A 69,901-nucleotide genomic window follows, 5' to 3' on the forward strand; every position below is an offset into this window, starting at 1 on the left:
CATCTTCTGAATTTTGAGGAGTCTTCATCACCTATGAGTGCTATGAATTGTCACTGTCTGAATCAGCTCCAAGATCTTGACCATATTCTACACCTTTAGCAAAGCTACCAATAAAACCAAGATCCACTTCTTTATCGCTAACTTCTTGCACAAATGCATAATACTCGACCAGAATCTTCTCCTTTCTTTTAGCTAGAGGACCAATATTTGTCAATATCTTCTCCTTCTGGTTCTTATTCACCCTACTCCTATTCCTACTGTTGACATTCTTCACCCCAATATCTGAATTAGAAGAGCTATCTTCATCAATATTTGGCTTAAAAAGGCTATTTTCTTCGCTCTCATAAGAGTCAAAAGACACTTCAAATAAAATCTCATTATTAAAAACTTTGCTTTGGAATCCTCTGGCAGCAGATCTTGCACAAGGTCTCTTAGAAATACTACATTTGTTGGGCTGCTTGGACTTGTTAGTCTTATCTGTTTTGGTGTTTTGGGTGGTCTTGATGGATTTGGTGAGCTGGATGCTACTAGTGGGTTTGTTTGGCTTGGGTTTACTGACTTTGTTAGTGGATTTTTTGGTGGTGGTTATGTACCTTTGATGTTTGAGGCAACTTTGGTGTTTGAGAGTAATGATTGTGTTAATCTTGGAGAATTCTTTTTCTGTTGTATATTGCCCTCCAAAACTTTTAGCAGTGATGCTCCCTGCTCCAAATATACATCAATAACTCCATTATTTTTCTTAGCACACTTTACCATCTCTCTTATCTCCTTGTCATTATTCAAGCTTCTTAACCCGTTTTTCAGGCCTTTTCCAAGAACATGCCACCAGCATTGCTTTATCTCATCATAACCAAGTTTTTTATGGTAGTTCCTCAGGTAGAAGACATCTAACGTATCCACATCTAGATCACCTAAACAAGCCTTATTATCCAGATAATATACCATTGTTTCTTTTTTATTTTCTTTGAAATCACCTCGTGATGAAACATAATATCCAACATCTCTTCCATCTGGAAAAAGAAAATTCAAAAGCCATTACTTGACAATTACTATAAACACAAATAGATTTTTTTGTCCTATTTACACTAACTATTCAATAAAAAAAAGATTAAAAGCATAATATATGTGTACAAACAGATTTTTCTATCCTATTTACATAACTATTTGCAGGATAAATTTCAAGTGGCAAAATTTTAAAGACACAGAATAAATTTGATCCCAAAAGAATATTGGCTCCTGGACAAAAAATTTTTAATTGAACAATAAGATATGTATATTTCAAGTTCCATAACATAAGATATTCTACAAAATTAATAAAAAATATACTTTTGTGATAATATATTGCTTTTTATTTCCAATCTTCTAATAAAATTAGAGCGGCTTAAGTAAAATAAATCTTCTAAATATTCTCATTATTATACATAAGAACTGAATTAGAGAAATTATAAAATATACAGTACAACTGTAGCAGAAGTATTTATATTATTGTTTATATTACAAGTCATTGCAGTACTCACTCATATAATAGACATCAACAGATAAGAATTTTATCAAATAGAACACTTATGACTATGAAACAGAGCATGATTTTCAACTTTTTTCAATAAGTAAACCTTCCACTAGTTAACATTCATTGTTATCCTAAACCAAAATCAATCAAATGTTAACTTGCTAAACCTTTGTTAACGACGAATACTGTCCACCCAAAGAAAAGACATAACACAACACCATAATCAAATAGAGCATCTCATGAAATCCCAACCTAATCAAATCCTAAAACCATAGTAACATAAAAAAAGGCACATAACACAACAACCACACTCACAACACAAACATAAGAAAAACCATCATGCATTACAAAAAAAGAATAAAAAATTACCTTTACTCACATTTGAACCTCTTGTTTATGATGTAGGATGAGACGAATAATGAAGTAAGACCTGATTTTGATGTCTTTTGAATGTAAGAATTTCAATCTCACTAATGGAACCCTAAGATAGCGACATTGATGAAGAGAAGAGGAAGAAGAAGAAGAAAAGAAGAAGACACAGGGTGGAAGTGGAGAAGACAAGTGAAGAGAGGGTATGTGTTTGATCAAACTCGTTTAACATTTGTATTTTGAATCAAACGACGACGTTTTTAACAAAATGGGGCGCCAAATCAAAACGCGACATTTGGCTCTCTCCAACGTGGCAATTTCGTGACACATCAGAGCGTCGGTGATGACTCATCACCGGAAATATATCCAGGGACTATTATAGTGCCCGGAGCTGTATTTAGAGAATTACAATGGTGCAATTGGGATCTCGGAGACCACATTGGGTAACGACCTGAATCTCAAGAATCATTATGAGAATTTACTTGAAATTTTTGGTTTAACATTCACTTGAAATATATTTTTATATAAGTATATAATATATACATATATAGGATGCGGGTTAGTTGGATAGGGTTGGGACTCAATCTACACCCTATTCGACCCGTACAAAAATCATATCCGTACCCTACTTTACCTGTTGCAAATCGAGTTAGTAACCCTATCCAACAAGATGGAGTCGAATTGAGTACCCCGGTTATCCGCATGTAAAATGCATGTTGCCAACCGTACTCTCAACAATTAAGTTTCTTATGGAAAAAAACTGAGTTTTTACCAATAAAAAAAAATAAAAAAACTATCCAAAAGTAAAGGTCATCGAAATTTTGACTAAGTAAATAATAAAACGATAATAAAACCTCAAAAAGTGGACCAAAAGTAAAGGTCATCGAAATTTCAAAATCTGTGTGTTTCGGAAGCGATGAAGAAGTTGAATTTCATGGGAAAATATGCCAAGTAGCACACAACAATACAAACAACACAGAAACACACAGGAAGCTTAGGCTGAGAGAAAGAGAAAGAGAAAGAGAAAGAGAAAGAGAGAGAAAAAGGGCGTGTTTGGTTGGGTTTACTTTTCCCCCCTTTTCCCCCTTTTTTCTTCCTCTTCTCCTCCTTCCTTCAATCCAATCTAATCCCAATTCCAATCCCTCAATTAACCAAAATAAAATCAAGTTTATCGCCAAACCACCGCCTTCGTGGCCCCTTTTCATTCATCGAGCTACCGTTTTGATTCTTCCCCAGATTCTTTCTTCAATTTCGCATCTTCTTGTTGCCCCCATCGGTTTTCCCCTTTCTTCCATCTTTGTTTCTAAGAAAGTTTTTTTTTTTTTTCCGTTGACTTGGTTTCGGGATTATTGAAGCAGGGTCATTCGCAGGTATTCTTGTCAGATCATTTATTTTACCGTTTTGTGTTTTTCGTTGTGTTAATTTTGGGGTTTCTGGGTGTGGTTGCCATTTCAAATTCATAAAGGATTAGATGTTTTGTACAAAAGTGAACTTTTAATTGAGATTAGATTATTAATCACGATTGTATGTGGCACTACATAGATTTATTTTGTTTGAGCATCTTGGTGAATTGATCTTTTCCTCTTTTTTGTTTGGCAGCTATGCAGAGCCAACTTGTGTGTAATGGGTGTAGGAGCATTTTGCTTTATCCTAGAGGGGCAACCAATGTGTGTTGTGCATTGTGCAACACAATTACCTCTGTTCCTCCACCTGGTAAGCTGTGTCCTTCAAATTTCTTGATTGGAGAATTTTGTGGGCTTGATAATTTGTGTATTATCCTGCGATCTTCGTTCATTATATACAATATTATTCTCTGTATGAACAAGATTAAACTAGAAATGGACTATGCAGCCTGCGGCAAGGTTATCAAACTCCTGAATTTACTCAACAACACTTACTAGTTTCGGTTTTTATGGGTTGAATTTTACATTTTAAAGTCTATCTAGGCTTTGCGAGTTAGGTGAATTCTCGAGTTTGATAATTTTGGCCTGCTGGATTATATACTTAAATGTAGCCAGAGTCTGAATTGATGCTTTTATTGAGGACCTTTCTCTTATGCCTCTGCAGGAATGGAGATGTCTCAACTTGTTTGCGGGGGATGTAGGACACTGCTAATGTACACACGTGGAGCTACAAGCGTGAGATGTTCCTGCTGTCAAACTGTAAACCTTGCACCACCAGGTACTGTATACTTGTTTGTTTTCGGTTGTGTGAAGCGGTGCTGACTACTAAGTGCTTCAATTGGTCTAAGAAAATGAAATGAGTGTATGTCCGTAAGAGATAGTAAAAAGGGGTTGATTAAAAGTTAAAACCTAAAGCTTAGTTCTTGGACCTGAGGGTATGGATGTTTCTCACCTGCAGTTTGTTGATGATACTTCATTTTGTGAAGCTTTCCCCCTAGCAAATCATAAAAATGTGTTGATATGGGAGAAAATCCCTCCCATCCCAGCAGAAGCCATTGCTTTTGATTTTTAAACACAATCAAATATCATACTGGATAAATGACTATTTTGATCCTTTATGTTTATCCTTGCTTCACATCTTTTGTTTACAATATGGAGAACAATAATATTAAATCATGAAGATATAGAATCATGACTATGTTATGACGATTCTTAGGCAATTGTAATGTCATTTATATCCAACCACTTGGTGTTGACATTTCTTTGTTAAAAAAGTACACTTTCATGATCAGTTTGTAGCCAACAATCTGGAACTATATTCATTCTATATCTAGAGATCAGTGATGAGGGCCTTATGTGCACAAAGCCATGCTTAATGCTTATGCTACAAGATGTTGGCTGTTTTTGAGGTGTTGGTTCATTTGGTTGTGTTTCGCTCACCTTATGTAATAACCTATGCTTTTTATCTGGTTGAAGGTTGTTTGTTGTTTACTGACTGACTGCTTTTGATCTTGTTGTTTGCATTAAAAAGCACCCAGTCAAGTCGCCCACGTGCATTGTGGGAACTGCCGGACAACACTCATGTATCCTTACGGAGCTCCTTCTGTCAAATGTGCACTTTGCCAATATGTTACCAATGTCAATGTAAGTATACATTTAAAGTGTTAGTTAATATGTGGATTGATTATATATTCTCATAAATGCTTAAATATGCCAAAAAAATAAAATTCAAGTTCATTTTCCATTATTGTTGCTTCATTTAAATGTAAATTTTGATAAATTCCTGAAATCATTTTAATTTTCTTCTTTTAAATAATTGGTTTCTTTGATATGCATGCCACTAACTTTTTCTCAGTAATTGATTGGATCTCAAAATGGAATTCTAAAACCCACTCATATGGAGTAGGGTAACTACAATGTTGTGTAACATCCCTATCTTTTTATAGATGAACAATGGAAGGCTTCCAATCCCAGTCCATAGACCTAATGGAACAACCAACTATGGGACAGTACCCTCTACTTCAACAGTATGTTTTTAAATTTAAATATATAGAAATATAGTGATTATGAAACGTTATGGTGAATTGATGATTTTCTATTGTGGTATCATGAATATGTATATGGTTCTATTTCACTTCCTGCAGTCGATGCCCCAATCTCAGACCCAGACCGTTGTGATAGAGAATCCCATGACTGTTGATTCAAATGGAAAATTGGTAATTGTCGTCTATTTTCAGTTTCTTTTTTTGTTCGTTTGCATATATGTTTTTTTGGTAACTAAAGCCAGCAAGACTGACTGACATGAAATTTGACATGTTGCAGGTTAGCAATGTTGTTGTTGGGGTTACAACAGATAAAAAATAATGGAATCAGATTTAGAAGCATAGTGTACAACAAATTATCACAGTGCTGTCATAGGAAGATGTTTTTTCTTCTTTTTCTTGTGTATAATGATGTTGCAGCCTGCAATGATTTCAATTAAAATGAATCTTTTGTCCAATGCCAGAGTTGGAGGGTATCATATCATATATGCATGTATATGAATTGAGGAGGACAAGTCGTGTAAAGGGGCATTAATATGTGTGTGATTGCCAAATCTATTGGTTCATTCAGATTCTATCTCTTGACTTACAATCCTGGACTAGCATATGCTCTTTTTGGTCTTCTTTCTTATATTTATTTCATGGATTGTGAAGCTTGTGCTTTTCATGATGACATGTTAAGAACAATTTGTTGAGATTTATTTGATATGAATATGATGTACACACTGATGATGAGGTGGCTTATGTGAAATAGATTTTTACCAATCATTTGAAATGTCTGGGATAATACCAATAATGGTGCTGCAGTGAATATCATGCATTAATGCTACTCCAGAACTAAAAAGTTTCTTGAATAAATGACCATTTGTACCCATGAGAGATGAAAACGCTGACATTTGTACCCATGAAATCTCGAAACTAATCTTGTACCCATGATAGATGTTGTTCGTCTGACAAAAGTACCCTGGCTTGGATCTGAGCTTGGTTCGTGAGTTTCCGAACCTACGTGGCATTCCCACCCACCCCCCAAGCCATATCTGAGCCAACCATTCACCATCATCATTTTCATCTTCTTCACCATCATCCCCATCCATCACTGTCTCTTCCCAGCTACCATAACCTCCATCACCATCACCTCAGTACCGCCACGGCCACCTTCCTTCACCACAACCTCCGGCGACAACCCACACCGCCGCGCCCCTTTCTCTTCTTTTTCCCCTCTTCTCACCTCCACTGAGCCCAGAAACCATAGCGCCAGCTCCTCCTCTCCACCAAAGCCCAGAGCGGCAGCGGCCACTTTCTCCATTCCTGGGTCTCCTCTCGTCTGCCACCAAACAACCGCGACACCCAACCTTCTCCGCAGCGTCCTTACGGCGTTCCAACCCGTCACCACTCCCCTGTCCGAACTTTAGCTCCGCCAACCATCACCGCAACCCTATTCCCTTTTCTCCCCTTTGCGTGTTCTCTGTCTTCCTCAGCCACACCAACGAACCGGCCACCTTCTCCTCCCTCTCTCTCACTGGCCGAACCGCCGCGCCGTCGACGAGCCACAGCGACACCGACGATGAGCCCCTTTCCCCCTTTCTTCTTCCTTCTCTGTCATCTCGTCTCACCATCGCAAACCAGTCTAGCACTGTCGCGATTCCAGCCCCGTTTCCCGTTCTCCCATAGAACGACCAGAACAGGGTGCAGCCCCTGTGTCTTCCATCCCCTCCGTTTTCTCCTGTTTCATGGCTGCGTTCACTCTCCGCTCCTGCAATTGAAGCAGTGCCACTACCAGGCCGCCACTTCTGCCCCGGCCAATTTAGCCATCATCTTCCCTTCACCTGTTCATTCTTTGCTTCCCAGGTTTCCATTTTCATTTGTTGAGTTCTGTTTCTTTCATTGTATTGCTTTTAGCTCATTTTGCTTAATTTGGTTAGTTAGAAATGTATGTTAGTTGCTTAGGTTGTTAGATAATCTGAGTTGGATAGTGGATTTAGGTTTGTTTTGATTCATGCTACTGTTTGAAAATTTTGCTATTTTGATTCATGCCGCTGTTTAAAAATTTTGGCTTGTTTGATGCTGCTGGGAGCTTTGGGGGGGAGGGGGTGGGAGTGCCACGTAGAGGCCGACGGTGATGGTTGGCGGAGCTAGGGTTGGGACAGGGGAGTGGTGACGGGTTGGAACGCCGTAAGGACGCTGCGGAGAAGGTTGGGTGTCGCGGCTGTTTGGTGGCAGACGAGAGGAGACCCAGGAATGGAGAAGGTGGCCGCTGCCGCTCTGGGCTTTGGTGGAGAGGAGGAGCTGGCGCTGTGGTTTCTGGGCTCAGCGGAGGTGAGAAGAGGGGAAAAAGAAGAGAAAGGGGCGCGGCGGTGTGGGCTGTCGCCGGAGGTTATGGTGAAGGGAGGTGGCTGTGGCGGTGCTGAGGTGATGGTGATGGAGGTTATGGTGGCTGGGAAGAGACAGTGATGGATGGGGATGATGGTGAAGAAGATGAAGATGATGATGGTGAATGGTTGGCTCAGATATGGCTTGGGGGGTGGGAGTGCCACGTAGGTTCGGAAACTCACGAACCAAGCTCAAATCTAAGTCGGGGTACTTTTGTCAGACGGACAGCATCTATCATAGATACAAGATTAGTTTCGAGCTTTCATGAATACAAATGTCAGTCTTTTCATCTCTCATGGGTACAAATGGTCATTTATTCAAAGTTTCTTAAATGAAAAGGTTAAAGGGAAAAAGTAGCAAAAACGTATCTCAGAAAGTATATAAAATTTCTCTTAAGCATATTGAAGCAACAAAGATGCACTTTTTCTAATATTGATAGTCACTTTCTCTGTTGGCAATCTGGTTGCCTTGGGTTAAAAATTTGTACATATCAAGCAATCGGAACGTGAATATTCCAATTTTGCTTTGAAACAAGAATCTAAACTGTAAACCCGGGTTTGATTAAAACTTGGGGTAAAAGATTACAATAAAGTTACACGGCCAAGTAATTTTACCACTAAGTCCCAACCAAGTCAGATACGTGCATTTCTTCTTTTAAACGTGGTCGTCGTCGTCGTTTTCAACAACTACTTCGAGCTTCTTCTGCGCACTTCTTCAACGACATCGTCTTTTTCTCTTGTTTGATTTCTTTTTTTTATTTTCCTTCCCATCCTCTTTCATTATTATCATTGTCATTATCATCTTCTTTTCTTATATATATTCACAAAACCATAACACAAATTTTGGTGCACAACACAAATTTTTAAAAGACCACATGACTAGAATTTTGGCACTCAACTAACAAAATACGCACAACACAGAAAATTTGATACACATCACAAATTTTGGTGCGCGGTACAAATTTCTGAAGAGCTAAATGGCTAAAACATTGAGACCCAACCAACAAAATACATATAACGTAAAAATTTTGGTGCACAATACAAAATTTTTTGGTGAGTTCTATCCAACCCTCTCTATTTCAACATGTAAATTACCCCCTCGTGACATGGTATGTTTTAATTGGATGCTTAGTTTTAGTTTGAGTTAATTTAACTCAATAAGAGTTAATATGTTAACTAAAGTAGGATAATTTTATAATTAAATATTTTTATAAGAGGGATAAATATATAATTTCTATAAACATTAAAAAGTAAAGTTATATTTTTATCAACCATCCCCATTCAGAGTTCAGAGCTTGAGCTTCAATGGCTACGAAGAAGCAGAACGATGATAACACCAAGAAGGCAGGCTTTACTCACTAGTGCCCCCCAGTCCCCAACCTTTGTTCTCACCGTCGAAGAAGCCGTACGCTCGCCGTCGTTCTCACCCTCAAGCAGCCGACTCGCTTTCGCCCTTCCCTCAACTCCCCTTTTCTAGCAAAACAGTTCTGGAACTGCCCTCCTGAGATTTTTTTTAGATAACTTATTTTTCATGAATTTGATTTTCCTGAATTATGATACAGTTCTGAATTTATTTGTTATTGATTTAATATTGTTTAGAAATTTTGTTATTGATTTGATATTGTTCTGAAAATTTTCATGATTTTTTGTTTCTTCAATCTGATATAGTTCTAAAATCTGAGATAGTGAGCGTGGTCAGAGAAATTCTTAACTATACCGAGAGCAAATCTCTCTCATGCTCTAAGCCAATCTGTTAACCATAACTCAAGAGCCGTCAGCCAATGCTAACCTTGTATTAGTTAGATAGTTTCAAGGGTTGGCTTCATGTTAAACTGATTCATGAAATACTTACTTAATTTCTTGTGTAAGATAATGGCAAGTCAGTGACTGACTTGAAGGCGGAGGCCTCTCTTGAAGATGGGAACCAAGTTCATTGTGTAGATGAGTTCCCTGATAATCCTTTCCTGTGATGTGTTGGGAATGTTACTGGTTTCGAAGATGGTAACATGGAGGTGAATTGGGCTAATGGTTTCACAACGAAGGTATGTCCTACAATTATCTGTATTCATATGCTTTAATTTAATGAGTAAGCTAGCAAATTATTATTTATTTATTTTCTCAACAGGTTGCACCTTATGAAGTTTTTCGAATTGAAAAACATGAAGGTTCATCTGTTATCTCCATTCCTCATGAAACTAATGTTGACAAGTTACCTCAAGAGATGATTGAACATAGAAGTCTACCCTCTGACATCATTGTGTGGGAGGATGATTTGGGGGAAGAATGAAAGACTGAATTTTTAATATTTTAGTAAATTATATAATCACCCACTTTGGGTTATAATTTAATTTCCAATAGTTTAACCATAGTTAACATAACAACCAATTAAAAGATGACATGTCATAGAAGGTAAATTACATGTTATTATAAAAAGGGTAGGCTAGAATTTACCAAATTTTTTTATGCACATAAATTTTTGAAAGACAACAATTGATTTACCCAACTAAAAATATATTCGCATAAAAAATTTATGTACTATGTGCAAAAATTTTATGCTATATCAATAAATTTGTGCTATATGCAAACATTTTTGTGTTATATCAATAAGTTTCTGTGCTCTCCAACAAAAATTTATGTGATGAAAAAGTACAGAGAAGAAAAAGGCGGTAATGCATGCACACATTTTTTTTTTGTTAGACTTGGTTACAAAAACACTTGTATGACCGAAGAAATTAAGTGAACCAACAATTATGTCAAAACTTGGGCAAAGATTCAAAAGAAAAATTTTCTTTTTAGGGGGCGGAATGTGTTCGGTTCATACTTGCTAGCAAGATGCGTATAAAACATTTTATCTGCACAGGCAGTGGAAATCACATTACACAGGATACCATATATACAAATGGAGATTCCACTTTTTAGCAAATGGAAAGGTTACACTATGAAAGAGCAGAAGAGATGGATGCCTTATCACCATGAGAAGAATTCTTATGTTTACCGTATCTGTTCTTCAATGTCTTAACTTTACTCTCTCCAATTTTTTGTTTTCTAACCGATCCTTCATTGGCACTACACATCTTAAACCCAAGCAACATTGGCATATTTCCCCAAGAGCTAGTGCTAGAAGTAGAATTCTTTACACCACTCAATTTCTCAATCTCCTTCCTCATGTTTGAACATTCCTTCTCAAGCTCACACACCCTCATCCTCATGCTGTCCATTCCCACTTTTAGAATCTGATTTTCCCTTGCAGCTGTTGCCCCACTTCTTAGTAAGTATCTGGACCCTTCAAGATTATCTGAAACCATGAAGCAACCAGCGATTGAAGTCCTAAGTTGGAGTTGCTCAAAGAACAGGACTTGAACTATAACTCTCAAGGGTAGCCTCTCATTCTGTGCAGCATGTGTGCATGCTTCTAACGACAGCTTCTGACAATCCATCACCCTGCATAATTGCTCTCTCTCAGATTCTGTCAACCATGGGTGATTCTGCATTTTTTTAATGGTATCAACATTAAGTCAGTCCAGTATACAGGTGTTTTACCAGTTGGATTCAAAACAGCACCATTTTGCATGTTCCAGGAAGATTCATAGCTGCTCATACTCATATATAATGATTAAAAATTATATAAAGTATGAGAACGAGCGGCTATAAGTGTTCCTATAGACAAGTTAAATACTCTTTAGGAGTATGCAAATTTAAGTTATTATTCATGGTATATATACAATTAAGTTATTACCTTCAAATACATGTCTATAGCGCGGTATAGACCATCATCCAAAGGCCTGGCAAACTCTGGAACTGCTGCAGCAAGGGCTTGGAACTTGGGAAGTTTCAGGTTGACGTCCGGGGCAATCTCTACGAGGTAACCATCAATCAGCTTGGCTACCATGGTGATTGGTGTTTGTGATGGTGAGCCAATCAAATGGCTGCTGTCAGTCGAACACAGAGAAGCACCACCTGCCACCTGATCCATGTCAAGGAAGTGTTCAAGTACTCTTTGCACACAGTCAACATTGTAAAGTGTCTCATCTGAACATGTGAAATTGGGCATCAAGAGATCTTCTGCATTAGCCTCATCAAGCTGCATCCCGATCCTCTTCTCCAAACTTGATATGCAAGAGGGGCTAAGCTGGAGTATCATGGCAAGGCGAAGTAGACCAAGCAAGAATTTGGTTGGAACAAGACCTCTTTGCAATGGAAGTAACTTATCAACATCTTCCAGCAAAATCTTCTGCTCTTCTTCAGATAATGGTGTCAAATGGTTACTAGACTCATCAGATACCTTGTGACGATTGAAACCTGGCAGAAACTTTTCTGCATAGACAACAAGAGAACCAGCAATGATCTTGTGGCTAATGCCGTGAGATTCCATTACTGCTATAAGCCTCATATAAAGAGGTAAACTCAGAGTTGTTAAATCTCCATACCACCAATCTGAACTTGAGATGTTTGGTTTTGCACCAATACTTATTCCATTCCACAAAACACTACCGCCAGGGCTCTGCATTGACCACAAACCCTGCTCCACTATTGGCCACCCAAAGAGGTTTGGACCAGAAGATGCTTTTTCTGAGAGTGACTCAATGCAACTTTTCACAATGTGAAGCTCTTCAGCATATGGTAAAACGTCACCATCACAGGTTTGAAGTGCCTTAAGTGTATCTTTCCAACTTCTGAGGACTACTTGGTTAAGAAAGGTTTCCGTTTGTGAAATAAGATTGGCATCACCATATTCCTCAGTCATTTGAAGATGCTCAGCAGCACACCGGAGGTGTACAATGTTTGAGGCAGTAAGCTCGAATTTCACATTGTAGCAGAATTTTGCTACCAGTTCAAATGTTTTGGATCCACCTGGAATGTCAGGAAGTTCTATGACACATTCTTCCCTTTCTTTCGGAGCTTCAGCTATCAGTCTTGCCAAAACACCACTTCTAGAGAGTAAAGGGAACTGCATTGATGATAATTGAAGGAAAACTGAGTTAGGACTTGGTATATTATATATAGAACAAGATTCCAGTTGTAGCAGCATCAAGTATTTACTATTTTGTACTTATTGTAAACAGACACGGACTTCAAATTTAGTTGCATAAAATCTGTTTTTGTTTGTCACGTAAGCTTTAGCGAGTCTTCAAGAAAAACCAGACTTTAGAAAAAATTAATTATACATTCAAGAAACTAGAACAATACACTATCCCCATGAATATCATCAACAAAGTTATAACTAAATTAATAAAATAAATATGAGATACCTTGTGAAGATGGAAGGATATGTCACCAACTTCAACAACTATATCACTTGGTAGCCCCGTTCTGCAGAACCTGTGTTTATAACATATCAACGAGAGGTTAGACATTATACAAGCGCCTTATTATCAATGAAGTGAAAACAATATCAACTTTAGAATTTTATGATGCATAAGGAAAGAGATTAAATACCAGGCCTGGCCTTGACGTTGGAATACATCAGCTCTGGAACCCAACTTCATGCAAGCCATTGAGTATTCGCTCAAAGGCTCAAAGCTACAAAAGAAGAACTCAATAACCAGTGTCCAAAATAGATCACACCTTATAATTAAGCAGCGCCAAATAAAGGCCTATTGTTCAATTATATGACAAGCATCGAAGCAAGATATCTGACACCAGAAGGTCTGTGAAACTTTGTCTCCCACAACCTCAAAAGTAGAGTAGCAAAACATTCATGTCAGTTCTCTGCAACCCAACAGAGTCAAAACCACCAGCGGATAGATGAAAATCCTACAATGGTGCTCTTACCAGCTTGTCAAAAATACAAATACTAAATCCCCAAAACCACCTTATCAAACAGCTACCTACTGCACATAAAGAATAAGTCTTCTGCAAAGGAAATAAATTAGTACCAAATATCTCTGTTACGAGAAAGAAATCATGATTGTTTATGTAAAAAGAAAAAGCATAAACAGAATTAAGTAATAACCCAGGGACTCAGGGAGCCATGATTACTTATACCCGTTTAAGAAAGATGCATTTAAGTAATTGTCTCTGGCAAAACTGCACTTTCTTTGGATGTGCTATAGGGTAATTTTTTATTTGATTAACGAAGCATCTGTGGGGTCCTTTGGCTTCAAAGACACTCATTGCATTCCTCGAACTTAGAATCTGTAAATCAAGCACTAACTCAAATAGACTTAAAAAAATTATATACAAGAACCGTTTTGTATTTATTAAGGAGAATTTCAGTTTAATGCTGGTGTCAGGTTCTTTGTAACAGCCTAGCTAGTGGGTTAGCTTTACCAACCAGGCCATATGGGGGCAAAGATAATAAAATTAGGATGATCCTTGAAATTATTATAATAGCAATTCTGTCTTGGGATTAGGAAAAAGCACAGGATTAGGTCATTTAATGGAGGGGACCAGTACTGACATCCGTGGATAATAATTTATGTATATTTGGGGTTAAATGAATGAAATCGTTCCAAAGATAAAAAGATAATTGGCTCATTAGTGGAAAAGAATGTGTGTGATCGATGCACTCACATAATGCACCAGCTTTCGCCTAACTCTAAATCCAAATCCAAATCCAAAGTTGATATATAAATTTAAAGGACATGTAGCATTTATTACATTTAAATCATAAATTCACAAACATCAGTACATGAAAGTGGAAGAACATTGCCAATTGTCACAAAAAATGAAAAACAATAATTAGCTAATTCACCTGCTTCGACATCTCAAGAGTTATTAAGTCTGTTATATTATATCAGTACCTGCCTGAAAGAAAGCATGATGGAGAAGAAGTTAGACAAATTAACTTGTAATGCATTATCGATTTTCCAAAACCATGTAACGGGAAGTAGTGAAGATATTAAGTAAGAAAAACCGATGGCTTCCCCCAGCTCCAGAGGTCTTGGAGCAAATGCCGGGGAAGGAAGCCAAGCGCGTTCTGTGACGACCATGCAGGAACGTCGGAACCGTACAAAGGGACACGTTAGGGTTTTGGAATGCGAAGGCGGCGTTCGGAGGCTTCTTCGGCGGCGGCTGTAGGCGGCGGTTTCCTCCGCCGCCACGGTGGTAACGGCATCGCGACCGTGCATTAGCCGGGAAAAAAAAAAGGAAAAGCGAAGAATGTAATGGTAGTGAAAGCCCAATTAGTCCATTCTAAGCCCAATAGTGTGCAATTTAACCAAATACTTATGTTTGCGTTGAATTGGAGCCCAATAAAACTGCACTTAGGCCCAATGTTTTGTTTTATTGAAATTCTGTCCAAAATTCAAATAGTGGAAACTCACGTGAAGTCGACTTCACGTGAAGTTGATACCTGAGACGTGAAGTTGACTTCACCTGAGTTTTCACCAATCCAAATGAAATAGTATTTGCATAATAATTATTTGAGTTGAATTATAATATATTCACAACATAAAATATTTTATATAATTATTTAATAAAATTTGTTATTTTAAATGATTATTCATGTATTTAATATAAAATATAATATTATACGATTCAATGTATGTATAAAATTTATACTTACAGTCTATTAAATTAAATATAATTAATTTTTTAAAAAAAATCCATATTAATTCATAATAATTTATATTTAGTTTGTCATAGTAAAAATTCAAAATTGATCTACCAAAATCTTTGATTAAAGGGTAAATACAGAATGGAAATTTATAAAATCCAAACATAATTAATATAAAGGTACTACACATGGTGAAGTTGTTTCCCCTTTATTGAGAGGGAAAAGCTATGGTTTAAGCCAGAGGGCAGTAGAAGATGACTACCTAAATCTTTATGCGACATATACAGAGAACTTAGCTTACAAATTCATAAACACATTGAGAATCATTCAACTAGGAAGTGGATGGTGTATGAGACACTTTTCCATCCACTCCCTCTTCAACCTTGTTCCAATGTGCCTCAGCCTCCTTGGTTCCCTTTTGGGTTTCAAACTGTTTTGCAGTGTCATAAGAAGCATGCAACCCCACAAAAACATAGTATACCAAGAGAAACCCTGTCCAAGCCAAAAACCTTATAAACGATTGCTTATCAATAGAGCCAAGAAGGAATATGTTAATGGCAATGGACAGAGAAGGTAGCCATGGAACCAAAGGCACTCCCCAGAGTTTTGGCTGCTTTGCCTGTGGAACACCAAGCCAAAGTCCTCCGGTCCCTATAAGCCACAATGGTCCAGCTATGACATACCCGATCCAACCATCACTGCTGGCCCAGTAAGCTGCAATTCCACATGAAGAACCAAGAATGATAACAAGACACACGATGAGCTTGATCTGGTTCTGTTTTGTGGTAACCCCACTTGAATAGTATCTCCTCACAAGAATCCCTAGTGCCACAAGCATGAATATAAAGAGGGTAGAAATTGATAGAAGGTTGGCGAGGATTCCAAGGTTCGTGAAGAAAGCAATAATAGCTGTAGCTGCAAGCATTGTTACTGTGGCATTCACTGGTGTCCCTGTTTTCTCATGAACATGAGCAAACCAAGGAGGCATCATGTGGGTACGTGCAATGTGAGTAAGATAACGAGCTTGACCAACTGCACTTACCAATAACACTGTCGTCATTCCCTTCAATGCACCCAATGCAACAATGTACTTAGCCCAATCCCATCCAACAACAGAAAAAGCAACCGAAAACGGTGCATCTGGGTCAATTGTCTTGTAAGGTTGCATAAGGCATAGTGTGACTGCTAATAAGCAATAAAGTGTTGTGGTAAGCACCATTGAGCCTACAAGGCCAATGGGAATGTCCTTGGCAGGGTCCTTAGTTTCTTCAGCCATGGTTGACACTGCATCAAATCCTACATATGCAAAGAAAAGAACTGCGGAAGCTTTGAACACACCACGGACACCATAAGGAACAAAGTCAGTGTAGTTTTCAGTTTTGGCATTGATGAGGCCGGCGATTATGATGAAAACAATGACGACCATGTGGAAGAGTGAGGCGATGTAGTTGAAGATGGAAGAGCCTTTGGTGCTGTACACTGCAAGGATGGTGATGATTATCAGGATTCCAACGGCTATAGGGTCAAGATGGCCATAATCAGGGTTCATTTTGTGGACTATTATACGGAAGTCATCAGGTTTTTTGTTACACAGGGTGGCAAAATATGATGTCCATGACCGCGCTACGGCGGCGCCACCTATTACATACTCAAGGAGGATGTTTCCGGCTGCTATAAAGGCCACAAAGTCTCCTAGCTCTACTCTTAAGTAGGCAAATGATCCACCTAAAAAAGAAAGAAAAAAACTTGTTACATTACTCATTCTTGCTATTTAGATTGCACGTGCAATGTAAATAAAAATATATAAAAAAGTAGAAATTAAATTAGGCTAAGTGTACACTAAAATTAGTCACCAAAATCAGTCACCAATATAAAATATAAGTTAAAATAAAATACATATTAAAAATAAATTAAACTACACTTGTATTTATACACAAATAATAATAATAATATATAATATTTTTCGAATGTAAAACACAAAACAGATACTACTTATTATATTGTATCCACTTTATGCTTACATCAGAGTTGAATTTCTGATGCATAAAAAAAATTCAAATTTCTAATAAAATATATATGTTCTCACTTATCCTTGAGATATTTTTATATTACATTTCACATGTATTACGATTAGTAAACGCATCACTCGAAATAGTTTATGAAAAGTATTCATTTCAGCCAAGAATTATTGTACGCTTTATTTTGTTTTATGTTATGTAGTCAACACCAAGAGGGTATGCTAATATATGTAGGAACAATCAACGCTAGCAAATGAAGAGGCCACAAGGATACGCAACGTAAAGTTGACTATTGAAGTCTTGATTATCTGTCACAGTTGCATTTTCATTATGTTATTATTTTCTTTGGGTAAAATAAGTAACTTCATACGCAAGTTGACTCTTTATTGTGTGGAGTTTGTTCTGAGATTTTTGGTATGATGAGAAAATTTTAAATTAAACATGAATGTGAGACGCCTCATATAGACCTCATATGAAGTAGGGTTCGTTAAAAAGGGTGTACGGACTTCTTTTAAAATCATTTCGTTGGTTTTGGTTGACCTCATCTCGATCGTTTTTATTGTCCAAACCTCATCTGATCTTTCTGTTTAGAGTTCGGACTTCTTTTAATCTACCGTTGGAGCCGATTGGCCGAAACACTTGACTCTATATTCAAAGAAGAGTCGTAAACACTAAAAGAAAATGTGCAAATAACGTAACTTTGAATTTTGGTGAAAAAAGAAAAATAATGGAGGAATGTTAGAAAGCCATTAGAATTATTGTTTGGAAAAGTTTAGGGATCAACAATTTTATTAAATTTTGATCAGTATATGACCAACAAAATAAAAATGAGTAATCCTATATAATTAGATAAAATTTCACACCATTAAAAATATTATTGATGGCTATTTGATAACTACAAATTATAAAAATTGTTAACCTCTTAACACTTCTCTTATTATTTTTTATTATTAATTAATCATTAATGTTTAAAAATATGTTATTAAATTATTAAATTAAAAAAATTAAACTAAAAAAATTAAATTAATAATTAAATAATAGTCAAAAATAATAAATCTTAACCTAGTTTTACCATTTTTTCAAAATAAAATAGTCAAAAAGGTGGTGTTGACTTTACACAAGTTGTGTGGAACGGCACTGTGGGCTGAAATTCTACTCAGCCATTCTACACCTATCAAATATTTTGTAGACTAATAATTTGATCAAAATATGATTTTTTTTAATATTTTCGCATATTTTAGTTCATTTGCCAAATAAAACAACAAAATGAATTTGTAAACTTGATATATAAAGGAGCCAAAATAGATATAATTTTAGATTTAAAAATTAAATAAGTGAAATTCCTTTATGAAAACTTAATATTTCTTAACTATAAGAATAACATTTCAACTTGTAAGAATATAATAATCTTTTTCAGTGTATCGTAGTCAAGCTCAGGTAACATACAAATAAAGAATTTAATTTGGATAAGGAGATTCAGGTTGTATACGACCGATCACTCTCAAAAATCAACATAACTGTTTCCTATGGACGAATAATATAGAAAAACCTATCGTAGTCAGCCTATCATGATTAAATAGTAAAAATTATTTAAACAAAATATAAATATATAGTTATATATATTATAATAATTCAAAATATATTTCAATCAGATCAAATTAGTACATCATTAAAATTTTAATGTATCTAAATTCATTAAATTTTTCAAATACTAATTATTACAAAATACAGCTGCAGTACTAGCCAGCCAAGCTAGCTTAATTAAGTCAATCACAGCACGAAATACGAGTCAACGCGGAACGCATGATCCACTAGGAGTTTTTGCGAAATCACTCTTACTTCGGCAATTTATTATGTTAATTATCTGCGTTAATCTTGCTAAAACACATTCAGACGTATATGTTATTATTATCATAATATATCCTATATAACTCTTTGATGAGTTACAATAATTCTTTGATATCTAGTATAGTCAAATTCTATATATGTCGATAGGTAACATTGATAGGAATAATTAGAACGTAAAAAGATTATTATACAAGTGAAAATTGCCTTCGCATCGCAATTAGGGAAAAGTCACATTATTATGGCAATAAAATCTTAGCTGTTTATCATTTTTCTTTTTCTTTTTTTTTTAAATAGCGTATGTATAATTATTTATTTATTTAGATTTTACAGCATTTTTCAATTATTATAGATCATATATATGGTTTTATGAGTTGCTAGATATTTTTGTTAAGGTAATCAATATCATTAATATTGGACTATTGCCTATTGGTATTAATGGATTTCCATAATTATATTTAAATGATAACTATTGAAATGACATTCAAAAAAATAAACCTAAAAAAATAAGTCTCTAATTTAAAAAAAGTTATAAAAATTATCTAATATTATTCCTAATTTTTGTGTTTATATTCTAAATAATTATCTAAATGTTTAGATAAAACTTGGATCGTGGTACAAATTTAAATAGTTTGTCCAGTTATGAAAAGAAACTATATATATTTTTATTTTTATCAAATTTTAAATATTATATTTTCTGAATTAATTTTATCAAAATATAGCAAAATTGAAGTCAAACGAAAATAAAGTAGAAAGTATATCGGTTTTTTCACGTGAAGGGTACCTGCGACGGGTATTTCGACGGCGAACTCGGTGTAACAGAAAACAGAGAGCAAGGCAGAGATGCCGGAGACGACGTAAGACAGCACAACGGCGGGTCCAGCGTCGTCACGGGCTTCAAGACCAGTGAGAACGAAAATTCCGGAGCCGATGACGGCGCCGATCCCGAACCAGATTAGGTCCCACCAATTGAGCGTCTTCTTCATCTCGTGGCTGCTCCGAGCCTTCACTTCCACAAGCTCCGTATTGTCATTGGATCGGGACAGGACCCGATCCTTCAACCTCCACGGCGTCTCCTTGAACGCCTTGCTGTAGCTCCCGAAGCTTCTAAACGACTCCTCCGGGAAGAAGTCTTCCCTCCGTGGCGCGCATCCTCTCCGGCGTGCTCCTTCGTCGATTCCCATCCTACTCATCACCGAAGAAGAAGAATTGGAGTTAATAAACGACGCAGTGTAGCGCTGCGTTTTTAGATCTAAATAAATATCATCATTATTGTTTGTTGTAAAAAATGAAGAATATAATAATAGAAGGCAAGAAGTGTTTACCGTAAAAGAATAGAGAAAACAAGAAGTGCTGGTGTCTCTATGCACTGAAAACTAGTCAAGAATACGGTGTGGATGGATATGGATATATATATAAGGTAACATAAGATATGTATCTATGTACAGCTAGAATAGTTATAGGCTAGTGTGAATTCAAATTTGGAAATTGGAATAGTGTGTATGAACTGTATACCAATGCTAATTAATTGTTGAGATACAATGCACGCAAGCTGAATCGTCTTATATTATTTATTAAGAATATTAGTATGTAATGTGTTCTCATTAGTCGAGCTTGCAGTTACCTTATTCTCTATGTTTGAGGGCCAAATACTAACTACCCTTTTGTTTCTCATCAACTGTACTATAATTTCTAGTTGTGGGCTGGCCTTGTTTATTTTGACTACTTTTCAGACCTTTTACACAAGTCAAAGCTGTGTTTGTTTTTCATTTCAATCCCTAAATTCATATTTAAATTTAATTTAATTAAACTGTTTCTTTCTTTGTAAGTTTGTTTATGGTTTTGTATAAACTGAGAATATAATTAGAATTTTTCGTTTTTTATTATTAGTTATTAGTTATTAATATTTAAAAATATAAAATAAAATATGTTGTTGAATTATTAGATTAAAAAATTTAAATTAATAAATAATAATTAAGTAATGGTAATTTTGATATTTTTTAGTATTTTTTTAAATTGAAAATAATTTTTATGAAATTAAGCTCTTAAACTAGTATTCTGCGAATAAAGTATATATTATTTGATATTTTGCATTTTTTATAATTTTCTTTTGGCTGTTTTAGTTCAGTTATTAGAATGGATTTGAAGATCCGATAAAATATATATATGGAATAACGAAATTGATTATTGTAATTAGAAAAGAATATTATAGTGAGGGAAGAGTCAAGAGCTGGCAAGGAGAAGCAATTGGCATTAATTTGAAAAAAGAGAGAGTGGGCTGGGCAACAATTTGCATAAAATACTTTCTTATAATAAAAGTCAAAGGTCATGTGGTATTAATTATTAAATGGATCGATAGGTAAGGCAAATAATGAAGACCACATAATTAGATTGGAATCCGGAATCTGGAAGTTCAGATTCTGGCCACGTAGACTCGAGTGAAAAAAAAAATTCACAGCATATTCTTGTCCAAAAATGTTTTAAGAACAAAATTATAGTCATAATTTTTTATTTTTCTTCATATATTTGTTTTTTATTTTATATTTATAAATTATTATTAAAATAAATAGTAATTTTAAATATAATAAATATGTAAAAATATTATATATATAAAATTATAAATATCAAATTAAATAAAATAATTGTATATTATTATTATTATTATTATTTTAACATTACTCGTTTATATTCTCACGAATTTATCAAAAAGGACAAAAAAATAGTTTCATATTATTACGTCATCATTTCTTGCACCTCCTAATAATTTTCACCGACTCTTCTACATACTTTCAACAAATGTTGTTCATATGTCATATACTTCTGAATATTGCATTGTGAGAATTAAAACTCTTTGAGCAGCAATTTTTAATAATTTTATTATTATTTAATTAATATAAATATTAAATTATTTTTAACAAATAAATTTTATTAATTTATATATATATATATATATATATATATAATTTTGATAAATATAAGTACAAATTATATATTTTTGTGTATAAATTTTTTATAAATGTGTATATAAATTATATATTACTGACTAAATATCAATAAAAGTTAATAATATTTACTGATTAGTTAACATTATTCTTATATTATTGAACCATATATAAATCTGTTATGTTTGACTTTGAGTTTTTTGTTTTTTTTTTTTATAATTCGTTTGATTTTGAGTTAATCATACACTTTTGGAATTGGGCTTGTCCAACTCCTACACAATTATAAAAAATTAATTTTTTATTAGTTAATACTAGTTATATTTTATGATAAAATTATTTTTAAAACTTTTTTACATAGTTTATAGTTTTGAATTTAAAATATAGAATTTCTGGTCAAAATTTAACATTTATAATTAAAAATAAACAATAATTTTATAAAATTAGTTAATATTGACTAAAAAATTAATTCTTTAATTGAACTCAGAATATTAAATGACTAACATAACTTTTCATATTTAGTTTATATTTAAACTTATTTGTTTTACTACAATTATTAAGCTCTTAACATTTTTTAATAAATAATTAAAATAAAAATCTAAACCTTTACACCAAATACTGAAGTTTCTTCAATGCAGTCTAGTATCTTATTATTTTGGTCCAGCAATCTAGTCAAATTTTAATTACTAAAAGATATTTAAAAAAAAAATATTTTAGGTGTCTTTATTTAAGTGTCTCTCAATTAAGTATAGTAATTTGGCAAAAAAAAAAAAAGTTCCATAAGGCTAAATAACAACTAATAAGAAACCTGAATCCAAAGATACATGAAACAAGCAGACAAAAAGAATATTGAGCATAAGGGAAAACGAATAATTTGCTAAAACTAAAACTAAGAAAAGAAAAGAGATATGCACAACTAAATAGATTCTTGTCTTGACGCAAAATGAAAGCTAAGAATATTTTGGCAAATTACGAAAAGAGTAGTGAAATTCTATTATACTAACAAAGATACAATCAGTAACCATTCCACTATTTAATTTCCCACGTTCCATTTTTGCACACACAGCTTCACCGACCATAACTCACATCCAAATGTATGAAAGCCATAGAATGGTACCAATTTTTTCCCACCAAATCAAGCTTTGCCTGTGTCTTCCCATAGAAGCTGCTGTCGAAGAATCTAAAGATCTGAATATATGTCACATGAAATTAAGATTATAAGTAAAATTAATTAATTAACAAAATGCTTATGTTGTGCATGCACAGTTCTAAATAGTTTTGTACTAATTTTTAACTAGGTTTTTAATGATGTATTAGTAAGTGGTAACTAATTATTATCATACTCATTTTCTTGAAATAATATATTAACTATATTTGTATCATGACTGCAATAATATGTACATCATTGATCATACATACCCAGAAGTACGAAAGACACATTTTCCATAACCTGCAATCAGAAGAAATTAAACACTGAAGTTTAGTACGAATCATGTGATCTTAAAAGCCAAGCATGAATACACCAACAATTTCGCATTGTTATATAAAAATTACTACTTATATATTTATATGACACTTGTTACATATTTTAATATGTATTTTATATAAATAATCAATTTTTTTATACACGTGTAACATGGTTCAACTAATAATGCAACGAATATACACTCTGTGCATCTATAGTTATGCTCCTTCCTTTTTTTTCTGAAAAAGAGATGTATTAATTCCATTCCGAAAAATGGATCCAACTCAGAAGATTTCTGATGTAAACGAATTCCAAATAATTGCTTTATTGAAAAGTGAAATTGCTTAAGCAACTGCCTTTTGCAGCAGCTTCAATTCGACCATCCACACCCTCATGAATGATCCTTCTCCAACAATAAAGAAGAGAAACTAATGTCCTAAAAGTTATAGAAATCAAACACATTGAAAACTCAGATGCAGTTAACTTGAGATGAAATTGATAGTTAAAAACTGTTACATATCAAGCTGTTAAATTACCAACTTCACATGAAATTAACTGCATTTGAATTTCTAGACGAAAACGCAGACTCACTGGGATTATGTTTGGTGATAGTAGCAGTTCCTCCAAAATTACAAGCAATATCAGAGTTGCCATTAGATTGGTAATAGCTGTTGAAGGCAAAGGATGCATGAGACAGCAGTGTGTCCGGTTCATAACACGCTCCGCCTTGTTGAATGGCGGCGCAATCCGCCATTCCAAGGCCACAAGCCCAGTCCAGAGCATTCTGCAAATCAACTTGAGAAACACCGCCTAATGCCACACACCATGTGGTGCCGTCGATGAATGTCGTGTTGCCTTCCGGCGGCGACATTGTTGCCACCGGCATTGCTGCATCTTCCTTCTCTTGCGTTGTTATTCCCCTTCCCATGGCTTTATCTAAGCAAGAAGAAATTCATCAAACGGTTCAAGTTAAAAAGAAATAAAGGAGATGAACAAAATTTCATGAGAATGAGACCTACCGAGATAACATTCCATAAAAAGCAGGCATAAGAGAAGCCACGCATTCTTTTTCATAGTTGTTCTAGTACAGTAATACCTTCAACTAATAATTCTAGAGAGAAGGAAAGCAAGAATGAATGCGATGAGTAGTATTAGTAAACTATTAACGGAATGGCTAGTTAATTAAAGAGAAAATTTTGTTTATTTTAGAATTTTAATTCAAGTATAGAATGGAGAACAGAACAGTGATGATATATAGAGTAGTACTATCTCTGCTACACTGCACAAGCAGTATTTATTTCAGCCTTTTCAGCTTTTAAGGTGAATCGAAACACTACACTATATACTTATACAAGATTGTAAGTTTATGCCCAAAAAATCAGAAAGAGGGGAAGCAACATAACACAATCCTTCTAGTTAAAGTCCAAAAAAATCCTTGTAGTTGCCCATGCCATTGACATGTTACTTTATCTTTACTTGCAGAAATATTTCGGACTCTGATGATTGTAAAGGGGGAACTATAGCCCGTAGCTTATCTTTTATTGTAATTCTCTGGGCCTAGGCCCTGTATGCTTACCGAAAAAAAATCCATTGACTGAATCCATTACCAATCAAACTGGGAGTTTATACGTGAAATCCTAACAAAAACTTTTTAAGTAATGATGCTATATATGCTATCTAAATAAAAATATTTTATTGGACAAAAAAATTAAAGAAGATACAATCATGACGATGAAAGTGTGAAATTGACTGATAATCCTTCCTTTAAATGCATAAACACGAAGGCCTTAATCCTTTAGACATTATTCTTTTGTTCAAGTATTATTTGCAAGCAAAGTCTTAGTCTAGGTAATTATCGAATTTGAGATTTTTTAGAGATTAATAGTAAATTCTCAAAAATTGGCGTGTAAATGGTACTGGGAGATTATTGTGATATTGTAATGCTAAAGTTAAAAATTTTTCAATTTATTATCTTAAAAAAAGTATAAATAATTTATTTGGTTATTAAGGATTTAACTTAGTGTTTGTTTTTATAAAGTGAAATTGAAATTTGATATTATTTGACAACTAGAGACGAAATTAAAATTTTGTCTATTCAATACTTTTAGAAAGTGAAAATAAAAAAGACTAAAATTTTTTAGGACAAAAAATGAAACTTAAATAACAATTATTTTCAAAAATATTTTTATCTAACTTTTTAAATTTCTATTCTACCTATTCCACCATCCTCATCTCTCTAACCTCACCTCTATTCTACTTCTAATCTCTCACCTTATTATGGCACCTGTTACCATAAAAAAGAATACTAAGACATAACTCATTTCTATATACTTTACATTAAACACAATACAAAGATTTATTCCAATTTCTGTTTTTTAGTCTTAATATCTTTTTCAAACATTATCTAAGTGTTATCTTTTGATGTATATTTAATTTTTCAAAAATACCATATACACACTTCAATTACCATATATTTTAGTATAAATATATGTATTATACTATATGTTTTATATTTAAATATATAATGAGTGATTAATTTGATAATTAACTTTTGGTGTACGCTAAGCATGATTCTTATTTTTTGTCTTAAACAAATTCTTGTATCCTTTGGGATGCAATAGAATCCTAAAACATTTTCTCATATTGATTGCTTATAATCTCATCATCTCTAACTTTAGTCTAAAAGATGTTATTAAATGCTACTAACTAATCAAACATTGGAACAGATCTAGAATAGTAATAACACAGTACGTAGTACGTGAAACAAAAAGTCATAACAAATGAGTTTCCAACACCTATAAAAGTAAGGTAATCTCCTAGAGTCCTAGTAATAAACAAATACGTTGTATTAATAATAGGGAAGAAATAATTAAGGTCTATCTAGCTAACATCATCGCAAAATTCTATGCTATAAAGAAGACTAAAGCCATAAAAACCGGTTGACTAATTAAATTGAAAGCGTCTGTTGGGGAAAATCACAACGTAGTATCAACTTGCTAACCACATGATTAAAATTTGATTATTTATACTTAGTATTGTATATCGTAGAGTGAGACAAAGTTTGTAGTTAGATGAACAACTTCTGATAAAACCAAATTTTATATTATATTAAAGGAAATAAAGAAAACATAAAAACGATGTAGAACAATGTGGGAACATATGGCGTGGACGTTATATATTATTATGGTACCGAGGAGAACGAACTGAGATTCTAGACCATTTTTTCTATTTCTCATTAGTCTAGATGCAGTCATTCGTGGATTATTTTTATTCCAAATTTAATAAACTTTATCATATAAAACTAAAATAAAATAAAATAAAAAAATACTCAGTTCAATAACACCTAATATATAATTTCTAGAATTTAATTAGGTAGAGAGTCGACTTTTTTCAATTAACATCAATTAATATTTTTAAATTATTTTTATTCTAAATTTTATATCATAAATTTTAAATTTTAAATTCTAGTTTTAAATCTTAAATTCTTAAAAAAATGAGGATTAAAAAATAACTTTATAATAAAAAGTTTGACTATTATTAACTAATTAAAAATTAGATTATTTTACATACTATATTTGCTATTAGTAATTACTTATATGATTGTCTTTAATTTTACTAAAGCAACTATGATAGTGTAAGGATTAATTTTGATTTGAGTCAACTTAATTTTGATTAGGATTTAGTTAATATATAGTAACTTGATTTATATTAGACAATATTTAATTTATCTTAACTATGATGATATGGTTTTATTATTCAAATCTCATTACACTTAAATAATATGTATGGGGGAAAAGGCATGAAAGATGCTAGTTTTTCTTCTTTTAGAGTTTTAAAAAAGTGTGTGGAATTATTTTAAGTTGATGGTGGCATGCATGATGTAATGGTTTTGAACTAATTATAGTTTATTTTACAATAACTAAGGATGAGTTCCTGACTAATGTGACATATTTTGTCCGATTGTCGGCCTATCAAAATAGCGGGAATATTGCTGGGTGTTTTTCTTTTCTCTCTCAAACGCTGCTTCATTCGAATTTTCCTTTTGATTCTTGCACAATAATATATAATTATATTAATAAACTATTCAACTATTTGCTTAATTACAACCCAATCTTATATCCTAAGTTTGCCTTTCTTTTTTCTTATCCTTTTTCTTTTCATCCCTCTTCTTTTCTTTTTAAAGAAAAAAAAGTCTACTCTAATAATACTGTTAGAAAAATTATTTTTTAATGATTATTTATTTTGTTTTTAGTAACAATAAAAATAACTACTAATATATTTTCTTATAATAAGATATTAATCATCTTATGTTTATCGCTAATAAATTTTAGTGATAATTATACAATTTCTAATAAAAATCTATTTAATTGTTACAAAAAGTATTTAATTATCATTATAATATATAATAATAACGATAAATATATAATTAGTATAATTGTATAAAAATATAAGTTAAATAAGATATACAGTGATTATTATGTTATTATCACTACTAATTTATCATTAAAAATAATTTTTGTTATAGTGTAAAAATATTTTAATTTTTAATATAATTTTAATTATATATGAGAGTAATTAGATAGATTTATTTTAGTTTAATTTTGAACATGATACTTGTATTTTAAGTAAAAAGGATCAAATATATAGCTAGGATAGGCAATTGTTGGGTGCTTTTATAAAACAGTAACTAAGGAAAACAAGTGGAAAACAAACTACTAAATATAGATCCTATGGCTAGTGATGATACAGTAGTAAGTTTTAATCTTCTATGTTTAAGCTAAGTACGATTACTACTCATATATATGAAATTGATAATTAAAAATTATTAAATATATTAGTAACATATTAAATTTATTGAAGATATTAATAATAAGAGTGCTGATAAAAAAAAAGTGACCAGTGTTAGTGAATCTGTTAATTAGTTATAACAGATTCTTAAATAGTTAATTTACTGATGTGAAACACACTTACTTATTTAATAAAGGTGAATATTATGATACCTTTGAGATTGTGTTTAACTTATCAAAAAAGGTAAATAGATAATATTTAATAAATTTTAAATATTTTACGTTTTTGTTTTAATTATTTTTATTTTTAAAAATAAGTTAGATAATTTAAATACCATAATAAAAAACACTATAAAACTCACCTTTAATAAAATTACAATATATCAATCTCAGTTTTCATTCTTGCTTCTCTGCCAAAGTTCCTTCTCTCTATTTTTTAGTTTCTATCAAAATTGTTCGTAAGAAATTAATTGTATATGAGTTTTTATCTTCGAGTATTATTACTCACTTTTGATTTTTGAATTGTTTATTTAAATTTAACAGCACCCCCGAAAATATTAACAGAGATCTTTCTCAGTTCCTAATCAATATAATATGCTAATTAGGTGATTAATAAAAAGAGGTACAGACTCGAGCAAAGCCAACTTTATATAGCATATAGGAAAAATACAAATCAAACATTAGGGGTTAAGATTTTGAGATCTCCATATTATTATTGTAGAAAACACTCTAGCTTGTAGGTCCTGGTAATAATAATTAAAAAAATTGACAATTACTGTAACAAGTAAAAGACAAAACCTGAGTTTTAAATTTGGGAGGCTAATTAATAATCATTATTATTTCTCAAACTCGTAAAACTCATGGTTAATTGAATGCTGATTAATTATCTTTCTTCCGCTAAAACAACACCAGATCTGTGTCCATGAGTAGATCATGTGTCTGCCCAAAAATAGAGTAAGGTTCAATAAGATATATTAAATTGCACATTTTATTGATAAAACTATACAAAACCTTGCCAAAAAAATCAAATTATCCCAATGAATAGTGAGGGCTTCCGTTTCTCCTTTTCTAGAAAACATACATGAATTCCAACCCCATCTAAAAATCATTCAATATATTTATACATGCCATGCATGCACACCACTACTATTAATTTTGTTCCACCATGTATATATTCACTCTGTTAATCTATCTACTTTGTTTTGGCTACAAATGTTATATAGATTAGAATATTTCCATTTAAATTTCTTTTTCACCATATATATACAAAAAATGACCAGATGAAAAAGAGGAAGAGATATAATCAAATAATTATTTTATGCAACTTTTTCGCTTTAGCCAACAAAATACAGTTCCTAGCTCACAAAGCGAAAAAAGTGAATCTGATGTAGGTGTTGCTTTAAGGGGAAAAAAAAGTAAATAACTAATAGAGAAATAATTTTATAGACTTTTTTGTATATATCTCATTTGTTCAGGCTTTTTATGAAATAAAAGATAAGATTTTTATCTTTTCTCATTTTTGTTAATTATTTTTAATATTAAAAATAAAAAATATATGTAAGAAAGATATATACAGAAATAGTGTATAATATATAAAATTAAATATCTCTAAATAATAATAGTGATAATGATGATAATCATAATTTGTGAAATATATGCATGATAAATTACTAATGGCATAACATAATAATAAAAAATATTATTTAAAATTAATTATTAAAATCAATCATTAATATATTTATATATAAATATATATTTTAATTTATTTTTAATATATATTTATATTTTAATATTGATAACTGATTTTAGTAACTAATTTTAATATACACGTGACATAATACTTTCAACCACATCAGGAGGCAAGCCGACCTACTATATGCACATAACGCAATTGTTTTCATGTGCTTTCTAGAATAAATATTCAAATTTATTCTTAACAACTTTTAAAAATATATCAAAATTAAATTTAAAATATATTAAATTATTTAATAATAATTTATTTTTTATTATCATTATTTTTTTATAATTTTTTTATTTTATTTTTTTAACAAAAAAATAAATAAATAAAATATTTAATAACACAAAATCAGTAAAAAAATATGTATTCATTCAACTAAATAAAATTATAATATAATATAATATACTCATTTAAATTTAATATAAAAAATAATATTTTAAAAAAATAAGAAAAAATACTATATTAAAAATGATATTTTTATATTTTTGTAATAAAATTTTGATGTTAAAACTAAAAAATTTATGTATTATTATTAAAAAATTTTGATATTATTTTTTCTATAATTTTTATATAATTTAAATTATTTTTTATGTGAATGAATTTTGTTGGATTTAAATCAATTTAATTAAATTTAATTATAAAAAATATTTAAATATATAGCAAAACTAAAAAAAAGGTACACCAAAGAACAAAGGATCAAATCAAATTATTTTGTACACATTGATGACCATGACAATTTGTGACATTATTCATGGAAAATTTGTATGTATGTTCACGTAAATGAAATCATCAACTACAAAACGCCGACCTATACATACATGCATTATGCTAGCTTTAAGCTAGTTTTTAACTCTATATATCGCAATATTTTCCTTCTCTTACTTCTTATCAATGGTGGCATCTAGCGTGGGTGTGATTTTTTTTTTCTTGAGTTTGTAAACGAGCTGATTTTAGTTACTCTAATTAATTTTAAAAAAAATCCTAAATAATTTTTGATAATTATCTTAAAAGATAATAAGATCTTTAGAAATTATCATTTTCGATTTTTTATCTTTATTTTTAAGAGAATGATTAATTTTTTTGTTAATATTTTTTTTATTAACAGTATAAGTCAATATAACATATTAAACTGTTAATTTATTTGTTAACACTTAAGAGTCAATTAGAATTGATAATTTTTTTATTGAGAGTCTCGTCTATTAAAAATAATTGTTAGAGCCGTTTAATTTTTTTTGTTATTTTTTTTAAATACATTAGTTAAATTTATTGTGTAAAATTGAGAGAAATTAATAATTTTTAATTATTTTTATTTATAAAAATTATATTAATAATTAACGTATCACATAAATATATTCTTAAAAGAAATAATTGAAAAAAAATAATTATTCTCACAAAATTAAATATCAAAAATTAAAATAAATATTTTATTTTATTAAAAGCTTTCTAATCCTTAAAAAAATTATTTGGAGACACAATCGGTATTCACTCAATTAATTTTTTATGATTTAACCAACATGCACGATTTATATGTCTTAATTTTTTTCAATCAAAATATAGGCAATTGTAACATACAAATCTTATTTCTCATTTGGATAAGCCATTGCTCTCATATCTATAATTATTAAATATTTAGAGGGCATTGATATCATTTTTAAATGGATCAATAATATTATATTGACACATAGGAATATTAATAATACACATCATGATCAGCCTCAAATCCATTTTATATATCGTCCAATCTTACCATGCCACACATACATCACGCACAGAAGCACTGAACCATCAACATCATGTTGTTCATATTTTAAAACTGAAATACGTACCCTTATATTCCATTTTTGTTTTATCTTACAGAAGAACACGTATATAAAGCGTTACTCGAAACACAGCTATAAGTGTTGTTTGTTTTTAAAAAAAGACAACGCTTTCAAGAAATTGTTTTTAAGTGTTACCTTTAAAATAAAAAAGTAAAAAACGTTGCCACATCTATAAGATAGCATTTAGAAGAGAGACTAATTAAGAGACAGAGATTTAAAGATAAAAAATAAATTAAAATTTTGTATTATATTTAGTGTAAAGTGTATAAGACTGAATTATGTCTCAAATCTCAATATCTTATTTAGTTTAAAATAAAAATAAAGACTTAAATAAATGAGACTACCAAAATATCCTTACTAATAAAACCTACCCTTTTTCCTTCCATCTCTTTCTCTCTCTCTCTAGTCTGCACCGTGCCACTGTATCGTGTGCTCTCGCTGTTGCACTCTCTCTTGCTCTCTCTCGCGCCGCCTCTGTTTGAGTCCACGTGTTGCCTTTGTGCTGCCGTGCGCACGCTCTCTCTAGCGCTGTGCCGTGCCACCTCTGTACGGGTCCGCGTGTCTCCTCTGTTCGCCCTCTATCCGTCCCTGTTGTCCAACACTTACGGTCCACTTCGATCCAGCACCCGTCGACAGCTCCTCTTTCTGCACCGTTGTCTCCTCCTTTTTTTCCTCTCATTTCTTCTCTTCTTTTCTCTTTTTCTTCTGTTCCGATTTTTAGAAATATTTGATGTTATTGTTGTTGTTGGTATTATTATTCTAATTTTGATATTGTTCTTATTATTATTCTTGTTGATAGTGATGGGTTGTAAGTAGAGATGATAGTAGAAGTGTAGTGATAGAGATGAGAGATGGTATGGAGTTAGGAGGTGAGAGGTGGTGATCTTAGCAGCGGTGATAGGACAGAGGTGGTGGTTGAAGAACTGGACAAGAATAAACTTGGAATTATTAATTTGGGATAAGGATATTTTAAAAAGAAATTATTTGTTAAAGTTTCAGTCTTTATTCCTAAAATTTCAGTCTCTTATGTTTCTATTTTTTTAAAATATTAAAGGAATTGAAATTTTAAAAATAAACACTAAAATTTTAGTTGCAGTCTATGACCACTAAATATTATACTAAGTCTAAATTTTTCAATATCAGTCCTAATACTCCTTACCATACGCTGATACGCTACATAAGGTCTTTAAAAATATTGCCTCAAGTCCCAAAATATTGTTATAGATCAAATATAACTCTTTTATTAATTTTTAAACAATACTTTTTAAATGCCTCAGCCTACAAATAGTGTAAGATTCTAAATCTTAAAAATTAAAATATAAAACTTCAAGTCTCATAGCATGCAGCCTTGAAATTCAAGAACGCCAATGCAAATTCACAACTTGCTAATGAATAACACATCTTGCTGCTTCTATTTTTCTAAAGAAATTAGTTCATTTGCATTTTAGAGGTATATTTTTAAAATTTAATAATAAAATTTGATATATTCAATATATAAAAAATATAAAAACCTTTTAATAAAATATTTTTTTATAATATTTTTAAGATGTGCTCTTAAATTAAAACAACACACAAACAGTAACGTTTATTTGTTACTACTACTGTTAATGGCATGATATCTTGACCTTTTTGTTTCTACGTATATCACTTTCAGGTCACTTGCAATATTTAATTACACTTGATTAATCCTTAATAAATTTGTCTTGGGTAAGAAATTAAAGTGCAGGTTTGTTTCAAAAACTTAAGCAAATAATGAACGTTTCAGCTGTATGTGGGTGAAATTTTTTTTGGGCATAATTTGGCAATCAACATCACAAAATTAATTAAGTTTAACAAAAAAAATCCTCTCAAGTATACCAATTTCCGCAGAATCAGAATCTTACAATATAAAAGACACAGACATTATTCACTTTATTAATGAGTAACGACTAGTGCAACAGGAAAAAAAAATAGTGTGACAAAACTCGTGTACAACTAGTAATTTTTTTAAGAATAAAATTTATTTTATTTTTAAAATTTTTAAAAATATCTCCAAATTTTAATTTGATTTAATTTTATCCTTTTATTTAAAATAAATTTTAATTTTATCATTTCAAATAATTTTTTATTAATAAAAGTTAAATCATTTTTTTACCGACTCTACCTTTATTAATTCTATGTCGTCGTCGTCGTCGTCATCATCACCACCATCATCATTATTATCAGTAGCAGTAACAGCAGTAATACTATCGATAGTCATACCATTGCCTTTTACCTACACTACATGAAAAACATTGAATATTGTCAGATTTACCGTCGAATTTTTTGTCGTCCTGGAGTTGACGATATAAACGTTGTCGAAAACTGTTTATCAGTGGATTTTTTTCGTCCAGCGCTAATTATCGGCAAATTTTCTATCGGAATTTTCAATGGATTTGTTGAGACTGAGTTGTCGGCCATTTCACGTGCTTAGGCGCCAAGTTACCGTCGGATTTATCCGATGGTAAATCCTATGGTAATGTTTTTTATTATTTTTTTTGGCACAGTTAAGTCACAATTAGTAGTCAAATTAAAACTCTTGTTAATAAAATTATAACAAAAATATAAAATTATAAAAAATTAACAAATTATTTTATTAAAAATTAATGGTCTGAATACAATGAAGTAGATAAACAAAAAAAATCCAAACCCCTACGGATCCCGATAATCGTCGTCGTCGTCATTGTGGTCCCATTGCTGAGGCGGTGATAAACCCCATTTGTAGGGTTTATCTTGTAGTGATTTTTGGGGATTTTATCACATTTTACCCACATTTATTCAACGAAATAGCATGGTTTTGTATATTCTCCTTTAATTGTGCTTGAATGTGAAAACATGCTTTTTAGGTCTTAAAATAGCTAAATTTAATTCACCTTGATTCTATTAGATACCTTGATATGTTTGTTAAGTAATTTCAGAATTAGGAGGCAAAGATTAGATCAAAGGGAATGGAGAAAAAGCATGTAGAAATGGAGAACTCATGAAGAAATGAAAGAATCGCAAAAGCTGTCAAGCCGACCTCTTTGTACTTAATTGATCATCACTTGAGCTACAGAGATCCAAATGATGCGGTTTCAGTTGGGTTGGAAAGCTAACATCCGGGGCTTCGAAACGATATAAGATTTGCCATAGTTGCATCGTGCATAGGGGCACGCATGCGCACAGTACGCGGACGCGCCGATGGTGGCACATGATCCACTTAATGCAACTCGTGGCCAGCGATTTTAGAAGCCTTGTGGGCCCAATCCAACTCATTTCTGATGCTATTTAAGCCAAGGATTGAAGAGGAATCAACATACTTTTGATCATTAGTCATAGTTTAGTAGTTAGAGTTAGTTTCTAGAGAGAGAAGCTCTTACTTCTCTCTAGGATTAGGATTAGGATTAGTTCTTAGATCTAGGTTTTAATCTTTGCTTTCGTCTACTTCTACCTTTCAATTCTTTGTTGTTACATTCATCTTCCTCTATTCTTTTGTTGTAATTTCCTTTATGTTGTTCTTATACTTTGTTGTAGATCTACTTTTGTTCCTCCTATTCTCTTTCAATTCAATTAGAGGTAATTCATAATAATTGTGTTCATTTGATTTGTTGTTGTTTAATTCACTGCAATTGAGTAGTGTAGATTTACTTTTCTTGCAATTTTACTATGCTTTCCTTTTATGCCTTCCAAGTGTTTGATGAAATGCTTGGTTGGATTTTAGTATAGATTTTGTTCCTCTTGGCCTAGGTAGAGTAATTAGTGACTCTTGAGTTATATAATTCCTTTGTTGATTGATAATTAGAAGTTGCTAATTGATTTGAATGCCTCTAAAGCTAGTCTTTCCTTTAGGAGTTGATTAGGACTTGAGGAATCAAATTGATTCATCCACTTGACTTTCCTCCATGGTTAGAGGTTAACTAAGTGGGAGCAATGAACAATTCTCATCACAATTGAGGAGGATAACTAGGATAGGACTTCTAGTTCTCATATCTTGCCAAGAGCTTTGTTAGTGTTAGTTTATTTCCTTTACCATTTATATTTCTTGTATAAAATCTCAAAAACCCCAAAATAACTCACAACCAATAACAAGACACTTTATTGTAAGTCCTAGGGAGAACGACCCGAGGTTCCAATACTTCGGTTTATAAATTTTAGGGGTTTGTACTAGTGACAAACAACTTTTTGTATGAAAGGATTATTGTTTGGTTTAGAAACTATACTTTACAACGAGATTTCATTAGTGAAATTCTAAACCGTCAAAAATCCAATCATCAGGCGGCGGAGTAGGTGCTGACGTCGGTGCCCCACCAGTAGCGTTGCCGCTAGAACCATTAATGCCGCTGCCTCCAGCGTCGCTAGCTTCAACGCGCATCTGTTGGTTGTATGCATCCATCTGCTCTTGCAACCAATCTAGCTTCCCCAGCTTTTCTGTTAGGTCTGAGCTGATGGCAATGACTCCTGCCACGCGTGCAAGAAGGTCGTTGTACCTCTGCTCAGACTGCTCCGCTTTCTGGTGAAGCTCCTGTGTCAGCTTCTGCACCTCCTTCCTCAAGTTGACAACTTTCTGAGGATTGGCAGGGCTGCTAGCAGAGACAGAGAAAGACACCAATGTATAAGAGCGGAGGCCACTGGTGAAGAATGATCCCAACCCGAAATGGCGATTCTTGTGAGGTTCATAAACGATCTCGCATCAAACTCTAGCAGGATCTACCACTGAGGTCTCAAAGCTAGTTCGTCATTCCCATTAGACGACTGATCATGAGATTATGCTCCGCATCTATAAGAAGTCGTTTAGCTGTCCGGTGGTCGTAGATATTCCTTATAATGAGATTATGCTTCGCATCCCAAATGAATTTCAACTACACAAAATGATTCAACAATATTAGTTAGTCATAAAAAAATAGTTAATTAATTCTATATTATTGGGTTCTTACCGCCTACTTCTGAAACCATCAATTTATGGTCTTATCCGGGATCTGCATGTAGGTCAGCCACGGGTGGTCGTACATCGACTTAATAACCTCAGAGATCTCCTATGTGCAAGTATTGTTGTTTGGTGCAAATATATCAGAGAAAAAATCTAACATTAACAAACACATAGAAACGCATAAACTTAAGATTAACAAACTTAAGATTAAAACATTATCTGTACTCACGCTTGCATGTCATCGGGTCAAATCCTCAGTTGGATAACGGGCGGTGGAGGAGGGGCATCCTGCTGGGGGCACTAGAGGAATCATCCATCGCGGGTTCTGTCGCTGCATCTATAGGGGGCGTAGCAAAAGGAGGTATGTAATTCGGATTTGGGACCATGATGAACTGTTGGTCCGCTGGACCCGCCTATGACGTCACAGGGTCAATAGGGTAGTCGGGGTGTAAAGGGCGATGACTAAACAGTCACAGGGGATTTGGTGGAAACTTTCCCTCTACCACGACCACGAGACCCACTCGGTCTACCTCTGCTACTGTTGTCATGTCTGCAAAAAGAATGTATTATTAACACTAATCGACACATTTTAACTACACGAATCATTCAACAAAACTCCCCAAAAAAAATTAGACATAACCTCCCCTAAAATTGGACATATAACTACCTTTACGGTTTTCATAAATCCAACCAATCTCAACCTATAGCTTCAGTTAAAACACAATTAAATTTACCACATTTCCAACAGAGCATATTAACTTGTTTTCATTCTAGAATTCATACTATATATAATGTTGTACATATAATATTGTAATGTTAAACACAACAATTTATTCAATTCAATTAAAGTTAATAATTAGTGACATGATGCCACCAAATATGCACCCATTAAGTAATGTTCACCACTATAGGAATCTAGATTTAATTCTGTCTATGAACATTAAGCATTGAGTATATATATATTATGTCTATTATTACGAGGGTAATTAATTCCTCTAAGTCAAATTTGACTAATGGATGTTAAATAATATCTTACCATTGTCTTAGTTACCACATCGGAAATTTTTGAGCCGCAAAAATGCTTTTAGTGTTATTGTGCATATACCAAGAAAAATCCTAGTAACCGAAAATCTCATAACCAATGGTAAAAGTATTTTCTATTCAAGTAAATGTGTCTCTAAATTTATATTAGCTATTTCTTCATGATTTAATTCTTTAAGAATACTTATTAGCCATTAATTGTTTTACTGCTCGGTAAAAGTTATCCGAACCCAATTTCTGCATAGTATTTTGCAAATGACTCCTAGAAGCCCCGAATCCTCTTGCTTGCTACCCAAGTAACTTGCCCCCCTCTCTTAGCCTCTGGGTCGAGATTATCTCAGCCTCTCACCCCTCTCTACTGTATTTTTAACCACGAGTAATTAACCACGGTTAACTGCAGATAAACACGTAATTATGATGCTAACTGTGTTTTCTCGAAATCACGTCCCTTCTCTCTTATTATTAGCCCATTTTTCTCTAATTTTTTCAGCCCTCTTTTACCAAATTTAATTAGGTTAGACTTCAAAATTTATTTAAGACAATTACCAAGCAAAAATTCAATATTTTATCATAAAGAGATAGATAAGAACCGTGAGTGAGAGAGGAGAAACAAAGAAAATTCTGCACATACTACCTGCATTTTTATCCGCTTATCTCACCCTTCATGCACTATTCTTCAAGTGTTCTTCAAGAACTCAAACCATACAAGCACAAACTCTTGTCCGTTTTCACCAATCTTTGCGTTTATACTGAATTTCGGCTAGGTAAACTCTTGTTCTTTCTCCTTTCCTTTTTCTTTTAAAAGATAGTATCCACGATGAATCCTTACTCTTCTCCATGTATAAAAAACTCCTCTTGAAGCACCCATGGAGCATACCTAATGAGCTAAGGAGTTTCGAGCTCACAGTGGTTGAATTTTGACGTTTTGCGATTCTTTGGGCCAAAAACGAAACTCACCACCACCAGCTGCGTTTCTTTCCTTGTATGCACGTTTCTTTCCTTGTATGCACATTTTTTAGTGTGATAAATATTTACTAACTGAATTACATAAGAGGTAAGGGTTATGATTAGTTAGAGTATGGTTGTGCTTGTTTTCAGTGCTTATATGAGCCACTTTGTGTGAAATTTGTGCTTGTTTTAAATTTCTAAAAATTTTGTGAGTTATCACTATTTTGAGCTTGCTAAATATATGTAATATACTGCTATATTACCTCTGGATTTTGTGTGAAAACAGCCAGAAATATAGAAGCACTTGGGGTTTAAGTTTCAAGTTTTAAACATCACGAAAGTGAAGAAAAATATAAAAACTGCACCTCTAAAATTTTCAGACACTAAGAGTACAAAAATTATGATAGAAAGAGTTAAAAAAAAGTTAGAAAAATAGTTTTAATCCTATGGAACAAAGGTGAAAAGGTAAAAAGAGTGTTATGGTCATTTTTGGGTAAAAAGAGAGTTAAAAATATAATTTAAATAAAAAATAAGAAAAATTATGAATTTAGTGTTATTAGGGATAAAATAGTAATTATATAAATTATTTGGGTCAAGATTATAATTACAAAAAAATTTTGGACCTAAATAAAGCCTTTAGTAAAAGTTAGAAGTAAAACGGTAAAAAAAAAGCAATAACTAGCATAAGTAAATAAATTAATAAAAGATAAATTGATTTTAGGTTCCTTTTGGTAAGAATTGATATTTATAAAAATATTAGGAATAATTTTAATCATAGGCAACTATTATGACTAATCCTGTGAAATTTTGACGCTAAATAAGGTTAAACGGTAAAACTAGAGTACTTAGGGGCATATTAGTAATTTTAGGCATAAAGTCAAATTAAAAATAAATAATTAACTTAATGAATGAGAAAAAGGTCTATTAGAAAAAATATGAAGATACAATGGTAAAATAATAACATTGGAGGTGAAAGCGTCATTAAAAATCTAATGAAAACAGTAAAAAGAAAAGTTAAATAAAAGGGACAAAATGGTAAGTTGTGACAAGGCTAAGATGTTTTAAGAAAGAGCTGGACACAAGCTTTTATAAAAGAAGGGAGGAGAAGTCCTTTAGAAATAAATTCTATTGAGATGTGCCGCGGAAGAAGAAACTGTAAACCCCAAGGTGCCAAGAAGTACCTGGTTGAGCGGACTTCCATCCCGCCTGACCAGAGACTATATGAATGTGGGGACGCCCTCCGTATGGACTGTTACTCACTGGGAGCATCTTGTATTTTTGGGTCATTCTTTATTAGTGCCGCGATTGTATTTCGGGCACTGGTGCGCGATCGACTTAGTGGAGTAGCCATATCTGGACTTGGGCTGAGTAACGTCGGACTACGGGTAGCCAACCGACGCATGAGCTCTTGACCTGCGTAGGACCAGACATGCATCATACTTGGTTGCTGCATTTCCTTGCTTGTATCTGTTTACTTGTATATGTACCTGTTATACTGTTATATACTTGTGATTGCATCTATTTGTATGATTGATTATTATTATGACCTTATAAATGATTAGACTTAGGCTGTGGATCCCTTAGGTTTTTTGTATAGTACCCTACTAGGAACCTTAGATTCTGACCCCCTCCTTTCCATGTCCACAGATAGGGACCGGCATGATCTTCTTTGAGTACCTAGCGTACGGCAGCTAATTAAGTGGACCCCGCGACGGGGAGCGCGGTGTTTTTGGGGTAGTCTGCATATACGCACCTACTATCTTCCCGACTGTCCTTTCTCTCACCCTCTGCTCAGCCAGGAGTTTGACCCTAACATGCCTTATGATACACTGCTATCTGAGCTTCACCCAGCAGAGGCTAGTATCCTTTTCTGTCTTACCCTATGAACATGGCAGAGCCAATACCGGTGTCTCCGATCATTGACATACCCGAGTATCCACCATGGTTCAACCTTGAAGAAGATCAAATGGTTTCTGATGTTCATATGTCTGACGCTCCACCACTATCCTCTATAGCCGAGCCAGGATTCGACGGGCCAGGAGTTTCTAAAAGCTCTGGTTCTTCACCTTCAACCGAGTTTAGCTCAGAGGTGTGGATTGACCAGATGATGGCAGATTTGTACTCTAGCTCTTTTGAGACCGGAAAAGAGGACTCCTCAGAGGATGCAAGTAGCAGCAACATAGCAGGCGCATCAGAGTTATTCCCTTGTTTAAGCATTAAGCATATTGTGATAGTAATTTTCGGATATCTAGTATCAGCAGCAGCAGCAGTAGTAATATTTATTTGTCTAATAAGTAGATTGGGTCCCAGACTAGGGTGACTTATGTGAGTCGGAGCCTATATCATTAAAATGGAGTATGTACATATTATAGTAAGTAATTAAGTATGAACTTGGATTTTGTGATGAATTAAGCTTCCGGACATTTCATGTATGATATGATTTTGCTATGCTATGCTTTTTTGTTTTCTTATATTAACTGCTTAATTTATAATTATTCCAATATACGCGACTAGATACACGATTCTCGACTAGCGCTACAGGCTCATCTGTATACACTTAATATATGGTCGAAAGTATCTACAATCAACTAAATAGTAATGCCTGGCTGTTAGCCTTGGTCATGACGGGCTAGAAGTTGGGTCGTTAAAATATTAGTGCCTAATTAATTCCTGATAATACAAAATTGTTTGGTGTATACTAGACATAATAGTATAGGGTGTCCTTACAAGAATGACAATCATGCCATTGTTGGAAGTTCACAAGCAACTGTTGAAGTGGATTTAGATGCTAATGATGTCCAACATCAAGAAAATTATTGGGAATGGATGCTTTGGCTGAGGAAGAGGCTGTAGTTGCAGCAGAGGTTGCACCTGCAATAGTATCAGAGATAAATTCACACTTTCTCTTAAGATTGAGCTTTATACCTACACTAGGTCTGATAAAGCCAACTGTCAGTAATCTAAAATTTTCCAAATCAACACCCTCAAGTGCTAGCCCAAGGTCATAAGCTGCAAAATAAAAATCCAAAAATGATGGGACAAGAGCTTCTACTACAGCCAAGAGTAGTGTGACATCAAAGAATACTAAGAGAATGAGAATGTTGCTGCAAAACTCTCAATTAGGAAGCCTTAGTAGAGTGTTGAATGTTTGATGTAGCCTTTTGTTATTTTTTGATGTTTAAGATAAATTTATTTTGTGGAAAACAATTTCTAAACCCAGGTTACAATTTGTTTTTAATTTAATGTTGTGCTTGTCTTTCTTCATTGTTGCTTTTGTTGACATGAAGGCATTATACTTGTGCTCAGGTTGATACAAATACTTGATCTAGTATTGGTCATGTTGACATCAAAGTGTGACTATTTCATATTTTAAGGATTAGTATTTAGTTGGTTTAATTTACTTTTTACAGAGTGCTACTGAATCTTATATACAATTTTCTTAAGAGCCACAAATAAAACATTTTTTTTATAAAACAGGTTCAGAAATATAACTTTAATTTTTGCATTATAACAGATTCAGAAACAGCACATATAACTTCAATGATAATATATTACTTTAACAAGTTATACAAGCTCATCAATACTAATATTTTCACACTAATGTACAAACCAAATATCAATGTCTTAACCATTAAATTCTGAATTTATTCTAACAATCAATTTTAACATTGCTTTTGCATTGGAGTCATTTTTGTCCTTTTCTTCATTGATATTTACATGGTCTCTCCATGGTTGTGACTGGTGTAATAAACTCCTATAAAAAATGGCCTTCTGCTTACATTCATCTTTAAATTCATCAACCAAATAAAATAGTCACATCTCATTTTTGATTTTTGATCCACACAAGACTGGAGGAGAAAAGAACAAAGCAGCATTAACCAAGATTTCTATCAACGTTGGAAACACAACAGTTAGTGTACACATGCATACCTCATAATGCGGACACCGTAAGAATTATCTATCTAGATTCTCCACCGTTTCTGACTTTAACAACATAATATCCATGCCATGGTAGCATTTACCCCCATTAAAAGGGTATTTTTTATTCTCTTTGTCACACTTCCAACAGAAAATCTATCGGTATTACTAAAGCTATTCTTTCAGTATGGTAGTTTTGATTTATCCTCAAACTTAGATTGAACTGCACTTCTCATCCCTCGATTTTGCAAGCTGCTGAAACTAAGGTAGCCACTGCAATTGGGTAACAAATCGCATTTTCTCTAAAATTAGAGTATCTAATATTTTTTCTAAGAGTGGCATGACAAGCTCTCAAATTGACTTCTTTTTGTTGAGGAGAATCGACCGGAAATTTTGCATTAATTATAAAATTATCTCAGGAGAGAGTTTGACAACACAACATAGGGTGCTCGTCATAGATTTTTGCGTTGAGTAAAAGTTGAGAAAAAGACATCATAGGAAGAACCCAAGGATGAGGTGGTGGTGGATGAAAGGTAAGGAACAAATAAGCTTCCTAAGACGGGTAGAAGAAGAGATAAAGTGGGATGAAAAAGGAAGTGCGGAAGAGATGTGGAGGGAGATGGCAGAAGTTATTAGAAGAACAGCAAAATAAAGCTTTAGTGAATCTAAAGGAATAGGACCAAGAGACAAGGAGTCTTGGTAGTGGAATGCGAGTGTACAAGAAAAGATAAAGATAAAAAGAGAGTGCTTTAAAGAGTGGTCTTTATGTCACAATGCAGATAATTGGGAAAAGTATAAGGCGGCTAAGAAAGAGACAAAAGTGGCTGTAAGTGAGGCAAGAACAAGAGCATATGAGGGTCTCTACCAGTCTTTGGGCACAAAAAAAAAGGAGAAAAAGGTATTTTTAGAATCGCAAAGAGCCTTGAAAGAAGAACGAGAGATTTGGATCAGGTTAAGTGCATAAATGATAAGGATGGAGAGGTGCTGGCTCAAGAGGAGAAGATTAATGAAAGGTGGAAGAGCTACTTCTACGAGTTATTTAATGAAGGACAGAAGACTCTTTCGAGCCTTGGTCGGTTATGCACGAGGGAAGAAGATAAAAACTTTGACTACTATCGAAGGATTCGAGACTTCGAGGTAAAAGAGGCTCTAAAGCAGATGAAAAATGGCAGGGTAGTAGGACCTGATAATATCCCGATTGAGGTTTGGAAAGGCCTTGGAGGAAAAGGCATCAACTGGTTAACCAAGCTTTTTAATGAAATTTTAAGGTCAAAGAATATGCCTGATGAGTGGAGAAAAAGCACATTGGTATCTATCTACAAGAATAAAGGAGATATACAAAGTTGCAAAAATTATAGAGGGATCAAGCTCATGAGCCATACCATGAAGTTATGAGAAAGGGTGATAGAACGAAAGTTGAGAAAAGAGTCACAAGTAACAGAGAACCAGTTTGGATTTATACCAGGCAGATCCATAACCGAAACGATATACCTGTTAAGAAGGATGATGGAGAGATATTGTAGTAATAAAAAGGATCTACATATGGTGTTTATTGATTTGGAAAAAGCGTACGATAGGGTGCCAAGGGAGGTCTTATGGATGGTTTTAGAAAGAGGAGAGTAAGGATCGCATATATTCCTACAATTAAAGACATGTATGATGGGGTCACAACTAGTGTGAAGACTCAAGGTGGTGTGACAGAGAAATTCCCTATTGGTATAGGATTACACCAGGGATCATCCTTAAGCCCATATCTTTTCACATTAGTCTTGAAAGTACTCACAGAGCACATCCAAAAGCCTGTGCCATGGTGCATGCTTTTTGCCGACGATATCATCCTTATGGGAGAGTTAAAGGAAGACCTAAATAAGAAGTTGGACTTATGGAGGAAAGTTCTAGAAGTGTATGGTCTGCGCATAAGTCGTAGTAAGACGGAATATATGGAATGTAAGTTCAGTCTGAGAAGGAAAAACCTTAATATAGAGGTGAAGATTGGAGAAAATATCCTACCAAAAGTTAAAAATTTTAAGTATCTTGGGTGCATCATACAGGATAAAGGAGAGATTGAACATGATGTAAATCATAGAATCCAGGCAGGTTGGTCAAAATGGCGGAGTGCATCTGGTTTTATATGCGACAAAAAAGTGCCTTTAAAACTTAAAGGTAAATTCTATCGCACTGCTATAAGACCGGCTATGCTTTATGGTATGGAGTGTTGGGTGGCCAAAGGGGAGCACGAACATAAGCTGAGTGTGGCAGAGATGAAGATGTTGAGATGGATGAGTGGTCATACGCGATTGGATAAAATAAGGAACGAAGATATAAGGGAGAGAGTTGGAGTAGCACCCATTGTGGAAAAGATGGTTGAATCACGTCTCAAGTGGTTTGGACATGTGAGAAGAAGACCGACAGAACACCCAGTTAGGAGGGTGGATGAGATGGAAGATTGATAAGGGGTGAAAGGCAGAAGAAAACCTAAAAAAACCATCCATGAGGTGGTCAAACGATATCTACATATAAATGGTCTCTCTGTAGACATGATACATGACAGAGCACAATAACGTCGTTTGATTCATGTAGCCGACCCTACCTAGTGGGACAAGACTTTATTGTTGTTGTTGTTATTGTATTTATTTTTAAATTTGTTAATTTTCACCTAAGCCTCACTATAGATTCTACTATTGGCCACGTTACTTTGCTATGTAGGTCCTAAATTTAATGGAAAATAGAGCTCTACTAATGACATGTCATTTTTGTTCATCATTACCAATCTTTCATATGTACATTGAGTATTTTGAATGATTAAATAAAGTGTATTTTTGTTCATCCAAAAATTTTGTGTGTGTACTTTTATCTATTTATTTCACAAATGAATTATAATTCTTATATAAATTATGGCACAAGAAGATTCCCAATCACGTTGAAGTCAAGAAAGGTCAGGTCAAGACTCACTTAAGGGCCACCTCACAGACCAGAAACCACAGAAATGAATTTGGCTCTACTTTCTTGTGGAAGGTGTGTGTATGATTGGTAATGTGCTTCCAAAAATCATCACTGATACAATACAGAAACAGAAATAAGCAACAATGTAACGCACTTAGCTTTTCATTAGCTAGCTAAGCTGGCTCAGGAACAAGAACATGAATCAAAATCTAATCATATGCATATGCATGTAGTTGGGCATGTTTGGGCCGCCATTGTCATCTACAGGCATTACACTGTGTCATTCATTGCCTCGGCGCCTCCTCTATCTTTGGATTCTTTTCATTTTCATATGACTTTATTGTGGTCATATTAATAAGATTATAAGATCATAATCATTATAGGAAAAAGGTTGGAACTAATTTTTTAATAATTAGTCAATATATCATCTTAGCTTTTTTGTTCGTCCTGATTATGGAAAACACCAGAACGAAGGCCAATAATTTTAATGATTAAAAATAGAAAATTAATTAATGTTAATTCAAATATAAAGAAAAATAAAAATATTAATTATCTAATATTTTTTAATTATTTTTTGCTATGGTGAGTAAGTGTATGTAGCTTAGAAGCATAATAAATTAAAATAAATAATATTATTTATATATTAAAATTAAGTGGTATAGCGACACCACGTATACAACGCCAAACACGTTAATAAGGGTGTCCAGTAAAATAACGACGGGAATGAGCGGGACTAGTGGTCGAAAGTGCGATGGCAACTAGAGCTTGGAGGCGACGATAGTGTCCAGGGAGAGAGAGGTCGACGCTGGGGGAGGGTCTAGTAAGGTGAACAACAGCGGTACTGAAAGAGGTTGGGGGAGAAGCTGGTGTTCTTCTGTTTCACCGGCTGTCTCCGGCGACGACGGTGAATAATGGTCGTGGACGTGAGAGGGGCTGGCGCGGAAGTTGGAAGCGTGGTTATGATGGGATTAGGAGTAACCGTCGAATTTATTTAGGTGCTAATTCTAATTTTTTAAATTTCAAAATCAATTAATTAATTAAAAATCTGAATTTTGATTTTAATTGAAAAAATATAGATAGATAATGAAAATATTAAACAATGTAAATACTGAACAATAAATAGATTAGATGTTCAATTTACTAGGTGTGTGAATGATTATATTAAAATTTAAGTAATTAATTTAAAGATGTAGTGTATTTTTATTTTATTGGACTAATTTTAGAGTTTATTATTTATAAAAACCATTATCTACTTACCAAAATCTATTTTAATTTTATCTTTTTATTTTAATGATTGTTAAGGTTGTTCACTATATGCATTCTTTACTTATACTTTTTCTATATTTATATATATAATTAATTTATTTTTTATATATTTATATTTTAATATTTAATAATTAATTTTAATATAAGGCTAGTATAGTTGGCTAAAATAATAATCAAACTTGGGGTGAAGGGTACAATCATTTTTGCTTGGGTGTGAAGTGTGAAGTGTGAACCCTTTAAAAGAAGGGGCATTTCCGTCATTGCATGCAAAATCAGCAGAAATAATCACACACGACCATAATTGAGTCAGTAATTCCGGAAACACATTTTTACTACTTCTCCAGTTCCCCATACTCTTACCATAAATTCAACACCAACCCACCTTCCCTTTCTTCCCCAACGCAAACATACACACACTTTCTTTCTCTCTCTCTCTCTCTCTCTCTCTTGACCCAAACTGTTCCTCTCAACATAAACCCTAACTACAAAACATGCTAGAGACTGGTGGTGCTGCTGCACCTGATTCTGAGCTCACTTTGGACACTGCAAATTGCACGCAACGAAGCTCTAACAGCACCCAAAGCAACTGCAGCACCAGCTTCAGCCGTCTTTCTTTCGACCTCCTCCCCACCTCTTCGCCGGAAAATCTTTCCCTCAAGCCTCACCGCTCCTCCGACTTTGCCTATTCCGCCATCCTCCGCCGCAAGACGGCCCTCACCTTTCACGACTTCTGCCTCATCCGCCGCATCGGCGCCGGAGACATCGGCACAGTCTACCTCTGCCGCCTCCGCAACAGTGACAATGAAGACGAACAAGAAGAAAAACTTAATCCGAACTGCCTGTACGCTATGAAGGTAGTGGACAAAAACGCTGTGGCACTAAAGAAAAAATCACAGAGAGCCGAAATGGAGAGAAGGATCCTGAAGATGCTGGACCATCCTTTCCTCCCTACCCTCTTCGCCGAGTTCGAAGCCTCGCACTTCTCTTGCATCGTCATGGAGTTTTGCTCCGGTGGAGACTTGCACTCCCTCCGCCACAAGTTTCCTCACAATCGTTTTCCCTTAACTTCCGCAAGGTAATTAATTAAACGAAACAAAACTACGTCGTTTTTAATCTCTTCTAGACTGGTACTTGTTAGTTGTTAGTGACATTAAAATCTTTTGCACTCTTGTATCATCAGGTTTTATGCTGCTGAAGTGTTGGTGGCATTAGAGTACCTTCACATGCTGGGAATCATTTACAGGGATCTCAAACCGGAGAACGTGTTAGTCAGATCAGACGGTCACATCATGCTCTCCGATTTCGATCTTTCTCTCTGCTCAGATGCAATCCCAGCCGTTCAATCCTCTGATTGCTTCCACGATACTTCCTTCCCGTCCGCATTGCAATACTCTGCCACACACACTACCCCGTTTTCGTGCTTCCCCAATCGGATGTTTCGATCACGTAAAGTCCAAACCGTTCAACCAGACCGTTTCTTCGTGGCCGAACCGGTCTCCGCTCGGTCATGCTCTTTCGTTGGGACGCACGAATATGTCTCGCCGGAGGTAGCAGCCGGTGGATCACACGGCAATGCCGTAGACTGGTGGTCATTCGGGGTATTCATCTACGAGCTAATATACGGTCGTACGCCGTATGTGGCTCAATCGAACGAAGCTACACTGCGAAACATCATAAAGAATCCCCTGAGGTTCCCTACGGCCACGCCCTCTAGCGCGCTTGAGCGTCACGCGCGGGACCTCATCTGCGCCTTGCTTCACAAGGACCCTGGTCAGAGGCTGGGTTCGAAGCGCGGCGCTGCTGACGTCAAGAAGCATCCGTTTTTCAAAGGGCTCAACATGGCGCTGATTCGTATGTTGACGCCACCACAAGTCCCCGGCTTGAAAAGACACAAAACGACGTCGTGGCTGACAAAGGACGATAGTAATAATCTTATCAGCAACAGTAAGAAACAGTATTCTACGGCGTCGTTTGACTATTTCTTTTGAAGAGTAGCATCTTGGTATATTACCGCGGTTCTTTTTTCTTTCTTAATTACTATGGAATGACAAAAATAAAAGGGCTGAGTATGGTTCTCTGTTTCCTCTTAGAGAATGCTTTAGGGTGAGACAATACTAATTGGGGAAGATTCCTTTGCTTAATTGCGTTCTTTTTTTTCAATATCGAGCTCACTCCCCAACACACATAAGAAAGGGGAAAAGAAAAAAAAGAAAATGTTTTACAAAGATGAAGGTGTCTCATAATTTGTCTAAAGTCAATTGTGTGCGAATCGATATTCGTCAACTTACAAAAACGTAGAATGATACATATTTATCTTTATTTAATTTATTTGCAGTCATGCATGCCATGTTGTTATTTTATTTTTATTTTTTCGATTAGCTTCCTTATTATTACTTTTTATTTTTTAACATATAGAAAAATGCTACAAAAGTCATAAAAGTAGACGATAATTAGCGTTATTATTTCTACCGTATGAAGAAAGCCGCAGTTCGTGAGGAGCGGGTTTTGGTTACAACTCATCATTGACCCAATTAAAGAGTATCTGACTAGAGTGTAGTTTTTTACTTGGTTCTGCCTCAACATAGGGAACAAAGCAAAAACAGCATAAGAAATAAGCACAGAAGTTTGTGCTTCTCATATCATTGGCAAAGTGTGACTTTTAACTAATCTGCAGTGCGTCGCATTAATCAAGTAATAACCTTATTTAACCTCTGGGTTTGGATATGGGCTTCACATAATACACGGTGAGGTAAACAGAATCATTTATATGACCTATGAAACTTTGTAAATTACATTGAGTGCCACACACAACAGATTTCTGTTTTTCTTCAATGGCGATATACGTTCTCTCTATCTATCTATCTATCTAATTATCTAAACAAGTATTAGTATTTAGTAAGAATGTTGAGAGCACAATGTGCTATTCACGTAAAGAATTGCAGCACTTTAATTGGATATGTCTAAACATGTCTGCAACATGCAGTATATATGAATATAATATTTGTATAGCACATGCACTTTACAACTTGTGCATGATATGTTCCTCAAAATAATTAATTATCAGCATGGTAACCCTATTGAGAATCAATACTCTGCTCATTATAATTATGTCTTGTTTGCCTTAAAATGCTATACTGAGGCTTTACAGGTATGCTCATTCTCATCAAATATACCATCATATCTCATCTCACCTACAACCTTTAATTCCCTGTCTTTTTAACAACCCTTTGGAATGTGTAAACCTGTTTTTCACTGCTTTAATTATCATTTGAGTTAAATAATCATTTTTCTTTTGCTTGGTCTTCATTTTCTTAACTTCAACTAATACTAATAGTCTGGTTTAGCTTTTCCATCTTAGTAAGATATAGTTTATCAACTAGAGTATATCAATTAAAGGTGAGATTTGAATCAATAACAACACTATTTATATGCAAACATTCTTAATACCTGTATAAAAAGATGGTTCTTGTTAGCTGTTATTTAGATTATTTTTAAATTAATAAAATAAAGAGAATACATGTTTCTTATTAATAAAAGAGAAATGTTAGGAGACCATCAAAATTTATTGTTTTTAATTATCATTTAGCCATCAATTTAATTCTTTTAGTCTAGCTCTTTTAGTTTAATAACCCAACAAACATACTTTTATTCCATACTTTTAAATATTGATGACTAATTAAACATTGATGACTAATTGATGGCCAAAAATAAAAATTTCTATGGCCCTTTAGCATTCATCTTAATAAAATACTAATGTCAAAATAATGTCTACCATAAAAGAGTGTATGCATAATAAGATTGAATCTTTATAACACGATATAAGAGAACAAATGGTGAAGGACAAAATCATGTTTTAACATATAGATAAGAGATCACACATAATAAGATTATATGGAAAAAATTGACATGGATATCACTTAAGAAGTTAAATTTGCACTAGAAAATAGGGTCCATATAGAGAGCTTAGGCTCTGGCTGCAACTCTACAGTGAGAAAAAATATCATTTCGTACAACTACTATACTAAAACAACAAATATTTAACACAGCATCATTGAGTACCAACAAAACCAATATAATTTAACCATGGATGCTCTAAACCACCTTCTGTACAATCAAGTGAATTAGCACTTCTGTGAATCATGAGTTAATTTGTATCACATAATAACACCAACAGAATTGCAAAGCACCATAAAAGCAACTTGACATTGCCTGTATCATGCATGAAATTTCTTGTATGGAAATCCAAGACTTAGCATTACATCCATAATTCATTATATCCCATTCTCATGAATAAAGCATTATGTCTTGTATAGTTAAATGGGCCATTTCTTCAACTTTCACAAAATGCATAGTATTAGAACCACTATGGGAAATTATACTCTAGGTGCACCAACTCAAAACCAATATGACAACAGAAAAGCATATATTAGAGTAACAGACATTTGAACAACTGAAACACATGGTCATGATATGCTGTTAGTAAAACTACAAATTCAGCCAGAGTCCTGCTCTAGATTAGTTGGAAGCTGGAAGTCTCAGCAAGCATAGATTTGAAAAAGTTAGACATAAAGCAGTTCAAAAGTCAAAAGATATCAGCTCAGTGTGAACATCCTAAGATTAGTACCAAAACACAGCCATTTTCTATCTCTGTTCATCCAATGTCTAAACTAGAGCAAATCACTTGCAAGTGAGTGATGAAACCGTCCCACTTTTGGTTTGAAGGATGAGATGGTTTCTGTTATCATTGAAATCTCATTCAGATCTCTAGCAAATGCCTCCTTGCATGCGGCCTCTTGTTCACAAATCGCTCGAATCCTTGCTTCAAGTGCCATTTTCTCTGTTTCACATTCTTCCAGCTCTTCCTCTCTTGCTTCAATGGCTCTCCGGATGCTTTCTCGCTTCTCTTTCAACACGCAACATTCTGTCATAATCCTGCTCGCTTCGAGAACATCTTGGAGTCTCTGAAGAAGCCAGCCAACCTCCAATCTTATATTCTTAAATTCTTTGACAAGGCCAATCATATCTTGCAGGTAATCTTGTTCGATTCTACCTAAATCCTTGTCCTGCAACTCTTGGATTATGTCTATTATCATCCCCAGGTACATCGAACGAGACGTTTTCCCTGTTAGTGTACAATCCTTAGCAATGTCTCCGTATTTGGCAAGAATTTTTCTCAATATTGGCATTGATTCCTGCTTCACTTTGTATCCGTTTTGAATATATTCATCCTCGCTTTGATGTCTTGAAGGTGATTCTTGAGCACAAGGTGGAGCCTGACATGCCTACAATCAGGTAATTAAACATAAACTATAGCTAATCAACAACGAAATAAACCATTGCAAATAACAAATTGATGTTGAAGTGTGACGTGGATCAGCAACAGCATCGTGAGTGGCATTGTTAAGTTGCATGGTGAAACAGCGTGCACCTGAATGGTCCTCTTAGTAGCAGATCTCAGTGATGCGCGACGAGAAGAAACCATGTTAGCATCTGCATCTGCATCTGCATCTGCATTTGCATGCTTTTCGGTTGACACGGGAGACCAATAATCAGCCTAATCATCGTGTGAAAAACAGAACAAAAAAATCTCACAACTTCAGTAATTAAATAAAGGATTTAGTAGGAATGGGAATATTAGTAGAATTTTTTAAACATTTTATTTAATAAAAGATTTCTTAATTGGTAACATGTTAGGCAAACCCTTAAATAAAGAATACTGAATATTCCAAATTTCCAATTAAGCAAGGACTTCCTCATTTACCCTTTCTGGATTTCTTTTGATCCTAAGGATTCTTCATTATTATTCATATTAATATTATGGCTGAGATACAGAACAGGTTTGCACACAGCAACTTAAGTTTTTTATTTGGTATCCTTTTTATTTTTTCACGAATAAAATAAAAGGTGGAATAGCATGTGTTACCGGGTTGGGGTTGAGAATGATAGGTGAATGAGAGGGAGAGTAGCTGTGAGGAGAGGAATCGGTGAGCACAATGTGATGGTTGTCTTCTTCTTCTTCTTCACGCTCCTTTAGTTTCCTTCGTCTTCCCATTCGTATTGGCAGTCGCAGTCAACAGTCACAGATACAGGAGAGTGAGAGACTATGACTTAGCCAGCTGGTTGCCAATGTAAATCTACCGTTTGGTTCCAAGGAAAGGTGACCTATTGTTAAGGGTAGCGACCCTTATCTATTTTTACCAAAAGTAAGGTATTTTTTATTTTAAAAAAAAATTAATCTTAATTTTTTTATTTTAGAATAATATAATTTTTTTAAAATTTATTAAATAATAACAAAAATTAATTTTATAAATTTTTTTTTTATAATTTATAAAAATTTTAAACTTTCACAAAATTCTTTATAATAATATAACCAATTATGGTTATTACTATCATCATCATTTTCATTTTTTTTATTCTCACTATTATCTTTATTTTATTATTATCGTTATCACTTTTACCGTCATCATCACCAATATAAATATCATACATTAATATTATTTTATTTTATTTCTTGTTCGATATTATTTTTTTTTTAATTTTTTGTATTGCAATTATTTTTTTTCTGCCGTATCATTTTTAGCAATAATAACCTTTTTTTACCTAATCATCATTAATAAAAAAATTTTTAAAATTAAATTCATTAATAATTTGTAAGAGTCTCATATAAATTACAAATAAAATTCCTACAACATTATTTTTTGTTATTATTTAACATTTTTAATAAAAGGATCGTATTATTCTAAAATAAAAATATTAAGGGCTGAAATATTTTTTTTGTGATAAAAAATGCTTGTCTTGAGTTGCGTTTTTACTCATATTGTTAATTATAAAAAAAATTTTAAAAAATAAATTTTAATATATTTTTTGTGTATTAATTAAAAATTATTAATGGTAATTTTGATATATAATTTTAAGGACACATATCAACTACATTTTAATTTTCTTTATGTATGGTATACTTAGTTTTTTTTGGGAGCTTTTCGCATAGAAAAAATTGTTTTCTTTTCGTGAATTTTTAAATGTCCGAAAAAATCGAGGTAAATATTTTAAAATTTTAATCAATAATAATATATTGTGTATAAAATTTTATAAAAATATTATATGTACATTAAGATTAATTATTAAAATTATTTATTATGTAGTTGTATATAAATATTTATATTATTTAATTTATTTTTAATATATATTTTATATTTTAATATATATTTTATATTAATTAATAATTAATTTTAACGTACATTTGATATGATTAAAAATTGAATATCTATATCTATGATCTTTTGTTTTTAAAGATCATCTTATTTCTCATTTCTCAATTATATATATCAAATTATGGTTAATTTTTTTTATAGAAGTGAGATAGATAATATACTTTAACATTGTAATTTTTAGTATTTTATAAAATTGTAGAAAATACTAAATTAAAAATTCGATTTTTAGTTTTTTACGTCTTAAATTAAACCGTTACACATTTGAGATAAACCGCTGACCATTCACAATTCGAAAAAATACCATTGTTAACTCGATATCAAAAATAAAAAGTGTCAAATTATTCGTGAACATGTTTATGAATCCATTATTTTCATTGGGGCAGTGATGTACATGCCTTAAGAATCTTGTATATGAGAGAGATCTTGGAGCCATGGAGGAGAGGCTAGAATTCAATGAAGAAGAAAGTGGCCAAGAAATAATAAAAAAAGGTTGGTAGTAGGGTTGAAAGATTGATACTCATCCAAAAATTAAGTCTACATACTTACAAAACTGGGGCTTAAACAGTTGATCACATCTCCTCTTTAAACTACTACATCCTGCTACTTCTATATATCTAAATCAAAATTATTATTGTTACAGCAATAAAAACTAAATATAATATACAATTCACTAATAAAAATTATTTTCACCGTTATTGCTTTTGCTTTAAATAAACATGGAAATTCTAAAAATCCAATTAAGGAACTAGCGATTTTTCTTAGTCAACAAGAAAGAGAGAGAAAAATAAAAGATAAAATTCACTTAGATGTTAATTAGGCTGATTCCAAACTTTTTATCCCATGTAAAATGACCTACCTTGTTTGGCGTGTAATTTAGTTAGATTATTTTATGTTCCTAAATTCCCTCATAGAGAATCAATCTTGTGAGTACTAATAAGCATTAATCCCCCTTTGGTTTTGGTTGTTATTAGAGAAAGACAAAGCAACGAAACACCAATGAAGAAGTCAAACCCTCAGCAACAATTACGCATTAACCAACAAAACAACCCCACCCACCATCACCAACTTAAGAAGGTGATATACTAAATTAAATGATAATAACAAAACAGAATTTCACAGATACAGAAGAAAGAGAAGAGAGAGTGCTGCAGAAGAAGCAATCTCTCTTCCATACATTATTATTTCAAAATCCATAATCTAATAATTGATTTGGCCATGCCCCATTGATCTCTTCCTCACATTAACATGAAAAGTTCTCGTGTAGATCATTACACTGGACAACCAGGAGATGAACGAGGTTTGGAAGGTAAATTCATTTCATGGCTAGCTAGCTTCTCGCCTTAATTACCCCATTTTAATTATTAATCACTCTTGTCATTTGATTATAGGCGTGGCTACGAATATGAAGCTATTGCTTAAGTTAATTGAAGATTACAATGGAAGTAAAGAGAGCGATCAGCACAAGATTCAAAGGGTGAATGGAATTATGTCTATCTTAGATGAGACAAGGGGAAGGGTTCAAAGATTTCAAATGAACAATATGAAAACGAACCAAATAAAGCGCGAATTGAGAAGGAGCAACTCGGATATCAAGTCCAGTAGCGTCGTGATTGCAAGAGAGAAAACCATCACAGACGAGAAAGAAAGGATGAGGAGAGAGCTCCAATCAAGCTTCGTGGTAAGGCAGAGCCTTCAAGCCCTGTGTTCGAGTCTCGGGAAAGAGAAGCAGATCATGGCCTGCGAGCTGGCGCGAAAGGCGCAGGAGCTGGCGGAGATGGAGGAGCTGGTGGCTGATCTCAAAGAACAAAACGAGATGCTCATGAAGAAGTTGAACTCAAATATCAAAATAGATGAAGGTGGTAACCGTAACAACGTAGTGTTGCATGAGATGAACAGAACACTGACTCATCAACTGCAAATATCACTTGATGGATATAGAAGTCTGAAGATAAAATACATGGAGACGCAAGAGGAGAATCGGGATATTCATGCTGATATGGAAGAGATGGAGGTGCAAGTTCAAGCTGGGATTCAGAGATTACAAGGCTTGAAGAAGATTGCAGAAATGATTGCAAAAAATGATAAAGAAAGAAAAGCTATCAAAGACCAAATTTTGGCTTTAGAGCAATTGCTAGCCTCTCTTCACATGAAAATTTCCAAATATACAAACAAAACATAGAACTTATTCTTTCTTTCCATTTATTAATTAGAAGTTAAGTAATGCAAACATTCATATGTGATGTTGCAACTTTATTATTGGTTGCTTTAATTTACGGGGTGCACATTGCTACACTATGTTTTTTTTTTTGTATAGTGAGCAGCTGTCAACTGTTCTAACAGAACACAATAACAACTTCATACTTCTTTTTAATTTTTACGCCAAATCTCGTTATTATTTGTAAATTTAAGAGTAATGATCATATTGGATTAAGATCCTTTAGAGTGAAGTAGTTGATAAAATGATAGAATCATTCTTAAATTAATATAATAGAATACATATTTTATGAAAGTTATAATTGTAATAGTGATTACATTATCAATTTTTTCACTTTAAATGATCTAAATTGAATCAAATTATATTATCTTAATTGTGTTTGGTATTTAAAAAAGGGAGTCACTCAAATAGACGTTTTTTTTTAAAATATTTTTTGTAATTAAAATTTAACACATATAATTGATTAAATCGTATTATTTTTGTCAAAATTAGGTCAAACAAATTAATTTGACCAAAAAAATGGTGAATCAAATTTTAAATTGGTTTAAATTAATATTATTTTTTTAAAAAAATGACTACAATATCCTTGTTATAGAAAATAACTAAAATACTCCTATTATATATATTAATTTTGAGAATTCTAAATTCTAGCCATTTACTTCTTGCCATCATAGGATTAGGATTTAGAATTTTCAATATATATATATATAATAGGAGTATTTTAGTCATTTTCTATAATAAAAATGTTATAGTTATTTTCTATAAAAAATAAATTTAGACTGGTTCAAGATTTGATTCACCATCTTTTTTATCAAATTAATTTGTTTGGCTTAATTTTGATAAAAATAACAGTTTAATTGATTATATATATTAAATTTTAATTACTAAAAAATATCTTTAAAAAAATATTAAAAATATTTTTATTTGAGTGCCTCCCTTTAAAAAATTATATTATTTTTAATTGACCTATTCTATTAATTAGAAACAAAGTCTTAGTAGTTATATTTAAGCAGTTTTTTAGGGTCAATCTTTCTCTTTTTTTTTTTTTGGTCATTAGGGTCAATCTAAATTACCAATCAAGTTCGAATTAAATCTACACCTTTTTTTTGGAAATATACACAAACCCACCAAAAGTTCTATTACAATCCACCTACGTCTACTTTGAGGCAAAGTTGACCACTAGTACAATGCCTCTGCCACAAAAACGGTGTTAATAATGCAAAGGCCGAATACATTTTTCTTATTTTTGAGATGTTGGGTCATGGGAAGCCCAAAAGAAAGAGTTATGCAAAAATGAAACCCCACTCCGTCCAAACCAAAAGGAAAAAAAAAATGAAAATCAAGAAACAGCAACCATTAACTGACAGTCTGACACTGCAACAGATTCGATTTTCTCGTTAAAAGTTGAAAGGATGATGTAGAAGCTGTGTAGCTAGCTATACATGTATGGCTACAGTTTCGCTACCTCGCAACTGTGGCTGTTTGTTGAATAGCGTGGATTTTCTTCACACCCGCACCACATACTACTCTTCCACCTTCATCACTTGTCTTACTTCCAGTTAGTCTAACATCCTTAACCGCTTTTACTTTTTTTTTTTTTCTAATTTAAAATTTGGAATGGTTTTGCGTTAACCTAAATAGTACATGGAATGAATGCAGAAGAATTTCCACTCAATTTGTGTTAGTTAAGTGGGTTTAACGAGGTTACTGCACTTTGCAATGTCCAATTAGGGTTTTACTTTTAAAATTTCACTACACAATTTGATTCGACAGGGAGAAGATATAGCAGATGCTCCTTTGCAAAGAATTCCACAAGAAATGGAGGAGAGGCAGTTAGAGATGAGGCTGGAAATGAAGGAGGCGAGAAAAACTCCAAGTTTATAGCATCCAGGAGTGGTGTGCTTCAAGCTTGCACAATAACCTCTGCTCTGATTGCTGCATTGGGAGTGGCCATACGGCAGGTGTCTCATGTTGCATCAGCTGAAGGGTTGCCAATTTTGGATTGTTCCTCACAAGTATCATGTAACAATAACACATTACTGGAGTTTCAATAGATATAATCATGAATAGGATGTGTTCATTTCTCTGTTTTCTGTTCTGTTTTGCCTGCAGTTGGTTTTGAGATGTGGCATCTTGAGTTGATTACAGGACTTGTAGTGTTTATATCATCATCTCGCTATTTGCTGTTGAACACATGGACAGATTTTGCCGATTCAAGCCAGGCAGCTAATCTGCAGGTAACTGCCAAGCCATGCTTAATCAAAATGTCATTTCAGAATTAACATTTCATAATCTTGGAATTATTCTGCAGGTCCTTAGCTCTCTTCAACCCCTGGATTACATGTTTGTTGCATTCCTTCCCGGGATTAGTGAGGTTAAAATTAACTTACTCTTCTTGCCTTATTATTTCACACTTTTTGGTTTACTTGACTTGTTGCCACAATTTCAGGAACTACTTTTCCGAGGTGCCATTCTGCCGCTTTTCGGAATGAACTTGAACGGTGTTGGGGTGGCTGCCTTGATCTTTGGTGTTTTGCACCTAGGCAACGGTCGAAAGTCGTCCTTTGCCATCTGGTGCGATTCTCTTTCTTCTCTATCTGTACTAGTTAAAAATTGTATTGGTGAGATAGAATCATGAATTGGAATCACAAATTTAAGGACATGCTTGTTATGTTATTGGTGTTTCAGGGCAACCTTTGTTGGTCTTGCTTATGGATACGCTACAATTTTATCCTCTAGCCTTGTAATTCCCATGGCCTCTCATGCACTCAACAACCTGATTGGAGGGCTATTATGGCGGTACACATCAAATGCATCGTCACAGAAATGAAACTCGCGATTCATCATCTTCACTTGGAGCCGAAACTGTTTGTGTCTAAATTGGTTGTGAATATTTGTTATTGTTATTGTTATGATTATTATATAGACTGTAAAGAAGTATGTGAAGGAACCAGTTTACCATAAATAGGCAAGTGTAATTTGTAACTGAAACAGCATCACTTAATCTTGAAATATTAGCATCCATATTTAGCATATGGCCACATATTATGCTACCCTTGGCAGCATATGTTCTAGTATTCCCCTAAAAATACAACAAAAAAGGGTTTGGACGAGGAAGCCACGCGCAAAACTATTTTATGAACATTACAATTTTATAGAAACAGGAACTAAACCAAACCACCCGCGCTTTGGACGAGGAAGCCACGCGCAAAACTACATGGCCTAACAGAGAGCTTGCATTGCGCTTCGTTTCCTATTCCACAAACCTCTTTATAAATTATTGCTTTCCAAATCAACCTTCTTATCCTTTCAAACCCATTATTAATCTCTTTTTCATTCCCATTCTTCTTCTTTGCTTTTGGTTTTCTTCCCCCCCCCCCCCTCCCTCCTTCTTTGTTGTGTATTCCTCTTCCCCAAATAGCAGGAGGCTTCCATCTTATGGCTTCGGTAAGATCCTCCATTGTTCTTTTCTGTCATGAAAACATTTTATAGGCAAGAGGCATAATGATAATGTTTCTGATGCACAAGTGTATATAATAATTATGTGGCAGGATGAACAAGAAGGAAGGCCACTGCCCAAGTTCGGGGAATGGGACGTGAATGACCCTGCATCAGCTGAAGGATTCACTGTAATATTCAACAAGGCCAGAGATGAGAAGAAAAGCAACAACAAACAGGTTACTTCGGGAGGATCCGGGCATGGCGGATCGCATCGAAGTAGATCCGATTCCCGCAATAAGGATAGAGATAAACCTAAGGTATACATAGTCACATACATACATATCCATCATCAACACTGTGTTATTCTTCTTTTTATTGAAATATATATCTTTGGGTGCAGCGGAGGTGGTTTTGCTTTAAACCTTAGAAATGGATGGTGATGATGATGATGATGATCGTGAAATTTTCCTGAGGATCACAGAAACAGAATAGAGAACAAGTAAATAATAACAATAATAATAATAAAAATAAAAAAGTAGTTGCTGCTAGCCTGTGCTTGAATCATCCATGCAGCGGTATTCCTTTTTCCCTTTTGCCACCCATACACATTTCATGAATATATCTAGCTACTTAATTATACAGTTATACGGACCAGCAGCCAAATGTAAATAGCCAATAGGTGAATATATATAAATAATGACAATGACGGTCATTTTGAAGTTACAGAAATCACATATCATATGTTTAATTTTCTTCGTTATCTTCGTCAGTTAGCTAAGGTCCTTAAGGCATCTTTATGTGAAGGCATTGAGTTCATATTTTATATTTACCATAACGATCTATAGAGCTATATAATGTGGTAGCTTCAGAATTAAAGTTAAAAATATAAATAGGAGGGTGGAATAAGCAAAAAGTAAATTTCTAATCAACGTGTTTTGTGGTTTGGCTTTTTTTTTTTTGGGTGTGTTTGATTCGGTATCCTATCTTCATGTCAACTCTTTGAAGTTTTTTGTTGTTTTTCTTAAAGAAAAAAAGAGCAAGCTGACTTGTAAACACAATATACTGATCCTAGTTCATCTCTACTTAACAACATTATCCGTGAGTTGACCATATTTCTAAAGGTAATTGAGCCACATATATATAGTTTCATTGCCAGTAGCATAGAAATCAATTCCTTCACCAAGTAGTGCTATCTACTCTCTCTATCCGCATCTCCACATATTAAAATTTTGATGCGAATTAAATGTATCAATGTATCGTCTCACCCAATCTACTCATAGGCATTAGTAGGAACTTGAATTGTCACCAATTTATTTAGGGCCCGGTTTAAATAGGTCTATAAATAATTTTGTTTTAACTTATAAAAAATTATAGCATTAATATTTAGTATAATTTTTTAAAATTAAATTATAACTTTTTTAAAAAATTATTTTAAGTGTTTATATAAAAATAAAAGAAAAAATATTTTTTTATAATATTTTTTTATCATTTTCTTTAAATAAGTATTTTTAAAATAAAAAAAAAACTAAATATAAAATAATTTATTTATAAATTATTTTTAATATAAATATTTATTGTTTAATTCTTTTTAAAAGAACTTAATTAAACTATTTACTGATTGCACAACAAAAGTAGATTAATATAATATCGAGAAATTTTAGGATTCAATATTTATCTCATTGAAAATAAATAATGTTAAATAGTAGTAAGTATACAAATTTTATACATTTGTTAATATTTTTCTTTTTATAAATACTCCAAGAACATGTAAAAATTTCTGATGGTAATGCTGGCAAATATGTCATGACACAATAATCAAATATTTTTATAATAATACCATCAAAACTTTTATGATCATAAACAATATATTTTTATATGATGGCTAATTTTTAGTGTTCATACAATATGATGAAAACTAATTTGATAAGTTTTAAAACTTATATTAAAGAACTAAATAATTTAATCATAGGATGAAAACTCCGATACCAAGTTTATTGTTATCTTTGCATTCTTGTGTGAGCAATAAATAATTTCAATGCATCTCTCTTAATGCCTCGTTCTACTATTAATTTACGAGTTTAATTAACATATACTCTTAGTGCATGTGATAAATTTATTATTACGGTCTGACCCAAAAGGAACTTGGGCCGACCCGATTCACTAACCACCCGACCTGAACGGTCGGGTGACGCACTCATATCCGGTCCGAATACGCATCCGGGACAGCTGGCCGCTACAACTGTACAGAGAAACTTTGAGAAAGGTGGATTCTGTTCTCGTGGGACCCATATCTGACATAGTATATAAGGGGAGGGTCCTACTCCTCTCCCAAGGTACGTCACACATTCCATCTAACCTATTTTTCGCCTGCACACTAACTGACTAGAGCGTCGGAATGTCTTTGCAGGTGACACCCCCTCCTTTCACAACGAGAGCTCGACTATCCGATCCCAGCACAATCGATCCGGACGAAGCGTTCCCGCCACCTCAAATCTCCACCCGAACCGTCCGATAACCGACCAACCGAACATTTATTATTAATAAAAAATTTTAAATATTTTTATTTAATAACTACAAAATAAATTAAATACATTAAAAATTTAAATTTTTTATATTTTTAATAAAAATATTTTATTTTTACAATTTTAATATGTATTCTTAAAACACAATAACTAAATCCTAATTTATTTGTTTCTAGTCTTAATATTTTAAATTGTTTTAATTTATTTTTTATTAACCGAGTCTAAATTTCAAAGGAAAAATACTAAAGGCAATCAATTTTGACAGCTTCCAGTGTCGCACTCTAGCAAATCCTTCATCCATAATGCATTAAATGAGATGAATATAATTGATGAAAAGAGTGAACTTATAAGTACGGAATTGGGATGGCAAACGGACTAATCTGTTTCGTCTCGTCCCGTTCCATTTCGTTAAAAGTCTGTTATTGGTAGATTGATCCATCCTATCTCATATCTAATGAAACGATTTTAAAAATTTTTTTTGTTCTATTTAATGGCGGATTAACGAGCTAAGTCTGTAATTTTTTTAATTAATAAATTATTAAATATTAAATAATATATATAATTTTATAATGATTTTAATAAATTTATAATTTTAAAAAAATATAAAAAATTTATAATTTCTAAATTTATAGATATTAGGCTGCGTTTATTTATAGCGACGGGACATTGACACATGGACACAAAGACACAAAATCGTGTTTGGCAGAGGAGACATGGACAGAGACAATGTGTCCAGAGACATTGAATTAGTGTATTTTGTGTCCATCATGACAGGAAAGACACAGAGACACTAACAAGGGACACAACTTATTTTTCATTATTTTTTCATTATTTTTGTTAATTTTTCATAATTATATTTTTTATTATTATACTTTTCATCTCAAATTTTTTGAATGGAAAAAATAGAATAAATTAGATTTTTATAATTTGTTCTAATTTATCACCAAACAGAATACAAGAACACAACATTTTGTATCTCTGACCATCAGTGTCTTGTCCTATCCTATTTTCAGTGTCTTGTCCTGTTCTATTCTCAGAAACAAACGCAACCTTAAAGTCTTTATAATTCTAAAGGATAAAATACTATTTTGGTCCTCAATATTTAAGGTGAATCCTATTTTGGTCCCTAATATTTTAATAGTCCTATTTTTATTCTAAAATTTTTAAAATGGCATCAATGTTATTTCACAGTCAAATTCTGTATTAACACTTAACAAAATTGATGTACTATTAATAATACTTTTGTTAAAGCTATGTTTGCTTAACTCCCCTCTCCTACCATTACCCTCTCAACAAGTCTAAACTCTATTTTTCTACTCCATTTTTATTCTCCCTCAAATTTCTCTTAGAGAATTAATAGTGTAAAAAGAAGAGGAACAATTAGGGTGATCATGGATACCTATGATCACGCTAAAACTATGACCATAAATTAGACTATGGTCACGGTATAAAACAGTGATGACCATAGAGTAAATTATGGTTACGGTTTTAATAAATGGTGATATGGTCATGCTAAAACCGTGACCATAGATTAGACTATGGTCACAGTTTTTACGCGTGACCATAGAGTAGTCTATAGTCACGGTAAAAAAACGTGGCCTAAAGTATCAGAATTTGATTGTAATCATAAGTCAAAAACCATGAGCATAAACTTATAGTCACTCTTTTCACTAGCTATGATTACAATTTTTCACCGTGACTATAGAGTTTTTTTTTTGTAGTGATTAATAAAATTTCCACTAAGTTAATAGTTGTTCCAACTAATGAAAGATGATTAAATAACACAATCATTCATGCAAAAAGCCACTATCAGAACAATGAAAAAAGATTTTTAAAACAATAAAATAAAAATTTTTCAAACTATAATTATTACAAAATAATTGCTCATTAAAAAACTCACAAGGTGGACCATTCAAATACTTATAAAATAAAGACTAAGGAGAAAGAATCTCCTCAATCGAAGTCATGTTAGAAGTGTTTTCAGGTTGCACGGAATACATCACAAGAGTCTCAAGCTGAAAAGAGATGGGCTCATCTTCCTTTCGAATTGGAAAACTCGGAGAGGCTCCCTCAACTCGTACTTTTGAGGTCTTCGGGTCAGGCATGGGAATGTCTTCATCATCTTCAGGGGTAGGGACAATCTTTTCATCAACCACAATGTTATTAGGGCTAATAAGGGAGATGTCCGCCTCGAGAGTAACAACTTGGAACTGAGCCTATAGAATCACCACCTCATCTACTAAGTCAAGATTCTCGCAGAAGACTCTGGTATAACTCTTCTTAGACTTCTTTTTTTAGGCCCTCCGCCATGGCTAAGCCATCCTCTTTCTGTTTTACTCTTTTTTGAAAATTTTCAAGGTCGAACAAAAGTGACTCATTCTTACCCTTACCCTTCAATTTCCTTTTTGACTCTCTTAAATACGATACTTTAGCTTAAAGGTTAGACAAAGCATACTGAGTGGTGTCAAGAGTAGTATTTTTCAACTCCTTCGACAATGAAGCACACACTCCGGCTGCATGAATTCAACCTCAGATAAGTACTTGGAGGTGGTTCTTCACAAAAATATCATCCCTACTAATAAAACTATGAGAAAAGATGTGTTTTTTGGCCAAGCTATCGCATCAAATCCCTGCTCATAGGCACCTCCTGATTCGATGGTCTTTCATTTCTTAAACTTCGGCTCAGGATTGGAGGGTGGAAAAAGAGCTGTTTGTTTTATCGAGCTAGAGGGAGGAGGAGTTGGTTAAGAAGTCGGTGAAGGATTACCATGTGTTCATAATACGCAGCGGAAGAAAAGAAAGTAATTCTAAATATCTATTTTGTGTTTAAACTTTATTCCAATAATAAATATATAATAGATCAGATCTAAATATCTGAGTATGCTAGTATAAATCTTTTTCTCCTTCGATGATACGAAGGCGCTATGCGTATCCACACCGAGACCAATCTTTGCTGTCAACTCCTTGACCAATGGATATCTGATCTAAATTGAGAAATCTCTTACAACTCTTTGCATGTCATAAAATTCTTCTCCAAGAATCAAGCTCACATACGTTTATGTGTGTAGAGATAAATGAATAAAACTCTTGTGTCTTATTCTCTCTCATAGTTCCTGTACTATTGGCATACATATATATAGTATGAGATTTGTTACTAATTTTAAATTTGAATCTCAATTTAATTTTAAATCATATCTTAAAATTCTAAATCTGAATCCTTCAAATTTATAAATCATATCATAACTCAATTGGAAACATAATCAGTTAGGATCTCATCCAAATTTGAAAATAGAATAACTAATTATTCTCAAATCTCATTTAGTATTCTCAATTATCATACTATTATTATATTCTTGGTGCTAGCAAAGAATATAATAATATTCCATTTTGAATTAATATAATTATTTATTTGATCAAATCAAAATAATAATTAAATAATTCTATAGCAACAATTAGAACACTCGTTAGTGTGCGACCCCATATGTTCAATACTATGTGAGTAGTAAATTAGTCATACTAAATTTACTAATCAAGGTTGGCGTCTAGCAACACTCCTCAATGACCCGATAGTATGAAGTAAATATTTTTACTAAGAACCTTAGAAGAATAAAGTATAATTCCTTCCATCTTTCTAACTCTTAGTTAACCCTTAGAGTATGGTTTAATTGTCAAATTATAACTTGTTATCATTATTATAATGAACTGTGAATTACCTAAAAAATTTATTTCTTCATTCATTCAATCTCCTTGGCCAAGGTTTTATTCATCTCAGTCATTATAATCATAGAGTTCAAACTCTTTACCGAGAGTTGACGGATTCTTTATTGACTAATCATTAATTCTACAAGTATTTAAATCATACCCAATATCCATTCAACTACAACCCTAAGGTATTAGGTGTCCGGAATCAAAGTATAATAAATACATTGTTAATTACTATATAGTCACAGATCAAAGTAAACTCTATTACTATATTCATCTTGAGAATATCCTATTGACAAATATGCGGTAATTATAACCATTAAGAATTCTCAGTTCAATGACCATATCTCTATATGCACCATCTATATATATAATTTAATAAATGAGATCTATTAATCTTCATCCAATGAAGACCATTATATATATATATATTGATCTTTTCGGATTATTAATGTCCTTTTTAATAATCCTATGATGAAGAACAATTTATATTAAATTATAAAAGATTTATCTCTCAATATTATGATCACTATCACAATGATAAATCTCTAAATTTAATCAAGGACGTTATTATATTAACATTTTAATATAATAATAATAACAAATTATTTGATACATGATTGATTAGATTGTGGTCATACTCCTTATTCTCAAAAGTCGGATCAGCTATTATTTTTACCGAGGCAGACGCTCCCGAGTCCGACTTACATGGGAAGGAGAGATCAACAGATTCACCAGCCACCTTCAGTTGTATGCTTTATGCAACAATATTATTTCTGGCCGTCCGAAGTATTTTCATAGCAGCCGACTTAGGAGTCATTTTTTTCTGCATGACATCAAAGTCGAGTTACATTAAGGCAATTTGATGAAGACATATTTACAAAAAAAAAGACTACCTAGCCCGGATTGAATTTGGATAGAATTTTTTAAAAAAAATTTTGGTGTCCAAATGAGGAGCTCAGCCCTAGTACTCCTAAAAAAGAACAACTACACACTTCTCAACTTCATCCAAGTCGTCCAATTTATACCTAACAACTACAAGGACCTCCTCCAAGTATAAAGAAAAAAAGGGCTCATCCTTCTCATCAAGGAAGAAAGGCCGGAAATCCTCAACAAAGTGGAGTTCAAAAAAGTCATTTTTGAAGTAATGAAAGAAATCATCAAATATGACAAAGATCTTTCTTACTTGAATAGTTCAAAAAAAGATCCAACCTTATTTTTTGGAGTTAAAAAATTTCGTAAGAATAAAAAGATATGATAAAATTTTAACATGGAGAAGGACATCAAGTGCATGGCACAAAAGTTGATAAATTTTCAAGAAATCCAAAGAGTTGGGATGAAGTTGGGAAGAGGCAACATTACAAAACTTGAGGACTTCAGACTCAAAATAAAAAAAAAATGCTAACTCCCAGCTTCGTGAAAAAACAATCATATACGTAGATAAAGTGACGTTCTGACTTATCTAATCGAGAAAAACAAACTCTCTCTTCAGATCAACCACTACAATTTTATAATTTCTCTCTTTCTCTTGACTTAAAGCATAGCCTATGATGTTTACGAAAATTCGAAAAGTCTCGGCATACTCTTTATCAATAATAGAGACAGAAATAAGTACGTATCTACCCAAGTCAGGTCAGACAAAATTTTAGAAGATATGTTGTGTATTACGGAACGAGACATAAAGGCTATACCTACAACACAACAAACACAAAAAATCGTCACAACAAGTCGGGTATATTAAAACAACTGCAACAATCATAAGAAGTCGAGTCATCGTCAACAAACACCAACAAACACTTATAGAATTTCATACACATAACAACTACATTCATATTACCAAAAACAGAAATGGCGCCATCTTCAATAATTAAGGTGACACCATTTGGGGGCAATACTGCATAAAAATCTCAGACTCAAGACTGACGGTAACAATCAAAAGTTCATATTCAATAAAGAAAAGAAACAAAATTTTTTCAGAACTTCTCAAAAAAATAAAGCAACAGCACCACTCATAGTACAAGAAAATAGAGACAGAAATTTAAAAAGATAAGAAACACTAATTTTAAAGGAACGTGAATCAGAATTGAGTGTTCAAACAGCAAAGATACGAATGTTTCACCCCAGGAGTACAGAAAAAATCCTTTCTCCTCAAGATGAAGAAAATCTTGAATTCAAAAACAAATGTGGAAATAAAATTGAAGAAATTTTTGAAAGAAATAAAATGGGCAAACATTTTAGAAGAGAAAGCAAAAAAAAAGAAAAAAAAAGAAAGAAATTAGCTATTTATAAGACACAAGAGGTAAAAGAGTATATCACATGCTCTCATTAATGACGGGCACAATTACCAAAGTAACCGCAAAAGTAACGTGTGCCGTACTATAAAGGGATGCAATTTTTCGAAATTTTTCAAAAATACGTTGAGTATCTGACCTATCGAAGGCGGTATACCTGACGTAGAAGGCTAAATCTATAAATACTCGAGCCCGACATTATAAAAGTCCGAGTTCAAACAAAGGTAATATTCATACCCAGGCCCAAAATAAAGTCAAGTCCAAAAGAAATAAAAATCCATCCAATGAAGGTGGCCTCATCTATTCCTACCCGATCTTGTAGAGGTCGGGTACGATGGCGGCAGTTCAATCTTACTTATTTGAATAAATAACTAACTCCTAAAATATTTTTTACCCATCTAAAATGGAGATTTAAACAACTTTCCTAAAAAAGGAAAACGGCCATCTACCATTCAATGTAGAACTACTCTAAAAAGTGATTTATATTTTAATTTCTACTATAAATACACTCACATACTCATGTATATTCAGAGCCTAATTTACTAAAAACATATTTTAAATTTTTGCTAACTTAAGTATCAAAGTCCCATGTAGGTACACCCCTACCTCCCCACGAAAAACTCGAACGGCGACACCTTGACTCTAATATAAATCGGACATTATTGTTATAGGAAAGAGTCTGAATCTCACGTCTAAATCTAAATACAACCTAATTTCAGAAAATCTTTGAAACATTATTGTTGTTCATTAAGTTACATTCATGTTTTTACTAGGTTTGAGTCTTTGCCTTGAGGAGAGATCGATCATCGTGTGAAAGTGAAATGAGGCTACAATATATATGTTATTGTGCCCAACTTAGTAGAACAATGCACGTCTTCCTATATATCTATAACCTACGATTCATTAATATAGCTTTCAGTTTGATGCCAGAAAAGTTTCCTATGGAAGTAAGTTGTTAGGTCAAGCATTCAAAGCGCACTGAATATTGTGTCGATCAACAGTAATAAAATTTAAGTGATGATACTATATCGAACACAGAGATTTTTGTCATTATATATTGTTTATTAAATGTTGTATAAATAATAATGCGAATCCTTCGTGATTGTTGGTTCTGATATGGGGTTTAGGGTTTAGTTCCATCCTCTACCTATTTTTATATTTTGTTTTTTCCCCAAGGACCTAGCTCTGGTCCCCAAGTAGCTCAAAAGTAGTGTCTAGTGTCATGTGATGGATCTGCGTAGCTTAGAGATGCATGACACCAAGCAATCATGGACATATGTCGTCGTGGTGGAAAGCGGTGCCATTAAGCTAACATGAATCTTGTTGCCAAAACGCAAAACAAGAAACAACTTCTATCCCATCCTTCTAAGTCTCATCCTTTCAGTAACATTTATAAATTTTTCTATCATTCATGGATATCTCATTCTGGTAGGTGAACATAGATTCCGATCCCTCACCTCGTCAAACAGTATTACGATGATTGCGAAATAGTAAAAAAAAATATCATGTTAATTTTTATGATGGTAATTGCTCTGCCAAAAATTTATTTTTACTTAAAAATATAAAAATAAATAATTTTTAAATATTTAAATTTTATTATAAAAATAAATTAAATAAAAATTAAAGATTAAGTAATAAATACCGTAAGAATCATTTTTTATTATTTTTTAAGTATT

At 33.2% G+C, this 69,901-nt stretch overlaps 9 protein-coding genes across 12 annotated transcripts; 5 read left to right on the top strand and 4 right to left on the bottom strand.

Moving 5' to 3' along the window:
- Positions 1 to 2,619: 2,619 nt before the first annotated feature.
- On the top strand, positions 2,620 to 6,075 carry LOC112792145 (protein LSD1). The gene is made up of 7 exons (XM_025835247.3): positions 2,620 to 3,249; positions 3,479 to 3,592; positions 3,947 to 4,060; positions 4,814 to 4,926; positions 5,229 to 5,309; positions 5,427 to 5,498; positions 5,605 to 6,075. The coding sequence occupies exons 2-7, from the start codon at positions 3,481 to 3,483 to the stop codon at positions 5,644 to 5,646; spliced, it is 534 nt and encodes a 177-aa protein (XP_025691032.1). The 5' UTR covers positions 2,620 to 3,249; positions 3,479 to 3,480; the 3' UTR covers positions 5,647 to 6,075.
- A 4,389-nt stretch (positions 6,076 to 10,464) lies between these two features.
- LOC112792146 (BTB/POZ domain-containing protein At1g30440) lies at positions 10,465 to 14,815 on the bottom strand. 3 transcript variants are annotated; one of them, XM_072212822.1, is made up of 6 exons: positions 14,388 to 14,815; positions 13,679 to 13,828; positions 13,130 to 13,546; positions 12,943 to 13,012; positions 11,430 to 12,641; positions 10,465 to 11,178 (listed from the first exon to the last, which is right to left on the bottom strand). In XM_072212822.1, the coding sequence occupies exons 3-6, from the start codon at positions 13,186 to 13,188 to the stop codon at positions 10,630 to 10,632; spliced, it is 1,890 nt and encodes a 629-aa protein (XP_072068923.1). In that variant the 5' UTR covers positions 13,189 to 13,546; positions 13,679 to 13,828; positions 14,388 to 14,815; the 3' UTR covers positions 10,465 to 10,629. The 3 variants fall into 3 exon arrangements, with proteins under 3 accessions (XP_072068923.1, XP_025691035.1, XP_025691034.1); XM_025835250.3 differs by lacking the exon at positions 14,388 to 14,815 and having other exon boundaries at positions 13,130 to 13,365; positions 13,466 to 13,546; positions 13,679 to 13,859; XM_025835249.3 differs by lacking the exon at positions 14,388 to 14,815 and having other exon boundaries at positions 13,130 to 13,365; positions 13,466 to 13,918.
- A 478-nt stretch (positions 14,816 to 15,293) lies between these two features.
- Positions 15,294 to 20,715, bottom strand: LOC112792147 (cationic amino acid transporter 1). Of its 2 annotated transcripts, XM_025835252.3 has the most exons (3): positions 20,380 to 20,715; positions 19,839 to 20,239; positions 15,294 to 16,916 (listed from the first exon to the last, which is right to left on the bottom strand). In XM_025835252.3, exons 2-3 carry the CDS (start codon positions 20,236 to 20,238, stop codon positions 15,523 to 15,525), a joined length of 1,794 nt encoding a protein of 597 aa, XP_025691037.1. In that variant the 5' UTR covers position 20,239; positions 20,380 to 20,715; the 3' UTR covers positions 15,294 to 15,522. The 2 variants fall into 2 exon arrangements, with proteins under 2 accessions (XP_025691037.1, XP_025691036.1); XM_025835251.2 differs by lacking the exon at positions 20,380 to 20,715 and having other exon boundaries at positions 19,839 to 20,247.
- A 2,127-nt stretch (positions 20,716 to 22,842) lies between these two features.
- On the bottom strand, positions 22,843 to 24,680 carry LOC112792148 (major pollen allergen Ole e 10). Its single transcript, XM_025835253.3, has 4 exons — positions 24,478 to 24,680; positions 24,050 to 24,394; positions 23,413 to 23,443; positions 22,843 to 23,181 (listed from the first exon to the last, which is right to left on the bottom strand). The coding sequence occupies exons 1-4, from the start codon at positions 24,530 to 24,532 to the stop codon at positions 23,076 to 23,078; spliced, it is 537 nt and encodes a 178-aa protein (XP_025691038.1). The 5' UTR covers positions 24,533 to 24,680; the 3' UTR covers positions 22,843 to 23,075.
- A 22,543-nt stretch (positions 24,681 to 47,223) lies between these two features.
- LOC112792149 (protein kinase PINOID) lies at positions 47,224 to 48,984 on the top strand. Its single transcript, XM_025835255.3, has 2 exons — positions 47,224 to 47,918; positions 48,024 to 48,984. The coding sequence occupies exons 1-2, from the start codon at positions 47,335 to 47,337 to the stop codon at positions 48,829 to 48,831; spliced, it is 1,392 nt and encodes a 463-aa protein (XP_025691040.1). The 5' UTR covers positions 47,224 to 47,334; the 3' UTR covers positions 48,832 to 48,984.
- Positions 48,985 to 51,249: 2,265 nt separating this feature from the next.
- On the bottom strand, positions 51,250 to 52,982 carry LOC112792150 (uncharacterized). The gene is made up of 3 exons (XM_025835256.3): positions 52,767 to 52,982; positions 52,272 to 52,397; positions 51,250 to 52,125 (listed from the first exon to the last, which is right to left on the bottom strand). The coding sequence occupies exons 1-3, from the start codon at positions 52,893 to 52,895 to the stop codon at positions 51,511 to 51,513; spliced, it is 870 nt and encodes a 289-aa protein (XP_025691041.1). The 5' UTR covers positions 52,896 to 52,982; the 3' UTR covers positions 51,250 to 51,510.
- Positions 52,983 to 55,117: 2,135 nt separating this feature from the next.
- On the top strand, positions 55,118 to 56,431 carry LOC112792151 (uncharacterized). Its single transcript, XM_025835257.3, has 2 exons — positions 55,118 to 55,360; positions 55,443 to 56,431. The coding sequence occupies exons 1-2, from the start codon at positions 55,300 to 55,302 to the stop codon at positions 56,231 to 56,233; spliced, it is 852 nt and encodes a 283-aa protein (XP_025691042.1). The 5' UTR covers positions 55,118 to 55,299; the 3' UTR covers positions 56,234 to 56,431.
- A 1,072-nt stretch (positions 56,432 to 57,503) lies between these two features.
- On the top strand, positions 57,504 to 59,302 carry LOC112792152 (uncharacterized). The gene is made up of 6 exons (XM_025835258.2): positions 57,504 to 57,827; positions 58,043 to 58,291; positions 58,382 to 58,506; positions 58,581 to 58,643; positions 58,719 to 58,843; positions 58,958 to 59,302. The coding sequence occupies exons 1-6, from the start codon at positions 57,716 to 57,718 to the stop codon at positions 59,097 to 59,099; spliced, it is 816 nt and encodes a 271-aa protein (XP_025691043.1). The 5' UTR covers positions 57,504 to 57,715; the 3' UTR covers positions 59,100 to 59,302.
- Positions 59,303 to 59,447: 145 nt separating this feature from the next.
- On the top strand, positions 59,448 to 60,442 carry LOC112792153 (protein NOI4). The gene is made up of 3 exons (XM_025835259.2): positions 59,448 to 59,716; positions 59,821 to 60,027; positions 60,111 to 60,442. The coding sequence occupies exons 1-3, from the start codon at positions 59,708 to 59,710 to the stop codon at positions 60,135 to 60,137; spliced, it is 243 nt and encodes an 80-aa protein (XP_025691044.1). The 5' UTR covers positions 59,448 to 59,707; the 3' UTR covers positions 60,138 to 60,442.
- The last annotated feature ends 9,459 nt before the right edge of the window (positions 60,443 to 69,901 follow it).

This window comes from Arachis hypogaea, chromosome 13, assembly GCF_003086295.3.
Source record: "Arachis hypogaea cultivar Tifrunner chromosome 13, arahy.Tifrunner.gnm2.J5K5, whole genome shotgun sequence".
In the NCBI taxonomy this organism is placed as follows: Eukaryota; Viridiplantae; Streptophyta; class Magnoliopsida; order Fabales; family Fabaceae; genus Arachis; species Arachis hypogaea.

What these genes read in the sequence shown, in the direction of transcription:
- LOC112792150 (XM_025835256.3), bottom strand. Translation starts at nt 52,895, where the DNA reads ATGGGAAGACGAAGGAAACTAAAGGAGCGTGAAGAAGAAGAAGAAGAC. An exon ending in TCATTCTCAACCCCAACCCG is followed by an intron (nt 52,398 to 52,766) that starts GTAACACATGCT and finishes CACGATGATTAG; the next exon opens with GCTGATTATTGGTCTCCCGT. An exon ending in CTACTAAGAGGACCATTCAG is followed by an intron (nt 52,126 to 52,271) that starts GTGCACGCTGTT and finishes ACCTGATTGTAG; the next exon opens with GCATGTCAGGCTCCACCTTG.
- LOC112792152 (XM_025835258.2), top strand. Translation starts at nt 57,716, where the DNA reads ATGGCTACAGTTTCGCTACCTCGCAACTGTGGCTGTTTGTTGAATAGC. An exon ending in TCCTTCCCGGGATTAGTGAG is followed by an intron (nt 58,644 to 58,718) that starts GTTAAAATTAAC and finishes CCACAATTTCAG; the next exon opens with GAACTACTTTTCCGAGGTGC. An exon ending in AAGTCGTCCTTTGCCATCTG is followed by an intron (nt 58,844 to 58,957) that starts GTGCGATTCTCT and finishes TTGGTGTTTCAG; the next exon opens with GGCAACCTTTGTTGGTCTTG.
- LOC112792145 (XM_025835247.3), top strand. Translation starts at nt 3,481, where the DNA reads ATGCAGAGCCAACTTGTGTGTAATGGGTGTAGGAGCATTTTGCTTTAT. An exon ending in TACCTCTGTTCCTCCACCTG is followed by an intron (nt 3,593 to 3,946) that starts GTAAGCTGTGTC and finishes ATGCCTCTGCAG; the next exon opens with GAATGGAGATGTCTCAACTT. An exon ending in TGTAAACCTTGCACCACCAG is followed by an intron (nt 4,061 to 4,813) that starts GTACTGTATACT and finishes TGCATTAAAAAG; the next exon opens with CACCCAGTCAAGTCGCCCAC.
- LOC112792153 (XM_025835259.2), top strand. An exon ending in AGGATAGAGATAAACCTAAG is followed by an intron (nt 60,028 to 60,110) that starts GTATACATAGTC and finishes CTTTGGGTGCAG; the next exon opens with CGGAGGTGGTTTTGCTTTAA.
- LOC112792146 (XM_072212822.1), bottom strand. Translation starts at nt 13,188, where the DNA reads ATGGCTTGCATGAAGTTGGGTTCCAGAGCTGATGTATTCCAACGTCAA. An exon ending in TATCCTTCCATCTTCACAAG is followed by an intron (nt 12,642 to 12,942) that starts GTATCTCATATT and finishes TCATCAATGCAG; the next exon opens with TTCCCTTTACTCTCTAGAAG. An exon ending in CTATAGACATGTATTTGAAG is followed by an intron (nt 11,179 to 11,429) that starts GTAATAACTTAA and finishes AAAAAAATGCAG; the next exon opens with AATCACCCATGGTTGACAGA.
- LOC112792147 (XM_025835251.2), bottom strand. Translation starts at nt 20,247, where the DNA reads ATGAGTAGGATGGGAATCGACGAAGGAGCACGCCGGAGAGGATGCGCG. An exon ending in CGTCGAAATACCCGTCGCAG is followed by an intron (nt 16,917 to 19,838) that starts GTACCCTTCACG and finishes TTTCTTTTTTAG; the next exon opens with GTGGATCATTTGCCTACTTA.
- LOC112792148 (XM_025835253.3), bottom strand. Translation starts at nt 24,532, where the DNA reads ATGAAAAAGAATGCGTGGCTTCTCTTATGCCTGCTTTTTATGGAATGT. An exon ending in TATCACCAAACATAATCCCA is followed by an intron (nt 23,444 to 24,049) that starts GTGAGTCTGCGT and finishes TTCTGATTGCAG; the next exon opens with GTTATGGAAAATGTGTCTTT. An exon ending in TGTGTCTTTCGTACTTCTGG is followed by an intron (nt 23,182 to 23,412) that starts GTATGTATGATC and finishes ACATATATTCAG; the next exon opens with ATCTTTAGATTCTTCGACAG.
- LOC112792149 (XM_025835255.3), top strand. Translation starts at nt 47,335, where the DNA reads ATGCTAGAGACTGGTGGTGCTGCTGCACCTGATTCTGAGCTCACTTTG. An exon ending in TTTCCCTTAACTTCCGCAAG is followed by an intron (nt 47,919 to 48,023) that starts GTAATTAATTAA and finishes TTGTATCATCAG; the next exon opens with GTTTTATGCTGCTGAAGTGT.
- LOC112792151 (XM_025835257.3), top strand. Translation starts at nt 55,300, where the DNA reads ATGAAAAGTTCTCGTGTAGATCATTACACTGGACAACCAGGAGATGAA. An exon ending in AGATGAACGAGGTTTGGAAG is followed by an intron (nt 55,361 to 55,442) that starts GTAAATTCATTT and finishes ATTTGATTATAG; the next exon opens with GCGTGGCTACGAATATGAAG.